Source organism: Salvelinus sp. IW2-2015, linkage group LG6.2, assembly GCF_002910315.2.
Source record: "Salvelinus sp. IW2-2015 linkage group LG6.2, ASM291031v2, whole genome shotgun sequence".
Classification (NCBI taxonomy): domain Eukaryota; kingdom Metazoa; phylum Chordata; class Actinopteri; order Salmoniformes; family Salmonidae; genus Salvelinus; species Salvelinus sp. IW2-2015.
In genome coordinates this window covers 8,547,521-8,619,001 of record NC_036846.1, presented here as the reverse complement: position 1 = coordinate 8,619,001, position 71,481 = coordinate 8,547,521, and the positions used below count along the sequence as shown (strand labels likewise).

The 71,481-nt window shown below is 43.0% G+C and overlaps 4 protein-coding genes across 7 annotated transcripts; 2 read left to right on the top strand and 2 right to left on the bottom strand.

Annotated features, from left to right (window-relative positions):
- Positions 1-38,412: 38,412 nt before the first annotated feature.
- Positions 38,413-47,342, bottom strand: LOC111965791 (hyaluronan-mediated motility receptor). 2 transcript variants are annotated; one of them, XM_023990089.2, is made up of 7 exons: positions 47,150-47,342; positions 46,585-46,739; positions 41,070-41,263; positions 40,099-40,299; positions 39,855-40,007; positions 39,516-39,618; positions 38,413-38,755 (listed from the first exon to the last, which is right to left on the bottom strand). In XM_023990089.2, exons 1-7 carry the CDS (start codon positions 47,244-47,246, stop codon positions 38,717-38,719), a joined length of 942 nt encoding a protein of 313 aa, XP_023845857.1. In that variant the 5' UTR covers positions 47,247-47,342; the 3' UTR covers positions 38,413-38,716. The 2 variants fall into 2 exon arrangements, with proteins under 2 accessions (XP_023845857.1, XP_023845856.1); XM_023990088.2 differs by having other exon boundaries at positions 46,585-46,742; positions 47,150-47,340.
- A 964-nt stretch (positions 47,343-48,306) lies between these two features.
- Positions 48,307-52,589, bottom strand: LOC111965792 (leptin receptor overlapping transcript-like 1). Of its 3 annotated transcripts, XM_023990091.2 has the most exons (5): positions 52,267-52,577; positions 51,300-51,375; positions 50,964-51,150; positions 50,499-50,611; positions 48,413-49,079 (listed from the first exon to the last, which is right to left on the bottom strand). In XM_023990091.2, coding segments are annotated over exons 1-5 (393 nt in total). In that variant the 5' UTR covers positions 52,283-52,577; the 3' UTR covers positions 48,413-49,078. The 3 variants fall into 3 exon arrangements, with proteins under 3 accessions (XP_023845860.1, XP_023845859.1, XP_023845858.1); XM_023990092.2 differs by lacking the exon at positions 50,499-50,611 and having other exon boundaries at positions 48,307-49,079; positions 52,267-52,563; XM_023990090.2 differs by lacking the exon at positions 48,413-49,079 and having other exon boundaries at positions 50,025-50,611; positions 52,267-52,589.
- Positions 52,559-59,357, top strand: LOC111965790 (signal recognition particle subunit SRP72). The gene is made up of 19 exons (XM_023990087.2): positions 52,559-52,728; positions 53,659-53,779; positions 53,929-54,052; positions 54,194-54,337; positions 54,485-54,596; positions 54,719-54,750; positions 54,874-54,998; positions 55,112-55,169; positions 55,309-55,440; positions 55,986-56,114; positions 56,233-56,305; positions 56,745-56,809; positions 56,917-57,012; positions 57,142-57,245; positions 57,372-57,449; positions 57,734-57,871; positions 57,972-58,009; positions 58,747-58,906; positions 59,087-59,357. Exons 1-19 carry the CDS (start codon positions 52,629-52,631, stop codon positions 59,277-59,279), a joined length of 2,022 nt encoding a protein of 673 aa, XP_023845855.1. The 5' UTR covers positions 52,559-52,628; the 3' UTR covers positions 59,280-59,357.
- A 1,560-nt stretch (positions 59,358-60,917) lies between these two features.
- On the top strand, positions 60,918-67,050 carry LOC111965789 (ADP-ribosylation factor-like protein 9). Its single transcript, XM_023990085.2, has 4 exons — positions 60,918-61,326; positions 63,845-64,013; positions 66,350-66,525; positions 66,850-67,050. The coding sequence occupies exons 1-4, from the start codon at positions 61,093-61,095 to the stop codon at positions 67,027-67,029; spliced, it is 759 nt and encodes a 252-aa protein (XP_023845853.1). The 5' UTR covers positions 60,918-61,092; the 3' UTR covers positions 67,030-67,050.
- Positions 67,051-71,481: the final 4,431 nt, after the last annotated feature.

The window sequence follows — 71,481 nt, the reverse complement described above, 5'->3', positions numbered from 1 at the left end:
TTATCGGTCAAAGTTACACCAAGGGAATAACATTGACTGCCTTCAGCAGCAGCCAAACAAATAGTGTTTCCTATTTATAATCTGGAATGGGAAACACTGTCAAGACTTTTCTTTTTAGATGGCAATTGCACCTCAAACTGTTATCCATTCAGGGCTGAATCCTAACTCAAGATGTTTGTGAGGAACCTGAGCTTTGCATGCATTGATGCCAATGGGAAATTTGCTTTGAAAGTTAAATTAAACATGCATGTGCAGTACGTCAAGTAAGATTTCAACTCTCAATGATTACCAAATGGTGACATTTATATTTTTGTTAAGGAAGTGTAAGAGCAGACCTATGTTTACATAATTAACATATGGAATAGTGTTGGACGGAATCTATGTGCACAGGTTAGTGTCTCCACATCGCAATCCTTGAGAATCCTGTCCAAGTGCTTTGATGCGAGACTCCTGAAAAGATTACATGAATCCACCATTAGAGTGGAAGTGAGAGAATGAGTGGGCAATGTGATGAAAGCCAGAACAGAACGTAAGGCAGTTCCAAAAGGGTTTTGTGAGTTGAAACAGGCACATTGACTAAAACCTATTACGTGATTATTGTAAATAATCTGCTGCTATGATAAAGGAAAACAAAAAGGGAAGAAAGCTTGAATGTACATTTCACCAACTTTGTTAAAAGTGCAAATGCCAGTGATGCAGAACCCCCCCCCCCCCCCCCCAAAAAAAATGAACAAAGCATAAAACTAAGACGACAGTTATCAGGAATTTAAAAAGTAGGGTGCATCCCAAATGGCACCCTTTTCCCTATATGGTACATTACTTTGACCAGAGACATATTGGTACTATGTAGGGATATATGTATATATTTTTAAATATAATGTTCTAAGAGCCTGTGATAGGGTACTAAGAGCCTGTGATATAGTATTCTAAGAGCCTGTGATATAGTGTTTTAAGAGCCTGTGATGCATCACAGCTAAGGGATGTAATTACAAGGTGATGGCTTGACTGTTTGCTAGCAAGCCAACTACAACTAGCAAGCTTGCTAGTAACACGAGTGTAACTTCTATTGAAACAATGAACTAACTAGCTAACTGGTGAAGTTATGGAAAGCAACATCTAGGCTATGTCAGCACTCAAATATGGCTAGGCCTATATGACTCAATGGAAAGCATTCGGTTTCACAGAGATTGGAACCAGAGAATCCTATTCCAAAAGGCACCCTTGTGTTCTAATGATGTCATTCTTCATCTATGCCAATTAGGTCCGTAGAGAGAGTGAGTGCCAGCAGGTTTCGGAAGTCCAAAGACGATATTTTGCAGTTTTGGGACATTAAGAGGTGAGTAATGTTTTCACACCTAAACACATCTCGCAGTGGATATCAAACAGTCATATTTACAATATGATTTTTTTTTATCAGCATATGTGTTGAGTTAGCTTAACTGGGCCAATTGAGGTAATTTGTCACTGCGTGACCCCTTCCAGTTGGCCCTCATCCAAACAATGTCTATATCCTGAGGAGGCCAAACGATGCCGTCGCTTTTTTCCAGCACATAATCACACACTTAACTGTTTTGCCAGAAGATGTTGTTTAACTGCATTCAGCTCAAAAGGAGATTTCTGGATGCATTTTCTGGATGCATGATAATTTACGTATGGACAAATGATTATTACACTTTCTCAGTACCAAAGCAACACCTCCCATGGTTCCATAATGAAGAGTTCCAAAGCAACACCGCTAATGCTTATTAATGTTAAGTATGAGTCAATACATTTAGCAGTTAATAATGTTCATATATTGCAGCGCTGTCATGCCAACTGGAACATACAGTCTTGAGCTAGTACTGGCTGTATAAGCAGGCTAAGTTTCCAGTTTGTTTGGATTTGTCAACAAATTACATCGAATGATGTATCTGTGGATGAGGAATAGCACAGACAGCAGAAGTCCATATGTACCAGCATGCATTATTGCATCAATGGCACCTTTATATTACAATCTAAAGGAAGGCACCTGGACAAGACGAGTTGCAAAAAATTGTTTCCCCATGAATTGGAACAATGTATCCAAACATTGAAGAAATCTCAAAATTCATATGTTATTGAATGTAGAACAAAACATGGAACGAAACACCTTTAAACGTACATTAATCTACAGTAAGGCCATTAAATGACAACATGTAGAAGTGTTTATGATTAAATGGATTCTACTAAGTCACATCAGTGGCGGGGGAGGACAGGTAGAAAATGGGTCTAGTTAAACAGATGTGTTCACAGTGATACAAACTAAGTGGACCCTTCGGCTCAGAGCAGAAACAGAAAAAGAGAACTCTCTGGTCAGGAGCTGGCTGAGGGCAATAAATTGAATGAAGACGGAACTAACTCAAAGGGGAAACTATTCGTCCCAGCCCTATAACTCTTCCTGCTCCTTTMCCTATTATATTTTACATTCAGCTTCGCGCTGATTGCATTAGCAGGCCCGATGCGGCCTTGAAAGAACAAAGACGTGCTGTGGAGGGGAGCAGGCAGCTCTAGGCCAAGATGCCATGGCCCCCGGTCCCCGGGATGGGAAACGGGGCTCCAAGTCCTGACACGGCACAGACATGACCGGCTTAGTTATGACGTTTTTAAAGGGAAGACGACAACCCCCGAAGCCACAGACCCGAGTTAGCATAGGGGCCCCACTTCGGGGAAGCAAAGGCAGGTTACTATGTGGTGTGGTGAGACACTAGTCCTTTACAGACAGACGCACTACCTCAGACTTATGATGGCACAGTAACCATCTTGTTATCCCAAACCGCACTCGGTCGCATCTTTGACCGAATGATACTCTTGAGATTACAAGATGAATGTGCCACAGTGATGTGATATTGAGGTCATGCCTTTGTAAGCACCACATAAGTAAGGGGGAAGTGTCCTTTCATCATTGGAAGCTTGGTTACCTCCAGCTCCCACAGCGTATACTTTGACACAGTTAGCCTTACTATAGTCTATGTGATTAATTAAAGAGGCTTAACATTCCTTCACATCAATCAGTATCATTATTTTGTTGTTGAGTTCATGAATACGWTCTGCATACTTCACAATGGATGAATCATCGTAATGATTGTAATTATCTTCTAACGGGCTCCTCTTCATGTTTACAACATTTAAGTCCATGTTTTTCCCCAGCACGCTTCTCCAGAGGAAACAGGGAGGAATATCAACATGGTTTACATAAAGTCAGAGAGTAAATTATTCTTAATTACTTACAGAAAGCACATAAGCTTGGGGGTATTGAAAAAGCCAGCAGAGGTTATCAACAGATGATTAAGATTACGGTATAGCAGATGGTCATATCATATTACACACACTAAGAATTAACAGATGTGTGTCTGCAAATTAATTTGTAATTAATCATCAAATGTTTTAACAGATTTCACAAAATAAAAGGCTGCTTTCAGGCGTTTCAATGGCTACATTGGGGCTTATGCCATGGAATTATATTTTAGTGGTCAAATGTGCTGAATTTAGCATCAAAGACTAGTTAACATTACAATTCTGGCAAGCATGGGTGAGACTTCAGTCAGAGAATGAATATATTTTTCCATTTTACTCTTTGAGGTATTGTCATATTATGGTGAAGAGGAACATTCCCAAAAGCAGAAGTTTTGTCCCCGCGTTCAATTTCTGTGAAATGAGATCCTTCCAACAATAACTCCTCATCTCCTTCTTCAGCTGCTAAAATATGTATGTATTGTTTTAATGTCTATTTATAACACTCTTCCTAGAGTGTATGTGTACTGTTATACAATATGGATACAGACTGAGAAGTCAAGTGGAAGCAAAGTCGTGCCCAATCTGGTAAACCACAACAGGAAATCCAAAATGGGGCTACGTCTTGATAAGACCTGTCCAGACATTATCCTAGTGGGAGCAATTGTTTGAAACAACTTTATGGAGAGAAAAAACATTCCCTCTACAGCAAAAGTAGACTGGTTTGTTTTGCTTTGCAGGCTGTGTGATGAAGTCGAGGTGCGAGGTAGTAATTTAATTTCCATTGCCCACATGCCTTGTTACAGCAACACTTCCTTTATGGCATCAAACCTCACCAATCCTGCAAAACATGGCAGAATGAGGGTGTAGTTGCTATTGTTCCAAGTCTCATGTTTATAAAGATCAAGGCTGCTGAACGAGCAAGCTAAACTCATCCCCCTAAACTAGCCTCTCATCAACAATGTTCATCTCCAGATCTGTTTTTGTGGAGACAGCTTATAATGGGGTTAGAGTGAAGGGCTGCACATTCAGTGCATGCTAATTATAGTAGTAAAGTTTATCCTCAAATTGGCCGCCTAATGGTATAGATTTTAGAAGAGCCATGAAATGAATATCATATATGCCATCATCATATTTAAGACTAAACTTAAATTTGGGAGTTTTGGGCCTCACCATGTTTGAACATTTCTTTATTACCGAAAGTATCAGATTCACAAATTTGACTTGGGCAATAGGGGATAAAACGCTTAACTCCCCTGGTGTCAATGGTATTAGCGCCTGTATTTGGCATTCACAAGGTCATTTCATGGTGGTGGAGCTCTAAGCCAGTCAATGCAATCACCAGATACGTGACTAGATCCACAGTTGTGATGAGCTCACATGTTTAAGTTGTGTCCAAAGTAGCAGGATGATTGTAGCCATGCAATAGCATTGAGGGACAAGACCATGCTTTTTGAATTTTTGAATGAAGGATGATATGTTCTGGCTGTGGATGCAGCCATAAATAAATGCCAGATCACACCAGAGCTTTGGTTCTTTGATTAGGCTTGGCAGCTGTATAAAGAACACATTGGCTCGTGCTGTGCTGAGAAGCCCTGCTCCAAGGAGACCATATCCATACGCCTTACATGTGTATCCGATGCAAAATCCTACTACTGTAATTTTACCACAAATAGCATTTTTTATTCAAAATTCCTGTTTCTGCMTTCCAAAGTRTGTGTCCCCACTGTAAACCAGTTGTAGCAGGAGCTTTGTGAGGAAAGGTACCTACCTGGTATAGCAGAAGGTTGTTTGCGTGCTGTAGATCACTTATCTTGGCTTAGCCCAATATTTTAATAAAGCAGCCTAACTACTTAGTACAAGGATCGTACATGTTCTGTTTAAAGGGGGAATTGGCACTGGAAGCATAAACAGCTAAATACTCCATCTAAACACGAATTGATTCTCAATTACGGTGCGGTTCTGGAAACATAAATCCCTTGACGTTCATATCACATCATAACACTGTTTTAACAGACTTTATCACAGTTGCAGCCGACAGTATTTTTCAGTGAAAACGCGTTTCGGCGTCTGTCTTCCGTTTACACACAGGTGTTTGGAGACGCAGAGAGCAAATTAGCAGAGGTATTCCACTCTGTCTTCTGTCTGTTTTCCACAAACCAGCACTGTAATATGGAAATATGGCTGTGTGGGAACACTAACCCTATGAAGGTGTGCATCAATACAACCTTTTTCTATTATTATTATTTATCGCCTATATGAAAGATGAGGTCCTGATGCTTCCAAAATCGTACCACAAGGGATGCGTGTTAATGTTCAGACTGAGCGTCGCGGCTTTTAACAAAACCCCCCCCCCCTACAGAAGATACCTTCGTCCATTGACTCTTATGTGTAATGCAATGGAACTGAGAGTCATGATCAAGGGCTAGTCCTGACTGGGTGTAGCTGTACTCAGGTAGACAGATAGCCATGCTCTTCAATAACGTGACACCTTAATTCTCTAGAGTCTAAGATTTTGATGGATTTTGATGGGGATTTTTTTATTATATTACTTAGATTGACGCCCTGGTGTGTCAATAGCAAATGCCTTTATTTATTGAACAGTATTCCTATCTAACGTAATACTAATAAATAGGTACAAAATAAATTCAACATAGTTGAATGTTTGCTTTGACGTTGTTGTTCTYATTCCACTCAAATTGTCATATTAATCAAATCAAATCAAACAAAAGTTTATTTGTCACGTGCGCCGAATACAACAGGTGTAGGTAGACCTTACAGTGAAATGCTTACTTACCGGCTCCAACCAATAGTGCAAAAAAGGTATTAGGTGAACAATAGGTAAGTAAAGAAATAAAAACAACAGTAGAAAGACAGTGAAAAACAGTAGCGAGGCTATATACAGAAGCGAGGCTATAAAGGTAGGGAGGCTACATACAGACACCGGTTAGTCAGGCTGATTGGGGTAGTATGTATATGTAGATATGGTTAAAGTGACTATGCATATATGATGAACAGAGAGTAGCAGTAGCGTAAAGAGGGGTTGGCGGGTGGCGGGACACAATGCAGACAGCCCGGTTAGCCAATGTGCGGGAGCACTGGTTGGTCGGCCCAATGGAAGTAGTATGTACACATGTACATGAATGTATAGTTAAAGTGACTATGCATATATGATCAACAGAGAGTAGCAGCAGCGTAAAAGAGGGGTTGGGGGAGGAGCACACAAATGCATTTAGTTCAGGTAGCCATTTGATTACCTGTTCAGGGTCTTATGGCTTGGGGGTAAAAATATGACTTGGGGCCTTTTTGTCCTAGACTTGGCGCTCCGGTACCGCTTGCCATGCGGTAGTAGAGAAAACATTCTATGACTGGGGTGGCTGGGGTCTTTGACAATTTTTAGGGCCTTCCTCTGACACCGCCTGGTGTAGAGGTCCTGGATGGCAGGCAGCTTAGCCCCAGTGATGTGCTGGGCCGTACGCACTACCCTCTGTAGTGCCTTGTGGTCGGAGGCCGAGCAATTTCTGTACCAGGCAGTGATGCAACCAGTCAGGATGATCTCGATGTTGCAGCTGTAGAACCTTTTGAGGATCTCAGGACCCATGCCAAATCTTTTTAGTTTCCTGAGGGGGAATAGGCTTTGTCGTGCCCTCTTCACGACTGTCTTGGTGTGTTTGGACCATTCTAGTTTGTTGGTGATGTGSACACAAAGGACCTTGAAGCTCTCAACCTGCTCCACTAGAGCCCCGTCGATGAGAATGGGGGCGTGCTCGGTCCTTCTTTTCCTGTAGTGCACAATCATCTCCTTAGTCTTGATTACGTTGAGGGATAGGTTGTTATGCTGGCACCACCCGGCCAGGTCTCTGACCTCCTCCCTATAGGCTGTCTCGTCGTTGTCGGTGATCAGGCCTACCACTGTTGTGTCATCTGCAAACTTAATGATGGTATTGGAGTCGTGCCTGGCCATGCAGTCGTGGGTGAACAGGGAGTACAGGAGGGGACTGAGCACACACCACTGGGGAGCTCCAGTGTTGAGGATCAGCGTGACAGATGTGTTGCTACCTACCCTCACCAGCTGGGGGCGGCCAGACAGGAAGTCCAGGATCCAGTTGCAGAGGGAGGTGTTTAGTCCCAGGATCCTTAGCTTAGTAATGCTTAAAAAAACAAACAACAGTAACCATCTAATATTTGGATGAAAATGAACTATTTTCATAAAGTGAAAAAAAGTAAAGCTGTAAACATTTGCATTAAATAACATTTTTGTTAAAAACAAGGAATTATTTTTCCAAACTCTGTAACAGGTGTGTGTGTGTGTGTGTGTGTGTGTGTGTGTGTGTGTGTGTGTGTGTGTGTGTGTGTGTGTGTGTGTGTGTGTGTGTGTGTGTGTGTTGTGTGTGTGTGTGTGTTGGTGTGTGTGTGTGTGTGTGTGTGTGTGTGTGTGTGTGTGTGTGTGTGTGTGTGTGTGTGTGTGTGTGTGTGTGTGTGGTGTGGTGGTGTGTGTGTGTGTGTGTGTGTGTGTGTGTGTGTGTGTGCGCTTGTGCGTGTGTGTCTGCAGAATCTCAGTCGGATTCGCGTGACACAGTTTTGACAAGCAGGTCCGGACCAAATCTGAACCAACATAGACATCTTTGTTTCACAGGTTTGGACAACACAGTCTACAGTGAAGAACAGTACAGTACAGTAAATAAAAGTAGAGTGTATTCAGTACAGCACAGCACAGTAGGGTAGGGTAGAGTACAGTATAATGTACTGCATTTTATCCTACTGTACTAAACTGAATTAAACTCAACTGTACTCTACTATAATAAAGAGATGCTCTGCTTTTTTGACACCACACTCCAAAAAGCAAGTTCTGCGGGCTCTAGTTTTGTTTAATCTTGATCCAGTCGTGTGGTCCAGTGCTGCAAGGAAAGACCTAGTTAAGCTGCAGCTGGCCCAGAACAGAGTGCCACGTTTTGCTCTTAATTGTAATCAGAGGGCTGATATAAATACTATGTATGCAAGTCTCTCTTGGCTAAGAGTTGAGGAGAGACTGACTGCATCAATTCTTCTTTTTATAAGAAACATTAATGTGTTGAAAATCCCAAATGGTTTGCATAGTCAACTTACACACAGCTCTGACACACACACTTATCCCACCAGACATGCCACCAGGGGTCTTTTCGCAGTCCCCAAATCCAGAACAAATTCAAGAAAGCGTACAGTATTATATAGAGCCCTTATTGCATGGAACTTCCTTCCATCTCATATTGTGCAAATAAACAGCAAACCTGGTTTCAAAAAACAGATAAAGCAACACCTCGTGGCACAACGCCTCTCCACTATTTGACCTAGATAGTTTGTGTGTATGCATTGATGTAGGCTACGGTTGCCTTTATGTATGTATGTAGTTCTGTAGGTCTGTCCTTGAGCTGTTCTTGTCTATTGATGTTCTGTATTATGTCATGTTTCATGTTTTATGTGGATCCCAGGAAGAGTAGCTGCTGCTTTTGCAACAGCTAATGGGGATCCTAATAAAATAGCAATACCAAAAAATACTCTGCTGAATTAAACTCAACTCAACTGTACTCTACGGCACTGTGCTGTACTCTGCTCAATTACACTATACTGGACTGTACTGTGCTGTACTGTATTGTCCAAACTTGTGAAACATAGAAGTCTTTTCAATGTCCGGAAAAKAAGTATTCAATGCGTCTTTTCAACATCATTTAGCTAACTGGGTACATGGGGATGGTTGTCAGATTGTGACAAGCAACAACAGAATTTACGTGACAACCATCCCCAATGCTAATTAAGACGCTTGTTACCACATGGCTTGATCTATGGAACTCACAGATAGGCTTGAAATGAAGCTCTCCATTTTCTTTTTGTAATACAAGTAATTGTTTATGGCTACTGCCATCATACAACTATTTATTAAAGAAATAACAAGCATATTCATATTTACTTTCACCCATGAACAATTCAAATATTCCTCTCACCTCAATGTTCTGCGATCCTGACCTGAACTGACCACATGGAGGCCCCACTCAATGTTGAGCAATAAGCAATGTGACAACCAACCCGTGAGACAACCAACCCCTATCAACATCACAAATGGCATTTAAATATCCAATATCAAAGTTCAGCTTTCTTGATTGCTTCTAATACTCATTGGTGCTCGATAGCTCTCACGTTCCCCTTTTACCACAATAGCAATGTTCGCACAATGGAAGTAATGTTTTCATTCAACTGGCCTTTACTATGTATAAACGCAACAATATTGTTGAATGTTATTCCCCAAAAAATGTATGAAGTTCAAATATTAAACCTTCCTTGTGAGGTTTTCATTTACCTTGTGATTTAATTGTCAAGCCTTGTCATATCCAAAACCACAAATCTAAAAAATACTCCAGTTTCGTGTTACCTTGATGCAAAGAATTCTCCCTGCTATATTTGTTAAATTTAGCACTTTCAACCACAGTCCTTCCTTCTTTCCGATAGATTTGTGGCCATAGATGAAAACGATCAAAGAGAGAGCGAAAGCTAACGTGCTAGGAGGTAGAATCTGTGTGCACAGACTTAGAGAGGCAATCCAATTCAAACAGACACCATGCCAACACTCTGGTCTCGACCTCCATCCATCATTATGCCAGGTCGTTATTATGAACATGTTCTGGACGTCTGATGATTCCAGAGAGGGCCAGAGAGGGCCAATTGCAGTCGGAGGGCCAGACCAGACAATGGGAGAGGATATTACAAAGGGGTGTCCATTAAGGGTGAAGAGCTGGTCTGGTTGGACTCGGTCCTGTTTGCAGACAAGGGATTTCACCCTCGCTCCAAGTGATCCACAGCCAGTGCTTAGGAAAGGGTTTTTCTGTCCCAACCCAGGCATTATCTGGTACGACAATAATGTGACACTGCCTTATTCGTAAACTAAGGGAAACGGGATGTTCGCACAATGGAAGTAATGGTGAATACTGTATCTCACAGTCCAATGTTTTCATTCAACTGGCCTTCACTATGTATAAACGCAACAATATTTTTGAATGTTATTCCAAAGGAGCAATATGGAGAGCAATACCTGAAGCCCTAGAGATGAACTCGGGACTTAATGGACAATCATCATATGGATACATTTTCTCTCTGTAGTCCCTGGGCTCCGTCCCACACCAACTTGAATTGTTGCGGTGCCAAAAGCCTCTCCGCTTGTGGATATCAGGCCTAGAGGCAGTCATTAACAGCTGTACACGTCACAAACTTACAGTACAGTCACTGGTCAATCTCAACAGAGCTGTGAAGGCCATGTGTGAATTAAGTAATTATGCCAATACTTGCCCTATGGCTCATTTACCTCTTCTTACAAACAATTTCCAGTCAAAATGTATAGTCCGAGAGAATCATTTTTCCCAAAGCACGAGAGACATTTGTGCTCCTCCGTGCAGTGAGAGCAAAAGCATGGGATAAGCCCAGCTGCAACGGATCAGAGTTCCCCTCCTCACTGCTATAAGCAGACCCTTATTCTTCTTGTTTTATTGCCTCAGAGGAGTTTGCTGATACGAGCACCTTGTGGGTTTTCTTGCCTGCCTCCATTCAAACAGGACATGAACCAGGGAAACAGGAAGAAGATCCCTGGCAATTTTCCCCAAGCGTGTATGCCATCACTCTCCAAAGAATAACCTCACTCTTAAGTCTTGTAGAGAAGACTAAACTGTTGTTTTAAATGCACAATACCAATTGCTCTGGCGGTCAAAAGCCCTCACAGGATGACTTGTGATAACCTTTTGGTAGCATCAGGCAAAGTCCACTACACTTCATTGTAACCAGACAGAATGGCTAGAAAGTCTTGGCCCCCAATTATTACAATCGTCCTCCAGCCCTCACGTCTTTGCCATATGGGATGGATTTTGCTGGTACCGCAGCTTCCCTCTTATCCTGAACCAGACAGAGAGAAATCAGACCCTTCACTGTTTCCTAGTCCACACAACAGGAGCAGAAAACAGGATCATTTTGAGGCGACTGAGGTCAGATGTAAACTTCCACCGGGGTTCAAAGGTCAAAATGTGCCTTTCATAATCATAGTGTACATCATCGTTGTAGTTATTATTATTACCGTTATTACTGTATCAATTATTTATCAATCAGTTATTATCAATCATTTATCAATAATTTATTAATCAGTTATTATCAATCATTTATCAATCAGTTATTATCAATCATTTATTAATCAGTTATTATCAATCATTTATCAATCAGTTATTATCAAACATTTTCTATCTCTAGTCAGACAGGATGCACATGCACTGTAGCGAGAAAATGACCTTCTGCAGCTTCAGGTCCCTCTGGACCTCTTGAGTTGGTTCAAGTCCCACAGATAGGTTCTTTATTGTACTGATGGAAGAGCACCTGCGTTGCATCCTCATAACAAATGATGGCAAGATTGAGTGGCCAATAACAGGCCCCACGATAATAACCCCAGCTTCCTGACCGCAGCTGTACTGGTTCACCTAAAAGCTCATGTTCAAAGTTATTGAGCTATTTGTTATACCTAAGAGCAGTTTCCCACCAAAAACTCCCCATGCTATACTATGCTATCTCGTGCTTTGAGAAAGCCAAGATGTCTCCCTAATAACTTTCCAATCCAAGAGTAGTACATCAGTGTTGATAGCAAGCAGCGGTGTAATGACTTCACCAACCACTATTAGGAAGCCTCCTCGGAGCATATATTTCCTCACGTACTCGAACACGTCGCTGTGGTTCAACTTCTCCCCTAAACATTTCACATAAATTCATGACTCACCCTTTTTCCATGGACTTCTACTGCTCTCCCATACACAACACTAGAGCCTGCAGTATTTTTACAAATCTGTACACTATAGCATTAATGATAGTCAGAAAGCAGTCACAAAATGTTGTAAATGAGGATTGTATTTGCTGGGGTTATGACATGGAAAAGGGACACACTTTACATAATATAGGCCTTATACCAGTGTAATAACCAGTATAATAACCAGTGCAATAACCAGTGTAATTATCTTGTAACAGACCAGTAATAAGTACACATACAGTCATTCAAGCCCACCGTAATTGAGGACTTGAAATAACTTAATTGGTCTACATTTGTATTGTATTGAAGTATACTATGAAGTACCACATAGGTAGTGCTTTTGTCTCAAATAGAAGACCATCCATAATAGGCAAGAGTCCATGGATCATTACAATTTCAAATGAACACATTAGTGTGATTAGACTGTAATTAATAACAGAGTGACATGACCCCTCGTGACCTCGAGAGTAAAAGGCTGCATAAAAACGACAAATGTTAAACTATATACCAAAGTAAGAGTGGGGTTACCCTTGGAGGTCTGCTGAGCAGTCCGGTTCAAAGAACATGGGTCTTGAGTTATTTGTTTTGGAAAGCTGTGCTGAATTGGACCTACTGAAGTTCCAAAGCTATAACTCAGCCATGGCCCTTTTCCTGCCCGGGTACAAAGGTCACTGTTGCCTGTTGACATAGAGACGACACAACAATATAGTGAAAATAACTTGCTTTCAGCTAATGTGAAAATGTACACACACAACAGTTTTTTAAAAGGAGTACTTATGCTTAATAATAGGTGCCAGGGGTAATGATGGTTGTTGGTGTTCAAAACCTGTTTTGGAAACGGAACAAGACAATGTGTTTCTTATGTAACCACCAAAGCAGCTTCTAACAAGAAAACAGAGGACTTTTGCCTTTTTATTGAGCTACTGTTTATTTTATGTTAGGTGGCCTCCATCATACAGACTCCCAAACCACCCATGAAACAAATCCACATCATACTACTGTGGGAGGCATATCCGAATCGGTTTTCCAAGCCCAAATCCTCTGGCAACTTTTTGTTCTCTGAATGGCCTACCTACAAAAGTACATGTTGTATGAGAGAACGCCTATTCTTCCTTAATCTTCCAGTTCTCACRTGTCATCCAAAATGAGAGGTTTTGATTGGACTTTTTTTCCTTTTTGGAAGTACTGATTAGCAGCTGATAATTGAATTTGATGAAATCTGGTAAGCCTTGAATATAGACCCMTTTGTGATAGTCCTGTTTATAAAAGATAAGCATCTGACACCTTCTCCAGGTCAACGCTATGAGGGTGTCCATTTCAAAACAATTATTATAAACATATTGATCTGATTTTCCAAATGTGGTTTAATAATGAGAGCTTTGGAGAGACAGTTTCACCAGTTACGTTTTTTACCCATTAGGAGCTGTTTTTCTTACCCAATACATTTCCTCGCAGATTAACTAGGTCAATCCAACCCCTTATGTCAGCTGACGAGTGTCTGCCATGTGTTGCTTATTTTGTCTTCCTCCTGTGTATTTAGGTCTGTTTGTTGTTTTTAGCACTAATTCTCTATTAGAGGGTTAAACTCGTTTTGTCTTTTGTCTGGCACACCCRAAATACCGTCCAGGTGTCTCTGCAGTGGCTTAGAATACACAAACGTGTAACCGGGCAATGAGAAGGATGAGGCAACATACTAAGACCACACAATCGTTCAACCTGTCTCGGTGAAATTTGAGAAATGTCTGTGTCTGAAATCAGGTCAACGGTGAGGTGACATGGGTCCTCTCTGTTTAAGTTAGTCTCAGTCTGGTGAGGGGAAACACAGGAAGACCCTYCATGCTGTGTATTTTGGAAGGAAGCTCCCTTAGAAATGGAAAGATGACAGGACCTTGGTTTACAACCACAGGGTTCAGTCAAACTAAATAAATGTAGAAGAGCAATCCTGAAAAACATGGCTGGCAAGAAACATTGCTCAATTATGTTTTTCAATTGCTCAATTATGTTTTTTCTGGGGGTCCTCACTCCTCAAGAGAGGGTAAAAATAGTCCAGTTGGTTTTGGACAATTCAGAATAAAGGGGTCCACATAGGCTCTCATTAATAAACCTCGGAAAACCAGAATTGTACCAATTCAACTAATTGGCAGCATTACCATTTTTATGAATGATCTGCCTCATTTAGACCAAGTTCTTGGACAGTGAATTAAATGGTTTCGTAGTCCAGAGCAGGGCCACATGTATGAAACAAGAGACCATTCACTTTTTCCATCTCTTAATGTGTCCGAAGACCGTTCCTCAATGACCAAGTGTCTGAGTCTGAACTCGAAGAGACCTGATTCTAATATGCTGTACACTGTTTGACAAAGGCTTCAAGGTGTGACATCAATCTATCTTGGAGATTCTGTAGCACAGATGTGTCTAACAGAGAGACAGTTCTGATCGAACCCCTAATCTTACCTTATTAGGAGAAAAAAGGCCTTGCTTGTTTGAAGAGCACGGACTGGGCCGAGCCTACTGGCTTTGTGCATTGTGTTAAATTGGATTAGATACTTGTATTGTTCAAACTGAAAGCCCAATATGGCATCGAGAGTATAGACATACATTATATTACCAGTACGTTCCTCCTTTTTCTGCAATAACTGTTTCCATATTCTTGACACTTCTGGTTAATATTTAGCTGTTGTTTATTGCTTTAGAAGCTCGAGAAATTTATTCCTGGTAAGAAAACAGCAGCTGTTGGTCCGAATTCAGATTCCGCTGCCATAATGGTTTAGGACTATAAGGGTGAGTGCAGGTTGATGTCAGAGAAATACAGGTTGTGTGGGGAAAGTGTATGCACATTATTACGGCCATGTTGTTCTTTCCCCTTCAACCACCTTGGTTAAGCCAGCAGTAGCACAGCCAATGGTGTTTGCTCTCACATTAAGACTGCTACTCTGCTGTGGACTTCCACCATTTAGACATCTTCCCAAAGTGCCTGTGTGCCAAGAACCCTACGAAACAAACTTTGGTTTCCAGCATCAATCAGCTCCAGTGTACAAATAAAGCCATTTGCCTCCAAGGTGGTCCATGTCAAAGGTTTGTTTCTATTTTTCCTCAAACCTACTGATGGATTATTGTTTGTCTTTCTTTGTTCGGAACTTACTGCACAATATATTCGTTGGGTCGTTCCAGCTCTTCCAACTTCTATTTTATACAATACGAATATATCGTGCCATAAGTTCCGAACAAAGAAAGACAAACAATACTCCATCAGTAGGTTTGGGGAAAAATAGAAACCTTTGACATGGAACGTCACATGCATTTTCCACCCGCTAGTCAACTCAAAGCAACTTTCTAAACATGTTCTGGTTCTTGTTAGCTAACTGACGTTAAGTTAGCTGGCTAGCCAGTTCAAATAATGACCATATCATATAGCTGACAACGTCTTCACTTTACCTCATTTGTCTTCAAATTACAGGAAAATAAACTCACAACAAGATCATTATTTACAAATTACCGAAAATAGCTTACGGTTGTGAGTGTGACTGTGAGGATCGACGCTGGAGATGAGAGGCAGGTACAGGGAGTGAACATTTAATGATACACGGACATGAAACAGAACAGGGACAGGGACGCCACCCGGCGAGCCTGACAGGCCGGCCGAGGCATGGGCGCTGTACAAGCTGGCTGAGGCGTAGAAGCCCGACGAGCCGGCAGAGGCGTGGGAGCCTGGYGATCCGGCTGAGGCGTGAAAGCCTGACGATCCCACGGAGGCATAGAAGCCTGACGACCAGGCTGAGGCGTGGGAGCCTGATGGGCCGGCTGAAGCATGACGTGGGGTGGGCGCCTGCCGAACCAACCGAGGCAAAAAGACCTCTCGAGCCAGCTAAGGCGTGGAAGCCCGACAAGCTAGCTGAGGCACCCCCGGTTCCATCGGCGATGGCACCGGACCCGACGTCACCAATCAAAACAAAAAACAAAACTCACTGATGCTTCCTTTAGTGGTGTCAGCATTCTGTGAGGATCGATGCTGGAGACGAGAAGGAGCGCGTAATGATGGTGACAGGTGTGCGTAATAAAGGGCAGCCTGGTGCCCTCCTGCGCCAGAGAGGGAGAGTGGGACCAGGCCTAATGTTATATCATAATTTGACTTTGGTGCAGGTAATGCTCTTCATATTACCGTCTCTGGTAAACACGTACTATATCAAATAAAATCAAAGTATATTTGTCACATGCACAGGATACAGAAGGTGTAGTGAAATGGTTACTTGCATAGTGGAGTCTTTTCTTTCGACAAATAGCTAGTTGGCTAAATAATGTACCATATTCCCAACTCATCATGTTACTACCCTGCAGGAATCTTCAGGTAGCTATCCAACCAAGTTTAATGTTAGCTAGCTAGCTAACATTAGGCTATATCTAGCAATGCAAATGGCTTTGAAATACAAATAATATTACTACACAGATCACACACGTAACGTTAGCTAGCGAGCCAGCTTGAAATGAAATGTACTTTCTGACAAAATTAGAAACGTGTAATATCTAAAAATGTAGCTAGCCAGACTATCTTACCTGTATGCATGGATGGACGTTTCTCTCTCTCTGTCACGGATGCCATGGTTGCCCTTAGTTTGAAGATGTAATCTGGAGACAGGTGTTTTATACAACAGCCTTCTGTGTGTTTTCTTTTCGACTCCCTCTTCAGATTTGCAGTCGTTCTGCCCTTGAACAAGGAAGTTAACCCACTGTTCCTAGGCTGTCACTGTAAATAAAAACATTTCTTAACTGACTTGCCTAGTTAAATCAAGGTTAAATAAATAAAATGCCAGAATTTTCTCCATCTCCTTAGCTATCGTACTGTAATTCCACCGGGCATTCCACTGATTTCAAAACTCAGAAAGTGGAGAGCAACACTTTTGCATTTCTACTAATCAAATCAAATCAAATTATATTTGTCACATACACGTGATTAGCAGATGTTATTGTGGGTGTAGCGAAATGCTTGTGCTTCTAGCTCCGACAGTGCAGTAATATCTAACGAGTAATATCTAACAAATTACACAACATATACCCAATTCACACAAATCTAAGTAGGAATGAATTAAGACTCTTTCCATATGGACAAGCGATGTCAGAGCGGTACGGACTAAGATACAGTAAAAAAATATAGAAAACAGTATATACTCATGAGATGAGTAATGCCAGATATGTAAACATTAAGTGACTAAGATATCGTAGAATAGTATAGAATACAGTATACTCATACGAGATGAGTAATGCCAGATATGTAAACATTATTAAAGTGACTAGTGTTCCATTATTAAAGTAGCCAGTGATTCCTAGTCTATGCCTATAGGCAGCAGCCTCTAATGTGCTAGTGATGRCTGTTTAACAGTCTGATGGCCTTGAGATCGAAGCTGTTTTTCAGTCTCTCGGTCCCAACTTTGATGCGCCTGTACTGACCTTGCCTTCTGGATGATAGCGGGGTGAACAGGCAGTGGCTCTGGTAGTTGATGTCCTTGATGATAATTTTGGCCTTCCTGTGACATTGGGTGCTGTTGGTGTCCTGGAGGGCGGGTAGTTTGCCCCCGGTGATGCGTTGGGCAGACCGCACCACCCTCTGGAGAGCCTTGCGGTTGCAGGCGGTGCAGTTGCCGTACCAGGCGGTAATACAGCCCAACAGGATGCTTTCAATTGTGCGTCTGTAAAGATTTGTGAGGGTTTTAGGTGACAAGCCAAATTTCTTTAGTCTCCTGAGTTTGACGAGGCTCTGTATGGCCTTCTTCACCACACTGTCTGTCTGGGTGGTCCATTTCAGTTTGTCAGTGATGTGTACGCCAAGGAACTTGAAGCTTTCCACCTTCTCCACTGCGGCCCCGTCGATGTAGATAAGGGGGTGCACCCTCTGCTGAAGTCCACGATCATCTCCTTTGTTTTGTTGACGTTGAGTGAGAGATTGTTTTCCAGGCAACACAGTCCCTGTAGGCTGTCTAGCCTACTACTGTTGTGTCATCTGCAAACTTGATGATTGAGTTGGAGGCATGCTTGGCCACGTAGTCATGGGTGAACAGGGAGAACAGGATATCTTTAAAAAATAAACTGCGTTAGAAAGGATTACCTACACATACTGACCAGCTCATGTTATAGACAGAAGCGGGCTGCAGACCAGTCCGGACTCATCTCTCGGGATGTCAAATCAAATCAAATCAACAGTAAAATGCTTACTTACAAGCCCTTAACCAACAATGCAATTCAAGAAATAGAGTTAAGAAAATATTTACTAAATAAACTAAAGTAAAACATCTAATCAAATGTAACACATTAAAATAACAATAACGAGGCTATAGACAGGGTGTAACGGCTTTCGTTGCTGRAAGGAGAGGAGGACCAAAATGCAGCGTGGTACGTATCCATAATATCGTTTAATCGAGAATGAATACAAAATACAAAAAAAAGAACAAGAGAATAAATGAAAACCGACACAGTCTCGTATGGTGCAAACACTGAAACGGAAAATAACTACCCACAACCCATAGTGGGAAAACAGGCTACCTAAGTATGATTCTCAATCAGAGACAACGATCGACACCTGCCTCTGATTGAGAACCATACCAGGCCAAACACATAGAAATATAACGTACAGAACAAAACATAGAAAAACAACATAGAATGCCCACCCCAACTCACGCCCTGACCAAACTAAAATAAAGACATAAAAAAGGAACTATGGTCAGAACGTGACACAAGGGGTACCTGTACCGAGTCAATGTGCGGGGGTAAGGGTTAGTCGAGGTAATTTGTACATGTAGGTAGTGGTAAAGTGCCTATGCATTGATAATAAACAGTAGCAGCAGCGTAAAAACAAAGGGTGGGGGGGTTGTCAATGTAAATAGTCTGGTTGGCCATTTGATTAATTGTTCAACAGTCTTATGGYTTGGGGGTAGAAGCTGTTAAGGAGCCTTTGGACCTAGACTTGGTCCAAAGGCGGTACCGCTTGCCGTGCGGTAGCAGAGAGAACAGTCTATGACTTGGGTGACTGGAGTCTTCGACAAWTTTTTGGGCTTTCCTCTGACACCACCTAGTATAGAGGTCCTGGATGGCAGGAAGCTTGCCTGGGCCGTACGCACTACCCTCTGTAGGGTACCCTCTGTAGCGCCTTATAGTCAGATGCCAAGCTGTTGCCATAYCAGGAAGTGATGCAACCGGGTCAGGATGCTCTTGATGTAGAACTTTTTGAAGATCTGGGGACCTATACCAAATCTTTTCAGTCTCCTGAGAGGGAAAAGGTGTTGTCGTGCCCTCTTAACGACAGTCTTGGTGTGTTTGTACCATGATAGTTAGTTGGTGATGTGGACACCAAGGAACTTGAAACTCTCGAACCGCTCCACTACAGCCCCGTCGATGTTAATGGGGGCCTGTTCGGCCCGCCTTTTCCTGTAGTCCACGATCAGCTCCTTTGTCTTGCTCACATTGAGGGAGAGGTTGTTGTCCTGACACCACACTGCCAGGTCTCTGACCTCCTCCCTATAGGCTGTCTTATCATTATCGGTGATCAGGCCTACCACTGTTGTATCATCAGCAAACTTAATGATGGTGTTGGAGTCGTGTTTGGCCAACGAGGTTGTGGGTGAACAGGGAGTACAGGAGGGGACTAAGTACACACCCCTGAGGGGCCCCAGTGTTGAGGATCAGCGTGGCAGACATGTTGTTGCCTACCCTTACCACCTGGCGGAGGCACGTCAGGAAGTCCAGGATACAGTTGCAGAGGGAGGTGTTTAATCCCAGGGTCCTTAGCTTAGTCATGAGCTTTGTGGGCACTATGGTGTTGAATGCTGAGCTGTAGTCAATGAACAGCATTCTCACATAGGTGTTCCTTCTGTCCAGGTGGGAAAGGGCACTGTGGAGTGCGATTGAGATTGCGTCATCTGTGGATATGTTGGGGCGGTATGCGAATTGGAGTGGGTCTAGGGTATCCGGGAGGATGCTGTTGATATGAACCATGACCAGCCTTTCAAAGGACTTCATGGCTACAGACGTGAGTGCTACGGGGCGGTAATCATTTAGGCTTCCTTGGGCACAGGGACTGTGGTGGTCTGCTTGAAACATGTAGGTTTTGCAGACTCGGGTTGGGAGAGGTTGAAAATGTCAGTGAAAACACTTTCATGCATGCTTCAGTGTTGCCTGCCTCGAAGCGAGCATAAAAGGCATTTAACCCCTCTGGTATGCTCGTGTCATTTTGCAGCTCACGGCTGGGTTTCCCTTTGTAGCCCGTAATAGTTTGCAAGCCGTGCCACATCCGACAAGCATCAGAGTCGGTGTAGTAGGATTCAATCTTAGTCCTGTATTGACGCTTTGCCAGCCCATCCATTATCTCAGCCAATTATTGCTAGAGGGAAGGTTCCTGGCTTTTGCCGTGGCTAAACCAACTAGGTTCRTAATTTAACAATTTTATTCCTATTTAAAGATGGCTTACACGTTTGTTATTAAGGCACATGAAAGTTCACATGTTCCAGAAGGCAATTCTGACAAAAAACGGCTTTTGATTTAAAAAAAAAATTACGTTCAAATGCTTCTCCTGTGAAGTAGTGAGGTGCGACACACGCCTAGTTTCCTGAAATGAGTCGCATAGAAACACTGAAATGAATCTGTACCCAAAGTGTTCCAAGTGATATAAAAATGGGAGAGTTTCCCCTTGCTTTCACATGTTGTCTCTGATGGAAAAGTTGAAGAGGTGAAAGGTCCACCCGGGGTTCGTATACACACCTCTCACCTTATCTGGTGTCCGGGTTGATGCTTCCGCCCAATATCACAGGATGCCGATTGCTCACTACAGGTTTACAGCAGAACTCAATTGGTGACGGTTTGGAAACAAAATTATTTTCCAATCATTTAATTTTGAAGTGAACCATAATTTTTTCCGCTCTGTTCCATTCCACTGTTCCGACCTGCAAAATAAAGTTCTTAACCGGTTCAAACCAAAAAAGAAATATATATATTTTCTACATTAGCTCAACATTAAATTACTTCATCAATCCGTGCTGATAGAGCAGCTTGCTATGGAGTGGGCAAGCTATAGTTGTTTTAGCCTAGGCGGCAGATAGTGTATGTGCTATAGTTGTATACATGCACAATGGACACACAAGTGTTTGCGCGAGATGCGACAAAAAATGTGGGGGTGGGGAGAGAACGAGAGAGGGTGCAGTTCGGCTTTGCTTGAAGCGCTGGGCATCTTGTTATTACATGCAATATCTGAATTAGGCCTACATATTTATACTTACGTAGGAGCGGCTTCTATGGAGGAATTTGGAACTTCTGAGAATTGTCTTACGTTGGACAAGAGCTCGCTAACTAGCTAACAAGCTTGTGTGTGCAAAGCGGCACCAGAATTAAAAACACGTCTTACCTATTTGTAGTTGAATAAATCCAATGTGAAACGTGATAACTATTGTATCCATAACTAGCATCGAAAAAGTAAATCCATTCTTCTTTAATAAAAAATCTCTCCCTAATTTCTGAATTGTAATGTCAGTAGGCTATAGTAGCCCTAGCTTCGGGGGGGGGAGGGGCAGGTTGCCTAGGCATGCACACACACAGGCAAAGATTTTCTGCTCACAGGCAGACACTGGAATAGGTTTCTGAGTGACAGACAGCTTTGCATAGACGTTTTGTTGCGTTTTTTGTGCGACTGAAAAAAATACCCGGAAAGTAAAAGAACGTTATTAACCGGTTCCCATGTTTTTATAATAACCCGGAACAGTATTGATCCCTTTATTTTCCAGTTCTGGTTCTGTTCCTCAAAAAATTCCATTATTTTCCAGTTTTCATCTCTGTTCCCTGAACCAGTTTCAACCCCTGCTTGGTGTTATTATAACTCTGTTTTTCTCATTACAGCCTTCTGTGTGATCATTTCATTGTTTCCACACTCCTTGTTCAGGGAGACTTTTATTACCAGGCTTTTTGATTAGGTCACTGAAAAAGGATTTCGAAATGCACACTCCAGATTGTCCAGAGATGTTTCACCGGCCAAGTTGTAGGTAAGTATTGATTGGAGCATTGGTGAGTTGTCAAGCGGTGTGTGTTGTGTGTGTGTGTGGTGGGTGCGTGTGCGCGTGCGTGTGTGTGTGTGTTGTGTGGTGTGTGGGTTGTGGTGTGTGTGTGTGTGTGCGTGTGTGCGCGTGTGCGCGTGTATGTATTTGATAGAGAATTGAGTTTCCTGTCATGTCAAACCACATTCTCAGCAGGATACTTGACAGAGATTGGGTAAGATTGGGTTCTTGTGAGGAGGGTCCACTACCCCCCACAGAAGACAGACAGACAGACAGACAGACAGACAGACAGACAGACAGACAGACAGACAGACAGACAGACAGACAGACAGACAGACAGACAGACAGACAGACAGACAGGCGCTGGGACGACAGACACACAGAGAGTGGAGCACTGTGAGATCTCTGGATCCGCCTGAAAAAGGGACCTTCACAGAGGTCACGGCTTACAGTGGGAACGCAGCCACCTCAGTCCATTCCAATACATGTAACTTCAAAGCATGTCCTCCATCCTTAACCAGCTCTCAATATGTTACATTCTGTCCCTCATTCAAACCATCAGTGATTGTTTCCATAGTCAAGAATTCGGTTTTTGGGAGTGTGACTGTTATTTTGGAAAACACTTGTTTCTTTGGAAACTGCAAAATACTTTTCGATATGCATCGTGGCAATAAACAATAAGGAGTTACTGTTTTCTTCAAATGGATACTGTGCTCAGATTTGGATTGGAACGGTGTGACGTCATACGATCTAACCTTTCTATGCAACCTACTGTTTTGCATCCTATTAGAAATTAATCATTTTTATCCATGTCAACCACAATGTATTTACAAAAAATTATACAATTTAGCTAACACTATACAAACGGCCATAAAGGGTTAGGTCAACAACCACAGATTGACATACAATAGCTATGCACCCTAGACATACCCTCTTGTGGTAGTTAACTTTAATCACCTTCAATTTGTTACACCAGCCCTCTTGTGGAAAGACATGGAGCGTATTGTTCTGATAGATTTGCTAGTGTTGACCCTCAACAGCAGCAAACCCAATTTCTCAGTGTGTTTAGAAGCTGAAGGTTTGAAGCCACCATGGTGGGACCTTTGCATAATATGGAGTCCAATTCCCACCACATCTCTCTGTTCAGCATCCAGTGGACTCTTCCTCTTTTACTGCCTGAAAGTCTCCTCCATGTCTGCTACTCGGGGGGTGGCTAACATCAAACGCTACCCTTGACTCCAATCCATAAAGGTTAATTGACAATAAAAAATACCTGGAAAGAAACACCCTTTTATAAATCTAAATGTAAGCCTAACATGGAGAATAATTTTAAAACCATGGTATGCCACAAAGAAAATACACTGGCCTTCAGTTGAATAGATATTCTTTATGCACAGATGTATGGGAAGCTTGTGGGCTTTGCCGAGTTGGGCCTTGGCTCTGTGACAGAACCATATAGGATTTACTGTAGCAAGGGAATCCGCTTTTAGTGTCCACCCACTGTGCTAAAACTGGTTGAATCAACGTTGTTTAAATGTAATTTGTCAGCATATTGTGACACGGAATCGACGTGAAAAACACATTGGATTTTTAAAAAGTCATAAATGTAAACTGTTGTTTTGAAGGTAAAATTTCTATCACATGATTATGTCATCACGGTAACAACATTTCAACATAGACAAACCTTCTATAAAATACAATGAATTTGTACCTTTAAAACAATGTCAGATTTTCATTGTTATAGCCACTATCAGAAAAAAACTATAGGCTAGGCAGCACCTCCTACTGGAGAGTTGATATATCTAAATAGATTCACTGTTGCTATCAAAGGATTTCCAAAGGGTAGGTTCAACAGAGAAAATTAAATGTAACCATACTTTATCACTCATATCATCAATGCTACTATTTAGGCCTATATAGAATTTAGGAAGTCATCAACAGCTATTGCTAAAATTCAACCCAGGGTTCAACTAAAAATAGACAATACATATAGGCCTAGGTTTTCAAACTCTGGTTGATTTCAAATGAAATGGTTCCAGATCTCCTCAGCGTGCCGAAAACACTCGTCCACCACAGGAGCCTCGCTCTGGCTCGGATGTCAAGGTGCCAGGGCCAGATGATACCCCAACACACACTGGAAAGGAGTGAGGTTAGTGTTGAGGTTAGTGGAGGAGTGGCGGAGGGAATTCTGCGCATACTCCGCCCAAGGTAGAAAATCTGCACCCTCCCCTGGCCGATCCTGACAGTAACACCACAGGAACCTTCCCACCTCCTGGTTGACCCTCTCCACCTGCCCATTTGCTTGAGGCTGATACCCGGAGGTGAGATGGACCATGACCTCCAGGCGTTCCATGAACGTCTTCCATACCCGTGAGGTGAACTGAGAGCCACGATCTGACACAATATCCTCCGGGATCCCGTAGTGCGGGAAGACGTGTAAAAAGAGCCTCCGCGGTTTGCCCAGGCAGAGGAAGGAGGTGACAAGCTTTGAAAAATCGGTTCACAACGACGAGAATGGTGGTGTTCCCCTGGGAGGGGGGAAGGTCAGTGACAAAGTCCATCGAGAGGTGAGACCAGGGTTGTTGTGGAACCGGCATGGGGAGGAGCTTTCCATAAGGGAGGTATCTGGGTGTCTTTGACTGAGCACAGATGGAGCAGGAAGAGACGTAAACCCGGACGTCCCTGGCCAAGGTGGGCCACCAGTACTTCTCCGTTAGGCAGGCGATGGTACGGCCTATCCCAGGATGACCCGACACAGGCGCCATGTGCGCCCAGGAAAGGAGGCGGTCCCACACCCCTGTGGGCACATAGGCACGGTTCTCCGGGCACTGTGCAGGTGCGGGTTCCATATGCAGGGCCTGCCGTATGTCGGCATCCACATCCCATACCACTGGCGCGATGATGCGGAACAGAGAAATGATGGGGGTCTCCTCTCCCTGCCTCTCCTCTGCGTCATAGAGGCGAGACAGGGAGTCCGCCTTCACATTCTTTGAGCCTGGCCTATAGGAAATYGTGAATTGGAATCTTGTGATAAATAGAGCCCACCTTGCCTGTCTAGGGTTTAACCTCTTCGCTGCCCTGATGTACTCCAGGTTGCAGTGGTCCGTCCACACCAGGAAAGGGTATTTTGACCTCTCCAGCCAGTGTCTCCACGCCTTTAGAGCCTTCTTGAATGCCAAGAGTTCCCGGTCCCCTACGTCGTGGTTCCTCTGGGCGAGGCTCAGCTGCTTAGAGTAGAAAGCGCAGGGCCACAGCTTTGGAGGGGTTCCGATACGCTGGGACAGCACTGCCCTGACTTCTACTTCGTAGGCATCCACCTCGATGATGAAGGGGAATGAGGACCCGGGATGTGTCAACACGGGAGCAGTGGTGAAACGTGCCTTCAGGGTCTCAAACGCCCTCTCCGCCTCCATAGTCCAATGAAACCGCTGGGCACCTCCTCTCAGCAGGGAGGTAAGAGGCGTGACCACCGTGCTGAAGCYCCGGATGAAACTCCGGAAATAGTTGGCAAACCCCAGGAATCGTCGCACTGCTTTCACAGAGTTGGGGATGGTGAGCTGATGCGTTGCTCCTCCAGAACCAGATASCCCAAAGAGGACACGGACCGCTGGAAAAACAAAAATGTATCCTGTTTAACATATAGATCATGCTCCAACAGTCTTCTCAGCACAGACCTGACTAACGAGACATGCTGGACGCGGTCAGCAGAATAGACCAAAATGTTGTCTATATAGACCACTATGCCCCATCCCAGCATGTCCCGAAACACTTCGTTGATGAAGGCCTGGAAAACTGAAGGAGCATTAGACAGGCCAAAGGGCATTGCGAGATACTCGTAATGACCCGTGGTCGTGGAAAAAGCAGTCTTCCATTCATCACCTGCACGAATGTGCACCAGATTGTAGGCACTCCTCAAGTTCAGCTTCATGAAGTACTGCGCCCCATGCATTTGTTCGATGATGGTTGGGATGAGGGGTAAAGGATAGCTGAACTTGACGGTGACCTTGTTCAGTGTTCGATAATCAATGCAGGGGCGCAGTCCCCCATCTTTCTTCTTGACAAAAAAKAAGCTTGGGGAGGCTGGTGACGTAGAGGGGCGGATAAAACTCTGCTGGAGACTCTCCTGTACATAGGTCTCCATTGCCTCGGTCTCCGCATAGGAGAGGGGATAGACATGTCCTCTCTGGAGGGCTGCGTCAGATAACAGGTCAATGGCACAGTCCCAGGGGCGATGGGCCAGGTGCGTAGCCTGGGTCTTTGAGAAAACCCGGTGCAGATCCTGGTACTCCTCCGGTAAATCCACTTGAGGAGCACAGTCTGGACTTTCCACCGTAGTGGTGTTGACAGACACCGCGAGACACCTCCCCTGACACTCCTGCGACCAACCCAGCAGTCTTTTCTCAGACCAGGAAATAACCGGGTTATGCAAACTCCACCAGGGGAGACCTAAAATAATGGGGTGCGTGGGGGTGTCTATAATCAAGAAAGGGATCTGTTCTGAATGAGTGTCATGAGTCAGCAAAGAAACAGGAACAGTAATGTGATATACGAGCCCTGTCCCTATTGGACGATTGTCCAGGACTCGAACTGGAATGGGTGACTGTAGGGAAACCAAAGGAATGCAGTGGCCAGTGCCCTATCCAAGAGATTCCCGGCAGCTCCGGAATCAATCAGAGCTAATGGGAGTGAAGGGCTAGGGTACTCAGGGAAAACGGGAAAACACACTGTTTGATTTGACAGACAAGGAGAGGAGACCTTGCCTCCTACCTGGGTTCGCGCAGGAGAATTCCCTGGCTTGTCACCTCCTCGCCTCCTAGTGGATAGAGAGCAGGCCAAGGAGAAATGACCCCTTTCTCCACAATAGAAGCAGGTGCCCAGATTCCTCCTTCTCCTATGTTCTGCCTCGGGAAAACGTGCCACGCCCACCTCCATCGGCTCTGGCCACAGAGCAGGGGTAGCCATAGGCTCCAAATTCCTCGCAGGTGTTCTTCGGGACCGCAGGAGGTTGTCCAACCGGATCGCCATGCTGATAAGCTGGTAGAATGACAGGTTGTCATCACGGCATGCAAACTCCAGCTGTACCTCCTCTCGCAGTCCGTTGCGGAAAATGGTGACCAGAGCCAACTCGTTCCATCCGGTGGATGGTGCGGAACTCCAGGGCGAACTCCAAGACGGTCCTAGATCCCTGGCGTAGTCGGAGTAGATGCTCACCCTCCTCTCGGCCCCCCACAGGATGATCAAACACCAAGCGGAAGAGGAGGGTGAAGCGCTCGTAGCACTCAACCTCGGGTCCGCCCGTCTCCCAGACCGTGGTGCCCCAGTCCAGAGCCCGTCTGGTCAATGCCGAGATAACGGTGGCAACCCTGTTTCTTCCGGAAACAGCCCCGGTGTAGCGAGCGAGGGACAAGTCGCAATGTAGAAGGAACCCCTTGCATCTTGCTGGTGTGCCGTCGAAGCGCTCCGGGAGGGACAGGAGTATTCCACGGACCGGCTCCGATGGAACGGAGGTAGGTCATGGTGTGGAAGCTGCTACCGGGATCGGTGCTGGAGACTGGAGGGACTTGACACTCACCTCCAAGCGCAGGATGGTTGCCAGCACACTGTCCATGGTGATACCGAGACTGGAGAGACAGTCCTCGTGGTGCTGTACTGTCCCTACAATGGTCGCCAGCTCGGCCTTGTCTCCATTTTGCGGGTCAATTATTCTGTCACGCTGGTATAAAGGATTTGGAGACAGGTGCAGGAATACACAATAGGGGTTTTTAATACACCCAAAACAAGAACGTATACAAAAACACTGGGCTGTACTCAAACAAAAGAGCGAGGGTAAACCTCACTAAACGACACGAGACAATACCCGTAATACACAGTATATAAAGCATGAAGAATAACAGCTGCACCAATGCATAGGTACTCACACGATCAACATATCTTCATTGTAAAAGGTTTATACACTGTTTCCCATGTTTGCTCAATGAACCATAAGCAATTAATGAACATGCACCTGTGGAACGGTCATTAAGACACTAACAGCTTACAGACGGTAAGTAATTAAGGTCACAGTTATGAAAACTTAAGACACTAAAGAGGCCTTTCTACTGACTCTGAAAAACACCAAAAGAAAGATGCCCAGGGTCCCTGCTCATCTGCATGAACGTGCCTTAGGCATGCTGAAAGGAGGCATGAGGACTGCAGATGTGGCCAGGGCAATAAATTGCAGTCAAATCAAATTGATTTATAAAGCCCTTCTTAAATCAGCTGATATCTCAAAGTGCTGTACAGAAACCAAGTCTAAAACCCCAAACAGCAAGCAATGCAGGTGTAGAAGCACGGTGGCTAGGAAAAACTCCCTAGAAAGGCCAGAACCTAGGAAGGAACCTAGAGAGGAACCAGGCTATGAGGGGTGGCCAGTCCTCTTCTGGCTGTGCCAGGTGGAGATTATAACAGAACATGGCCAAGGTGATGTYCGTACTGTGAGACGCATAAGACAGTGCTACAGGGAGACAGGACGGACAGCTGATCGTCCTCGCAGTGGCGGACCACGTGTAACAACACCTACACAGGATCGGTACATCCGAACATCACACCTCCGGGACAGGTACAGGATGGCAAGAACAACTGCCCGAGTTACACCAGGAACACACAATCCCTCCATCAGTGCTCAGACTGTCCGCAATAAGCTGAGAGAGGCTGGAYCAARGGCTTGTAGGCCTGTTGTATGGCAGGTCCTCACCAGAAAGAACCAGCAACAACGTCGCCTATGGGCACAAACCCACCATCGCTGGACCAGACAGGACTGGCAAAAAGTGCTCTTCACTGACGAGTCGCGGTTTTGTCTCACCAGGGGTGATGGTCGGATTCGCGTTTATCGTCAAAGGAATGAGCGTTACACCGAGGCCTGTACTCTGGAGCGGGATTGATTTGGAGGTGGAGGGTCCGTCATGGTCTGGGGCGGTGTGACACAGCATCATCGGACTGAGCTTGTTGTCATTGCAGGCAATCTCAGTGCTATGAGTTACAGGGAAGACATCCTCCTCCCTCATGTGGTACCCCTCCTGCAGGCTCATCCTGACATGACAGTCCAGCATGACAATGCCACCAGCCATACTGCTCGTTCTGTGCGGGATTTCCTGCAAGACAGGAATGTCAGTGTTCCGCCATGGCCAGCGAAGAGCCCGGATCTCAATCCCATTGAGCACGTCTGGGACCTGTTGGAGGGTGAGGGCTAGGGTCATTCCCCCCAGAAATGTCCGKGAACTTGCAGGTGCCTTGGTGGAAGAGTGGGGTACAGCAGGAACTGGCAAAGCTGGTGCAGTCCATGCGGAGGAGATGCACTGCAGTACTTATTGCAGCTGGTGGCCACACCAGATACTGACTGTTACTTTTGATTTTGACCCCCCCTTTGGTCAGGGACACATTATTCCATTTCTGTTAGTCACATGTCTGTGGAACTTGTTCAGTTTATGTCTCAGTTGTTGAATCTTGTTATGTTCATACAATTATTTACGCATGTTAAGTTTGCTGAAAATAAACGCAGTTGACAGTGAGAGGACTTTTCTTTTTTTATAACATACTAATCAGGGGAAATGAGAAGCAGGTGTGTGTAATCAGACAAGACAGTCCGGGGTTCATGATAATGAATCCCATTCAGTTAAGCCTAGAAAGCCGGTGACGTAGTCCTCTGGAACTGGTGAACAGAATGAGCATTAGTACCGGGGGGATCCGTGACACCTCCCCCGCCCTCCTTTCGACAAATCTGACCACAACTCCATTTTGCTCCTCCCTTCCTATAGGCAGAAACTCAAACAGGAAGTACCCATGTTAAGGACTATTCAACTCTGGTCTGACCAATTGGAATCCGCGCTTCAAGATTGTTTTGATCTTGCGGACTCGGATATGTTCCTGGTAGCCTCCGATAATAACATTGACGAATACACTGATACGGTGACTGAGTTTATCAGGAAGTGTATAGGAGATGTTGTACCCACTGTAGCTATTAAACCTACCCTAACCAGAAATGATGGATAGATGGCAGCATTCACGCAAGACTGAAAGCGCGAACCAATGCATTTAACTGTGGCAAGGTGACTGGGAATACGGCAGAATAGGAACAGTGGTTATTATATCCCCCCGGTTATTCCCTCCGCAAGGAAATCAAACAGGCAAATCGTTAGTATAGAGACAAGGTGGTTGCAATTCAACGGCTCAGACACGAGGCGTGTGTGGCAGGGTCTACAGACAATCACAGACTACAAAAGGACAACCAGTCACATTGTGGACACCAACACCTTTTCTTCGCCCGCTTTGAGGATAACACAGTGCCACCGACGTGGCCCGCTACTAAGGACTGTGGGCTGTCCTTCTCCGTGGCCGATGTGAGTAAGACATTTAAGCTTGTTAACCCTCGCAAGGCTGCCGGCCCAGACAACATCCGTCAGAGCATGCGCAGACCAGCAGGCTGGTGTGTTTACAGACATATTCAATCTCTCCCTAGCCCAGTCTGCTGTCCCCACATGCTTCAAGATGGCCACCATTGTTTCTGTACCCAAGAAAGCAAAGGAAACTGAACTAAATGACTATCGCCCCGTAGCACTCACTTCTGTCATCATGAAGTGCTTTGAGAGACTAGTCAAGGATCATATCACCTCTACCTTACCTGTCACCCTAGACCCATTTCAATTTGCTTACCGCCCCAATAGATCCACAGACGATGCAATCGCCATCGCACTGCACACTGCCCTATCCCAACTGGGGTACGTGAGACGTTAGCGTCCCACCTCTTCAACAGCCAGTGAAGCTGCAGGGCCCCAAATTCAAAACAACATAAATCCCATAATTAAAATTCCTCAAACATATAAGTATTTTAAACCATTTTAAAGATAAACTGGTTGTAAATCCAGCCACGGTGTTCCGATTTCAAAAAGGCTTTACAATGAAAGCAAAGCAAACGATTATGTTAGGTGAGTGCCTATTCACAGAATAACACAGCCATTTATCCCCTACCCCAAAGAAGTTAAGGCTATCTTACAAACTAACGTAACATTCAACCTTAAAATTAGTAACACATCCAAKGCCACATTTTGAGGTTACTTTTAACTTTAAATGTCTTCTTATGTAATCATATAAAGGGTGCGTGTTCAAGATACAGTAGCATGCATAGGTCATCGCAGGTCTGCGGAGATATTCACAATTGCTGCAATGATTTGCTCAGAATCTCGAATGGTATTGATCACTTGCACCATGTACTTTTAATGTAATCTCAACTGCAATCCAGGTCATGTGGTTGTGCTATTAGATGAAGCACAGTGATATCACAATCTGTTGTAATGTATAAATAAACAAAATATCTGACATTGTATTCCCATTTTGAATTTTGCTGTGGTTTTAAATGGTTGAAAGTGCAGTGATTATTTTTTTTCTCTCTGCACTGTGTGTCACGCACCGTGTGTTGACATGCAGGAAGTAAGCCGGTGCCCCAGGGTCTCAAATGCAATAGTCCGGCCCTGATAAAGACGTATTTGTTAACCAGAAGAGCAACTTGGCTGACAAACACTTTTTTCTGTCACTCGGGTCTAGACCAGACCCGTTATTCGGGTTCAGGGCTGATTATTCTCGGGTCCGGGTCTGATTGTCCTCGGGTCCGGGTCTCACTTTTTGGACCCGAGAAGACCTCTACTACTGGCTAGCCAAGTCCCTGATACAAAACACTGTTCAGAAGTAAATGGGGTGAGGGTTTTATGTTTTTTAATGTTCTCAGCTATTGATGACCTGGTTAGTGTCAACATGTCTAAGAMAGAAAGGGAAAGGGGGATACCTAGTCAGTTGTACAACTGAATGCATTCAACTGAAATGTTTATTCCACATTTAATCCAACCCCACTGGGGAACAGTGGGGTTGGATTAACACTGGTGCAAACCTGGACACTCTCCTGTCTTGTCCGAGCAAGGATCAGGATTTTGACATCTGCTACAGAGGTTTGTTTGGGTCAACGCAGCGCGTACCAGACGTGAATGATGGAAGAGATCCAGCCAGAGTTAACATGGCTTAAAGAAAGTAACATCTGCATCTGCCTTGTCTCATGTTTTTTTTTCTTACTCTTTCTTTCTTCTTCTGTACCTCTCTTGCCAATCGGTTTGGAGCATCTTTTCCATTCTTGACAGCTGGGCTGAGTTACAGACTGCTTAACGACAGGCCGACAGACAGAAAGACACAGATGGTTCAATTCTCATGTCACCCGACTGCGTGGCAGAGAGGGGCAACAGGAGGAGAATTCACACCCACCGTCCCCACTTCTCCACCCCTGTAATGACATGCATATTTTCACATTGTTAACATGGTCATTGTGTCACGCACCATATTTTGTGCCACTAATTTGATTTATTTAAAACATACTTCTTGGAAACCGTGTGAAGGCATGGAAGTGAGGTTTGTTGAATCCTGTTTTCTGGAGACCAATAAAGGAAATGGGCTCCCTTGCCTTCCCTTGAATGCCTTTCGGGGAGAGGGTGGGCTGCGTCGTGCTAGTATGCAGGGACTCAGGGAGGCTCAAGTTTTCATATTGTTTAGCAAATGTTTTAAGGTTTGTTGTCATACCTCATTTTGGGGCGAAAGGGGAGGCCTCATTCTTGTGGTGGAAGATACGGTCATCAGGCCAGTCAAGGCCCCCTCTACTGCTGGGGAGTAGACTACTGTGTGTGTTGAACAAAGGAGCATAGCAGACTGAGAAGGTGTCAGTCCATAGAGAGACAGACAACCCCGCTGACAGGGGTAGACAGGTGGGAGATGTTGTAATAACATTGCAGATGGGGTTTGAGAGGTGTGTGTTGTGTGTGTGTGTGTGTGTGTGTGTGTGTGTGTGTGTGGTGTGGTGTGTGTTGTGTGTGTGGTGTGTGTGGTGTGTGGTGTTGTGTGTGTGTGTGTGTGTGTGTGTTGTGTGTGTGTGTGTGTGTGTTGTGGTGTGTGTGTGTGTGTGTGTGTGTGTGTGTGTGTGTGTCCTGATACCCTCCTTTCATCTGAGCACCCTGTTGCTGAAGAATCTCACTCAGAGCACAAAGTTCATTTTCTCTTCAACTTCACTAAGAGGTTATCAGGCAGCTGGTGTGCACAGGGAAAATAAGTATATTATGTTCTGTCATACTAGATTTATGTCCATAAAGGAAATAACTCCTTTGTTTTCACATACATCATCAGTAAGCTAAAGGGGAAAGTGTTTTTAATAGTGCCTTCATAAGTTTGAATATGCTTAACAAAATGTATCAAGATGTCCAAATAGAATTTGCACCTTTTGGATATTTATGAGGGAGATCAAATAAAAGCGTATCTTGGGTTATCTTGAATTCAACTGGCATTCCGATTCAGTGGATGGTGTGGAGCAGAGCTCTATAATTGAAGACACATTTGAGAGATGTCTCAACGGCTGCCAAAGAGCTCCACAGACAGCAACACTGGTGCAAGAGAGACCTCTACTGGCATGACCATTTTTGGAACAGTATTGTTGTTGTACAGATGTCTTTCCTGTTAGCCAGATGGAGTTTATGCCACATACATGCCATTCAAATGAACCCCTTTTGAGGCTTACGACCTGGCTGACCATATTCTCATTATCACAGCTATTCTCTCGGCTCTCTTCTACAAGTAGTAACACATAAATGAATGTTCATGCCCTATGGCAGACAGAGGCGTAAGTATACCAACAACGGCAGCCTTGTTTACTACTGTACACCTTATGTCAACGTTACATTTGGCGTGTGTAACAGCGCAGTGTTCAAAAAAGGTTATTCAATGCTTATGAATGTTCTGTGTCATCCCAGTGAAGCGTTGATACCCAGTATCCTCCTGCTTTCATCAATGCTCCACAGGTTGGTGGACTACCATCTTGATTTAACTGGCCCTGAGAAGAGGCCTTACTACCACCATGATAGATTTTCCTAAAGACAGGACAGGTGGTAGGAGCGGTAGCTCAACTTGTTTTAATGGACAAGTGGAGGGAGAGGGAGGAAGAAAAGGGGAAGGAGAGGAACGATAAGACAGAAACTTCAGCTTTTTTCCCAGGATACTTAGCAGCCTTTCCCTTCATTCCTCCTTTTATGGTTGAGAAAAAATCCCAGTTGGGTATCAGGAGTGGGAGGCTAGGGAAGATAAAAAGAAAAGAAACACAGCTGAGCAGAAATGATGCCTCAGAACCTGCCTGGCACTAAGGTATTTAGGCCCTGTGAGAAAATAGATTACAGATGGCTCCTAAAGTTGCAGGGGGAAATGTCTCAAGCCTGGTGCACCTTGTATCCTCTATGGGTGCCAGACAGATGGAATGATACCTTGCTGTTTTCACATTCAAATGCACATTGAAATCATAGCACATAACAGTAGTAGACATGGTTCCAAACGTGTCTCATAGGGGTATATGTTACTCAACGCCTGGAATGGAATATGGAGGAATGGGTACAACTCCATAGTGAATCCAAAATGATTATAACAAGCTAAAATTAGAGGACTAGAAATCCAGAAGTAAGGGAATGTATCATACATTCCTGAGGGTCATATACATTCCTGCTAAATTCCAGACTATGGTAACCTACTATTATACTATGGTTGTAACCTCTGAGACTTTTTGTTAGGCATCTTAAAGTTCGAAAATAACACCACATTCTCTTGTGATTTACTGACCATATGCGAGATTGGCAATTTATAACAATGAAACATGTTAGCTGTAATATCACGCACTACTTCTTGCCAGGGTAAATACCCAATTGTGCTAAAACTAGGCCTACGGTAATCTGCGTGAAACGTAGAAAGCACATCTGTCTTCCAGACACACTAGAAGAGTTGGAGGTGTGCTAACATACATCTTGTACAGCAGTAAAGGGAGACTTTCCTCCCCACCAGCTGATGGTTGTAATAACCAGCTCTGTGACTTCACCTTTGCACCCTGTAGCCTGGCTGCCTGACCCATAGCGGGCGTCTGGACCCCCTGGTCACCCCATCGGCTGTAAAATAAGCTGCTGTCGCTCGCCAACGAGGGGTCAACGGTGTGTCAACAATCCTCCATCGAGCCACGAGTCCCCCCCAACCCCAACCCATTCTCCCTTTGCACCCCGAAGCTCTGAAGGAGCCCCTGTCCTCTTCATTTGGAGAGCGCTCATTGAAGCTGGACAAAGGAAGCTGCTGAGGGGTTGTGGAGGATTACTTCTTCTAGCACACTCGACATCAACACTAGAACTATCCTCACATGACTGAGCCACACACTTGTTTTTCCAGAGAAACTGTTGTCACTTCGTGCGATGTCCCTGGGAGTTTTAGATTTAGAATAACATCTTGTTTTGGTAGTGTTGTGTCGCGGAGATGTTCCTGTTCATAGAAGTGTAGCGAGCGTGGGCGTCAGTCTGGCCTTGCAGCCCCTCTCCAAACCCTGACACCTAACCCCTTGTGTGTGTTTACTCACGTCAGCGTTAAACATTTACATATCCTTCTAAACACGGTGTCAAACAACCACATAATTCCACTCTGTTTTGCATTAACAAGCAAACGACAAGTTCCTCTTTACCTCTGAGAGCAACAGAAAATTCTCCCAAACATCCATAGTAATCAATCTGGTCTAACCAAACATGAGAACATGGATGGACTTTAAGTAAACAACCTTCACCTCGGGTAGGGTGAAACCTCATCTGTAAGATTGTGCAGAATCAAACAGGACTCAACATTTTGGCAATGTTTTCTCTTTAGTAAGCAAGAAACCTCTGTGAGAAGCCGTATGTCTGTGGCTTGTTAGACCCAGAGTTCAGGAACGAGTGTTTTCTGAGGAGGCACGTAGAGGCATTCCTTACATGGACCCTGTGTACCTATAAAGTGGCCTTTTTACAAGAACCGAACAACTCCCAGTCTCAGCCATTTCTATTTATAACCCCTAGGTGAGGACTTTATATTTAGACAAGCAGGTCAGTAGACAAACATTCATTTCACACAGAACAAAATTATCATTTTTAATGGATATATCCTGGTGTTGAATGTATATAATGTGTTTCCCTGGTTGTGACCAAGGTTAAACGTAAATATGCTATTCTGGTAATACCTGTAATGGTACCATTAATAAACCCAGGTTGGATTCTGCATGGTTGGGTTCTTAACTATTTATTATGTCCAAATTCAACTAGTTTCCAGCTGCAACACATAGTTCATCCTTGGCTACACCTTCGCCTTCCAGAACACCTTCAGGTAATCTGACTTCACACACGGCAGCCGTTGAATCCTGTTGTGGTTGATATAGAAATGAATCAGACAATGTCTTTCAACAAAAATATCTTTAGGGGGTAGATCAGCTTTAATATTGCAGATAGATTGTAGATTCCTTCAGTGTAATTGTCTGATTCATTTCCAATCCCACATATATATTTTGGGGTAAATATATAGTGTACCAGTCAAAACACACCTATACATTCAAGGGTTTTTCTTTATTTTGACAAATTTCTACATTGTAGAATAATAGTGAAGACATCACAACTATGAAATAACACATATGGAATCATGTAGTAACATGTAGCCATCCTTTGCCTTGATGACAGCTTTGCACACTCTTGGCATTCTCTCAACTAGCTTCATGTGGTAGTCACCTAGAATGCATTTAAAATGAAATGTGTGCCTTGTTTAAAGTTAATTTGTGGAATTTAATTCCTTCTTAATGCATTTAAGACAATCAGTTGTGTTGTGACAAGGTAGGGGTGGTATACAGAAGATAGCCCTGTTTGGTAAAAGACCAAGTCCATATTATGGCAAGAACAGCTCAAATAAGAAAAGAGGTCAGTCAATGCAGAAAATGTCAAGAACTTTGAACGTTTCTTCAAGTGCAGTCGCAAAAACCATCAAGCGCTATGATGAAACTGGCTCTCATGAGGACCGCCACAGGAAAGGAGTTACCTCTGCTGCAGAGGATAAGTTTATTAGAGTTACAAGCCTCAGAAATTGCAGCCCAAATAAATGCTTCACAGAGCTCAAGTAAAAGACACATCTCAACATCAACTGTTCAGAGGAGACTGTGTGAATCAAGCCTTCATAGTCAAATTGGTGCAAAGAAACTACTACTAATGGACACTAATAAAAAGATGAGACTTGCTTGGGCCAAGAAACATGAGCAATGGACATTAGACCTGTGGAAATCTGTCCTTTGGTCTGATGAGACCAAATTTGAGATTTTTGGTTTCAACCACCGTGTCTTTGTGAGACGCAGAGTAGGTTAACGGATGATCTCTGCATGTGTGGTTCCCACGTGATGCGTGGAAGAGGTGTGATGGTATGGGGGTGCTTTGCTGGTGACACTGTCAGTGATTTATTTAGAATTCAAGGCACACTTAACCAGCATGGCTACCACAGCATTCTGCAGTGATACGCCATCCCATCTGGTTTGCACTTAGTGGGACAATCTCTTGTTTTCAACAGGACAATGACCCAACACACCTCTAGGCTGTGTAAAAGCTATTTAACCAAGGAGAGTGATGGAGTGCTGCATCAGTTTACATGGCCTCCACAATCCCCCGACCTCAACCCAATTGTGACGGTTTGGGATGAGTTGGACCGCAGAGTGAAGGAAAAGCAGCCAACAAGTGCTCAGCATATGTGGGAACTCCTTCAAGACTGTTGGAAAAGCATTCCAGGTGAAGCTGGTTGAGAGAATGCCAAGAGTGTGCAAAGCTTTTATCAAGGTAAAGGGTGGCTACTTTGAAGAATCTAAAATATATTTTGATATGTTTAACACTTTTTGGTTACTACATGATTCCATATGCGGTATTTCATAGTTTGTCTTCACTATTATTCTACAATGTAGAAAATAGTAGAAAATAAAAACCCTTGAATGAGTAGGTGTCCAAACTTTTGACTGCTACTATATATATATATATATATCTCTTTTAAAAATATATTTTCCTTTATCATTTTCCCCCTAAACCTAACATGCCTTCTCCTAATTGGAGTAAACTAATGGACAACACCACTTAGGCTTCTACACACACTTTACAGACAACGTATTTTACAAGTTCCCTTTTGTTTGTTTTTAATCCCATCCTTCAACTACCATCTATCGCTAAAGTGCATCCAGTTTGAGTTCTATTTTGCCATATATTTTTAACTGTGCCGTTTCACAAAAGTTCTGAACCTATGTACATTTTACAGACACAGTATATTTTACATGAGTTGTGTTTTTAATCCCACATCTGGTTAATTGTAAATGATGGGAGTTAATGTCAGGAATGTTCACCAGGACAAAACATTAGCATGTGTTGTGGTTCTCTGCTCATCAGCTAGAGTCATCATCAGGATTGGCAGAGTAACAACAAGACAGACATTCCCAGGTGTTTTTACTTGTTGATTTACTATGTTCCACCAGTGTGTCTGAAAATAGACAATGACAGGAAAGTGTGTCCAAAWAGGAGAACACTAAGACTCATACCAAAATATAGACAATAGACTGTAACGAAGTTGCATATCACACTCCAGTAGTCATGCAGTGGTTTCAAGACATTTAAACAATGACAACAATAGAACGGGGAGGTTGTATGGTTCTCAGAAACAGTTGAGTAGCGAGACAAACAGACAAAAGTTAGGAGTGCCTCCACTGGGTTGAAGAAAAATAGATGGATTTCATGGTCTTCTGACCTCAAGGAGGTTTTTGGTATCCGTCGACAACGTGCCCCCCCTGAGAATACAAAATAAACTATAGGTGATTCCGGCCAAAAGGCAATGAACATAAACCACACACACAGGGCCTACACAATTTACAGTGAGAATATTCTGGAAAATTCAACATCTGCTCCCTCCCCAAACCTTCATGTAAGGAACAGTATGATATTTTTATCTCCCTCAAATGTAAGAGTCATAACATGAGTCTGTCCTCTGGTGTGTGAATCAACCATATAATTCATAAAACGGTAATGCATTTTAGCATGGTCACACATGGTCACACATGGTCACATGGTCTCATGTCCTATACGTCCTATAACTTCCTCTTCTCTCAGGCTCACTAGAGACTGCAGCCTGCATCATCTGCACTCAATCAGAATAATTATCTCAAAATGTGCACTCCAGAGCTAGTCAAAAGGGAACAAAGCACAGAGACCTCTGGGAAACACCTCCTCCAGTCATTAGTCATCTCATTCCCTTGTTTGGAAGAGCACCCCGTTGCCTGGAACACAGCCATGCATAGCACAGACTGACTGAGAAAACCAGACAGAAATCCATGCCCCAAGAAATGACGGTTCATACGATTCTCCAGATCCTCGGCAGTCATATTACTATTGCCATGTCCATTTAGACCAGTGAAGCAAGTAGTCATTCTAAATCCAGCAGGCAAACAAACTCACTGATTGGCAACACACAGCAAGACGCAGCCCCTGAAGACTAGAGATGTGCAACTCATGGCGATTGGTTCGGTCAAAGTTAGTGTAGGCTATGCTTACTGGGTGGGGTGTGAACTGGCTGAAGAGGTCCTCATACAGCTTTCTCCATTTGTCCACCTGGGTTTGCAGGTCAGCCATCTCACCGGATTCCCAAGAGGGCATTCTGCAGAATCGGAAAGGGAAGGGAATAGGTTCTCATGGACATGTGGGATTGAGAAAAGCCTGTGTATGTAACCGTTGTTACCAATTACTTTAGCTATGTCTGAGAATTGTTATGGGGCCTGTTTTGCTGTGTCACACATAACTGACTGTTAATGGTATGACTGAGGAAGAAAAACTGATCTGAGACAAGTTGTTATAGGTAGAGGCCTCGGGTCACTGAGGACAAATTGCTGTTACCTGTCACAGTGCTGGCTGACTGTGTCCTCTAGGGGGCAGCACAGCATCTGGGTGGTGCTCTCTGAGCTCTTCCTCAGCTCTGCTACCTCCTTCTCCAACCGTTTCACCTGCTGCACCAGAGAGTCCTTCTCCTCTGACAGGCAGTCTTTGAATCTGGAGGTTTCATCCAGAGATTAAATCTGGTGTTATCCACTGTCTGTGCTAAATAACCAATGACAACAGAGTGATGGTAGAGCATAGCTACCTCTTGACACAGCATATCCAGTAGCGCTGCTGTTCACACAGCCACTCAAACTGCTCGGCCGTCTCCTGGAGCTTCTTCAGGCTGCCCTCATTCTCCCGCTGCAGTCCCTGCACCTTCCTCTGGCAGGCGCTGCGCAGCTCCTCCAGCTCCTGGGTGCTGGCAGCGTAGCCGCACTGAAGCGCTTCCAACTCCAATACATTACTGTCGGCCAAAGACACATAAGAGACCCTGAACTTAGGTGCTTAGAAATGTTTCTAATTTGTGGTCTTAAAAAAATCTATTATGCATCATCCCTCCTGAATGTTGCATGAACAGCCAATATATCTAACCAACACGTAACCTCCTGGTCATTTTCGTGTACAATCAATCATGAAAACGTACTTCTCTATGAATCCCCAGTTTATCTTTCACAGGCAAACGATGAATTTCAGCTTGAGGGTTTGAGCTGAGCTCATGTTAAACTCCCCTTTATCATACCCCTAGTGCAATGCTACCCCTGAAATCACGATGTGATAACGTATTCTGACTGTCAGCCAATTTTCCAAACTGGGGATTCAAAGTCAGCAAGTTATAGCACAGCATGCTTAAGGGCACGTGTGTTTTTGCAGACTTAAAATCACAAATCCAAACATTTTCTATTTGACGTGTGACAACCTGACTAGTTGGAGATCTGTTCAACGTGTTTTTAAAACAGTTGGGACGGCTTCACTTGGCTCATGTTTGTAGGAGATGGTAATCAAAAGTTAGGAGTTTCATTAATTTTTATGTTTATTTGCTTAGTGCACGCCCTTCTCTGGACTGGCTTTACTTTTACAGTTTGTCCATTTGTACAGCTGGATAAACCATAGCTAAATACTGCTGCCATTTAAAAAAAGTATGTCTTATGTTTTAAACATTAAGGGGGTCTTTGGGTACACACACAATAGTACCATTTACTTTCTGCTTCCCACAGTGCAGGACAGTAGACTTACCTGTGCAGCTGTACCTGAAGGTCCTCTGTCAATGCAGCTCTCTGCAGGTCCTCAGTGTGCAGCTCTTCCACCAGGCCTTCCAGCTGCACCTCAGAACTTTGCAGGTGCAGTAGCTCCGAGTTGACCTGTTCCAGCTGTAGGCCCAGCAGTGCAGCATCTCTGGAGCTCTCCTCCACCACAAGATGCACCCGTTGCTGCAAGAACACAACCAGATCCTTGGTGAGGGCCACAGTCCACACAAACACATGGGTAAACACAAGRACACAGATGCTGTATGTATTCAGCACATGCTATTGTAAGACTTCCCTCAGAAATGGGAGGAATTTTCATGACATTCCCTCTATTATACTGTTAGTATTCATGTCATCCAGTTGACAAACTCTGGAGATTTTACAAGTGTCATTTCCAAAAACACCTACAGTGGCTTGCGAAAGTATTCACCCCCTTTGGCATTTTTCCTATTTTGTTGCCTTACAACCCCCCCCCCCCAAAAAAAAAATCTAATTTAATTCCAGATTGTATCATTTGATTTACACAACATACCTACCACTTTGAAAATGCATATTTTTTTATTTATTGTGAAACAAACAAGAAATATGACCAAAAAAAACTGAAAGCTTGAGCGTGCATAACTAGTCACCCCCCCAAAGTCAATACTTTGTAGACCCACCTTTTGCAGCAATTACAGCTGAAAGTCTCTTGGGGTATGTCTCTATAAGCTTGGCACATCTCTGGAAGACTGAAACAGGTATCCCTCGAGAATTTCCCTGTATTTAGCTCCAGCCATCATTCCTTCAATCCCGACCAGTTTCCCAGTCTCTGCCGATGAAAAACATCCCCACAGCATGATGCTGCCACCACCATGCCACCACCATGCGTCACTGTGGGGATGGTGTTCTCGGGGTTCTTCCATGTGTTCTTCCGCCGGATACTTCCGGCGCCGAAAAAGAGATGGCCGCCTCGCTTCGCGTTCCTTGGAAAATATGCAGTATTTTGTTTTTTTATGTGTTATTTCTTACATCGGTACCCCAGGTAATCTTAGGTTTCATTACATACAGTCGGGAGGAACTACTGAATATACGATTAACGTCAACTCATCATCGTTCCTACCAGGAATATGACTTTCCCGAAACGGATCTAGTGTTTTGCCTTCCACCCAATACAATGGATCTGATCCCAGCCGGCGACGCTGTGGTGACGCCGTAAAAGGGGCAAACGAGGCGGTCTCCTGGTCAGGCTTCGGAGACGGGCACATCGCGCTCCACTCCCTAGCATACTACTCGCCAATGTCCAGTCTCTTGACAATAAGGTTGATGAAATCCGAGCACGGGTAGCATTCCAGAGAGACATCAGGGATTGCAACGTGCTCTGCTTCCACGGAAACATGGCTAACTCAAGAGACGCTACACGAGTCGGTGCAGCCAGCTGGTTTCTTCATGCATCGCGCCGACAGAAACAAACATCTTTCTGGTAAGAAGGGGGAGGGGGTATGCCTTATGATTAACGAGACGTGGTGTGATCATCATAACAACACACAGGAACTCAAGTCATTCTGTTCACCTGATCTAGAACTCCTCACAATCAAATGTCGACCGCATTATCTAACAAGGGAATCTCTTCGATCATAATCACAGCCGTATATATTCCCCCCAAGCAGACACATCGATGGCCCTGAACGAACTTTATCTGACTCTTTGTAAACTGGAAACCACACACCCTGAGGCTGCATTCATCGTAGCTGGGGATTTTAACAAGGCTAATCTAAAAACAAAACTCCCTAAATTCTATCAGCATATCGATTGTGCTACCAGGGCTGGAAAAACCCTAGATCATTGTTATACTATTTCGCGACGCATATATAGGCCCTCCCCGCCCCCCTTTCGGAAAAGCTGACCACGACTCCATTTTGTTGATTCCAGCCTACAAACAGAAACTAAAACAACAAGCTCCCGCGCTCAGGTCTGTTCAACGCTGGTCCGACCAATCTGAATCCACGCTTCAAGACTGCTTCGATCACGCGGATTGGAATATGTTCCGCATTGCGTCAACAACAATATTGACGAATATGCTGATTCGGTGAGCGAGTTCATTAGGAAGTGCATTGACGATGTCGTACCCACAGCAACGATTAAAACATTCCCAAACCAGACAACCGTGGATTGACGGCAGCATTCGCGTGAAACTGAAAGCGCGAACCACTGCTTTAACCAGGGCAAGGTGACCGGAAGCATGACCGAATACAAACAGTGTAGCTATTCTCTCCGCAAGGCAATCAACAGGTAAGTCCCAGTACAGAGACAAAATCGAGTCGCAATTCAACAGCTCAGACACAAGAGGTATGTGGCAGGGTCTACAGTCAATCACGGATTACAAAAAGAAACCAGCCCCGTCGCGGACCAGGATGTCTTGCTCCCAGACACAGTAAACAACTTTTTTGCCCGCTTTGAGGACATACAGTGCCACTGACACGGCCCCCTACCAAAACCTGCGGCTCTCCTTCACTGCAGCCGAGGTGAGTAAAACATTTAAACGTGTTAACCCTCGCAAGGCTACAGGCCCAGACGGCATTCCCAGCCGCGTCCTCAGAGCATGCGCAGACCAGCTGGTGTGTGTTTACGGACATATTCAATCAATCCTTATCCCAGTCTGCTGTTCCACATGCTTCAAGAGGGCAACCATTGTTCCTGTTCCCAAGAAAGCTAAGGTAACTGAGCTAAACGACTACCGCCCCGTAGCACTCACTTCCTCATCATGAAGTGCTTGTTGAGAGACTAGTCAGGACCATATACCTCCACCCTACCGGAACCCTAGACCCACTCCAATTTGCTTACCGACCCAATAGGTCCACAGACGACGCAATCGCAACCACACTGCACACTGCCCTAACCCATCTGGACAAGAGGAATACCCATGTGAGAATGCTGTTCATCGATTACAGCTCAGCATTTAACACCATAGTACCCTCCAAACTCGTCATCAAGCTCGAGACCCTGGGTCTCGACCCCGCCCTGTGCAACTGGGTCCTGGACTTCCTGACGGGCCCCGCCCCAGGTGGTGAGGTAGGTAACAACATCTCCACCCCGCTGATCCTCAACACTGGGGCCCACAAGGTGCGTTCTGAGCCCTCTCCTGTACTCCCTGTTCACCCACGACTGCGTGGCCATGCACGCCTCAACTCAATCATCAAGTTTGCGGATGACACTACAGTGGTAGGCTTGATTACCAACAACGACGAGACGGCCTACAGGGAGGAGGTGAGGCCCTCGGAGTGTGGTGTCAGGAAAATAACCTCACACTCAACGTCAACAAAACAAAGGAGATGATTGTGGACTTCAGGAAACAGCAGAGGGAGCACCCCCTATCCACATCGACGGGTCAGTAGTGGAGAAGGTGGAAAGTTTTAAGTTCCTCGGTGTACACATCACGGACAAACTGAATTGTCCACCCACACAGACAGCGTTGTGAAGAAGGCCGCAGCGCCTCTTCAACCTCAGGAGGCTGAAGAAATTCGGCTTGTCACCAAAAGCACTCACAAACTTCTACAGATGCACAATCGAGAGCATCCTGTCGGGCTGTATCACCGCCTGGTACGGCAACTGCTCCGCCCACAACCGTAAGGCTCTCCAGAGGTAGTGAGGTCTGCAGAACGCATCACCGGGGCAAACTACCTGCCCTCCAGGACACCTACACCCCCGATGTCACAGAAGGCCATAAAGATCATCAAGGACAACAACCACCCAAGCCACTGCCTGTTCACCCCGCTATCATCCAGAAGGCGAGGTCAGTACAGGTGCATCAAAGCAGGGACCGGAGACTGAAAAACAGCTTCTATCTCAAGCCATCAGACTGTTAAACAGCCACCACTAACATTTAGCGGCGCTGCCAACATACTGACTCAACTCCAGCCACTTTAAAAATGGGAATTGATGGAAATTATGTAAAAATGTACCACTAGCCACTTTAAACAATGCCAATTAATATAATGTTTACATACCCTACATTACCCATCTCATATGTATATACTGTACTCTATATCATCTACTGCATCTTGCCATCTTTATGTAATCATATGTACCACTAGCCACTTTAAACTATGCCACTTTATGTTTACATACCCTACAGTACTCATCTCATATGTATATACCGTACTCTATACCATCTACTGCATCTTGCCTATGCCGTTCTGTACCACCACTCATTCATATATCTTTATGTACATATTCTTTATCCCTTTACACTTGTTGGTGTATAAGGTAGTAGTTGTGGAATTGTTAGGTTAGATTACTTGTTGGTTATTATGCATTGTCGGAACTAGAAGCACAAGCATTTCGCTACACTCGCATTAACATCTGCTAACCATGTGTATGTGACAAATAAAATTTGATTTGATTTGATTTGATATGTTTGGGGAGTCTCCACTTGCCTTTTGGCGAACACCAAACGCAATGGCTTTTTTCTGGCCACTTTTCTGTAAAGCCCAGCTCTGTGGAGTGTAGGCTTAAAGTGGTCCTTTGGACAGATACTCCATCTCCATTGTGGAGCTTTGCAGCTCCTTCAAGTTATCTTTTGTCTCTTTGTTGCCCCTCTGATTAATGCCCTCCTTGCCTGGTCCGTGATTTATTGGTGGGCGGCCCTCTCTTGGCAGGTTTGTTGTGGTGCCATATTCTTTACATTTTTTAATAATGGATTTAATTGTCCTCCGTGGGATGTTCAAAGTTCCGGATATGTTTTTATAACACAACCCTGATCTTTCCTTCTCCACAACTTTGTCCCTGACCTGTTTGGAGAGATCCATGGTCTTCATGGTGCCCCTTGCTTAGTGGTGTTGCAGACTCTGGGGCCTTTCAGAACAGGTGTATATATACTGAGATCATGTGACAGATCATGTGACACTTAAATTGCACACACATGGACTTTATTTAACTAGTTATGTGACTTCTGAAGGTAATTGGTTGCACCAGATCTTATTTGGGGGCTTCATAGCAAAGGGGGTGAATACATATGTGCGCAACACTTTTCAGTTTACTGTTTTAAATACCTTTTTTAAACAAGTAATGTTTTTCATTTCACTTCACCAATTTGGACTATTTTGTGTATGTCCATTACATGAAATAAAAATACATTTAAATTACAGGTTGTAATGCAGCAAAATAGGAAAAATGCCAAGGGGGATGAATACTTTTGCAAGGCACTGTGTAGATAAATGTGGCTAGCAAGCCCACACGTGAGAGTAGTTGAACAGAATTAGGATTTGACAAGGAATGTCTCAAGGCAATTTTGCTTAGCTTCACTAGCATTGGAATGTATTGAGTTTTTTGCATTGAGATTCTACATTCTGCCAATTGAAAGTAGAACATTAGAAAGATGTAGAAAATTGCATGACTTCTAATCCATGCAATTACACAATATTACATTAGCACGTACACTGTAATTATACTGTCGGTACACAGCTTCACAGAGTGACAAGAGCCGTCTGTGGTTGACCAGTGAAAAGATGGAAACAAGACGTCAGTACCTGTTCATGATGGACCCTGCCGAGCAGTTCATCGTGTTTGTACATCAAATCTATGTTGACCTGCTCCTGTTGGCAGAGCTGTGTGGACAGAGCCTCCAGCTCATTCTGCAGGCTCCTCTCTCTCTCCCTGGCCCCCAGGCATTCCCTCTCCAGCACTGCTATACCAAAAGAAGACAACAGCCCTGTGACTGGAATGGTTATATTGTTCCCACATCAGAGGACAACTTGCCCTTACCTATTCAAATGATTCTCTGTCACTGTACAGTAGGTTTGGACTTTGAACCCTGTAAAATCCTTGGTGCCTGTTATATGGCTTAACTAGAAACAGTGAAATCATGACATCATTCACCCTGAGAATAGCTAACTGTTAGTGTATTGCTGTTTTTCTTGTAGAACTACACTTTATCTATTTTGCAATTGATTATGATGGTGACATGTGTACAGTACATTGATCAATGACAGGCAGATTCTTCTTTGAGTGAATAGCCAACAGACTTATAATCCAAAGTAGTTGGTCTATAAGTCCTCCCAGTCCCATAATGACCCAATAACTACCAATACCTACCTGTTTCATGTGTCAGGCGGTTACACTTAGCCGTCAGGTACTGGATCTGACTGTTGTCTTCATCGCTGTAGCTATGCGCTCTGAAAAATCTCCTCATTCCCGTCTCCCTCGTTCCCTTACTGTGGTTCACCTGTATCGTTCAGCTTCCATGACTGTCAGATGCACAGGGGCAAGCCACTGATTTACTAGCTTCTTCTAGTTACGTGGCGCCCTAAAGACAGAAACTCCTCCCGTTTTCATATGTCAGTGTTTGCAATAACACCGATATAGGCCTATTTCTATGTCACTTTAACATCGAGACGGAATTGGAAAAATACCAAAAATGCGTGTCGCTGGATATACTAAGGATCCAAAGTTATATGCAAATCTACCTAAATGGTGCCCCTCGGGCTGTGAATGTTATGAAATCTAACATGGCAATTGGACAAGTTGTAGCTAGCAGGCACCTTTGGATGCATATCTAAACTACACCCTGGAGCTATATACACTTACATAACTAACCTTCTGGTAAACAACCTTAAAACAGGTACCTTATTCTTTACTTGACATTTATATTTTGGATCTTATTTCAGGGGAGTAAAATCCATAAACGTTCCTAAAGAGGAAGTATTGTCTGCCTGGCAGACAATCTCCTCGGCTTTGCATTTGTACCATGACTGAAATTGCTATATAATTATCTAGTGACATGTTTTTATCCTCATCTGAATCAAGGGGGGCGGGGGGGCTGTGAGGTTTTACCCATCTGAACAACCATTGATCCATTTACAGTTCTGATGCTAATATGAGCACAACAATGGGGACATCACTGCACTGAGTCTGGGGCCTTTAATAAAGAAGTCTCCGCTTATGCATGGCCTTGTTTCACATGTCAGTTCCTTGCCAGGTGGGGGAGACAAAACACATATTCCTCCTGTTAGTGCTTGACTACCTGCTTCCAGGTGTGAAGGCTTCCAGGTGTGAACATGTCATTCTCTACCTTATACACACCGGTGCAGAATGTGCCAAAGCAACTGTATAGAATCAATGGTTTGATCCTGTTGCGAGATCTGAAGGTTTCGTAGTCAAGTTAGAGTCTCTTCAAAAGTCTCAGACCAAATGCAACTAGGAAGTGTTGATACTGTAGGAATTTTATGCATAATTCATTCAATGAGAGGATGTTCAAAAAAGGCTTTTATTTAGAAAAGAAAACCCCCATGCTGACCTCTGCCTTCGAACACAACAGTTGTAAATAGAAAGTGGCAATTGGACATCTACACAAAGCATCCTCTAATACCAATAAATAAAATATTCTTCCAGGTCTGTGAAACAACATATCTTTCACAAAAGAGATCAGTGACAAACCCATCCCATGACTAGAATGACCTGATTATGCAGTTTGTGTGTGTTCATTTGTTTGATAGAATTATATTGAAATTCTTTGTACATTTCTCAAAAATTTCACTAAGCAATACTCGGTCTATAATGCTTAAATTGTGGTTCAAATGCTATGAATAGCCTACCCTGGATGTCCAAAAACTGTAGATATGCCATCAGTGCATTGCTGTAGGCACAAATGTATATTTTATCATTTGTTTTGATGTATGGAAAGTTTAAACTTTACTTACATAAAAGKATAACAAAAACACCAAAAGCCATTTGTTGTAACATTACCTTTGATAATCAAGGTAACAATGATTATTTAAAAAGTTCAACTAAACTCAAAAAAGGTGCAAAAGGGTTTTCATTATGATCACTATCTTCATGGAGGTTGTGGTCTCTGGAAGACTGGAAATAAGAAGTTGACAAACTTACTCACAATCTGAGTGAGACAGAAAGAGATACCGGATGAATCAGTGCTTCCGATTACTTCTGGAATATTTTTAGATGGATTTCAGTCTTTTTTTGTTTGTTGCCTCTTCCAGAGACCACTTTTCACAGATAACTGCTCCATCTGCAAAATAAAAACAAAGAGATCTTAAACACGCAACCTTTCCACCCAGCTAAACAGGCCAGTGCACACGGGGTGACAGATGCTTAATACCTTGCTTAGCTACAACTAGTTCAGTTAAATGTAACAGCAAACTTCACAGCTCAGGACACAGTCCTCTGAGACCTTTAACTAATGGCAAACTACACTGAGTGAAAGTATGGTATCAGCACACCCAATGCAAGTATACAAGGACCACAATAAAAGTAGTTTAGACCTATACGGCGAATTGATTTCCTTCAGGGAGAGGACGGGAAAACATCTTAGTGCAGATGTACTAAATATAGAACAAAACATGATATGCCTTGGTAAAAACTAGGGTTCATCCACATTTATCTGTGAAATATAACTACAGTGCAGCCTTGGTTTCCAATTACTGGTATAGAAACCAATTGGTCTCTTGGAAACCTGGTAAATCTAGGGCTAGCGGTATTAGTGACCCGGGTTATAAGTAGCCTAGATCTTAAGTTGGCCACATTTCACGCCGGCTAGCCTTAATCCTGGGCTGTCTGACCAAGGTTTTTGATGACTCTATTCTAAAGAGAAAAGATGACACAGGGTTACAATGACTTCTAGACTATTTTCAAAAGGGGCAGAATATGCTACGCTACGCTAAACTACCAAACACAAGAGGCCTGTATCAAATTAATGTCGGTGAATAGCCGAGTCATTAGAATTTGATCACTGCAATGGGGGACAGTGCATTGGATAATGCATTTTATCAATATATGCTGTATCTACCTTCATATTGAATGGTTTCAAGCTGAGAGAAACTCACAGGCGTTCAGCTTTCAATGTGCTCTTCAAAAACAACCTTTACTCCATGCAAAATATCCAGTGCTTCAGCTTCATGTCAGCACTTGGAAGGGGAGACTATCCCCTCGAAACTGACCAGCATGCTACTGTATACCCTCACTCCCAAAGTTACATATCTTTTATCAGTAAGATATCTTTGTCACAGGAAAAAAAGCTTCCAACCTTCAGACAATGGAAAAAAATCCCAAACCAATAGCCAAAGACCCCTTCCATAGGTCAMTCTGAGTCCAGGTGGACATTTTTGCATTTGCACAGATTAGATGGGCATTTATGATCTCAACAATATTTTATCGCAACTCTCAAAAAATAAGCCTGTACAGTACATGAAGGGAGAAGACTCACAAACATGGAGCCAAAAATAAAAGTCAAAATGAAAGGCAGCACATCCACCTGAAGTCAGTCTGACATTCCGCATGACAGTTAAAACAGATTATTGCACTGGTTTCGTGTGTCTATGGACGGGCAGTCATATAAATAACAACAAACAATAATTACAATCATAACAATAATAATAACAATGCTAGTAATAAACAATTCTGACTTAGCCCCACCACACCCCAATTTTACCACTGCTGCCAACTAAAGTCGTCGTTTGTGCCGAACACCAAAAAGAATCCCAGAATGGTTGCGAAGATGACTACATTGCCTGTTAACACAAGCGCACATGCTCCCCAGGCAATCTGTAAACAACAAACATAAATAATTCAGTCAACATATGTTACAAAATTCTGCATTGCATACTTTCAATCTGTTTGGACTGAGCAAATCACAGCCCTTTTCTAAGTGTTGTTTAGTAACGGATTTGAGCATTTCTTGTTATTACACAAATGGTAGCTTATAAGATGTAGCCCAACAGTCCTATAAGGAATGGTCCTTATTGCATTTGTGTAACACCAAAAATGTATGCAATTAGAAAGCAATTACTTGTAACAACAAAGCTAATGCAATGTTGTTACTGCACAGGTATGAGAGCAAAGTGTTGTCAAACACCCCTTAGCCTACACAAGTAAAATCACCAAGATGTATACTTACAACATCAGCTCTTGCGAAAATGATGGGCAGGCCGAAGGCTGAAACCACTATGCCCGTTGTGAGAAATAAAGCCAGCTCTTTGCAGGCATTGCTGGCCGAGTCTGTGTCGTCAACAATTCTCCGGGAGATGCAGTAAGGGATTGGGGCGAGGATGTAGAAGAAGAGGAGGAACAAGGGCCAGTATTTACTGTGAAGAGAGAAGTTCCCGTCAGTTCTGACTTGGAAAATACTTGATGTGGGCAGCATTATATTATAAAAGCTTGCAAGAAAGGCATTTTACAGTACTTGTGCACGTGACATTAACACATGAAACATGAATATGATGAAGATACTTACTCATACACTGGAAGAGCACATCCTAGCATCAGGAACATGAGGCCAATAGCCCCACCAAAGGACAGGCTGATCAGAGCTAGAAAGGAGAGGGAAATAAACTAAGCCACTGTGTTTGTTTGTGTTTGTGTGTGTGTGTGCAATACTAATTCCTTAGGTCATAATTGATCATCTGACCATGACCCTAATGCTGTAGCTCCAAGGAGGAAATAATCATGTGACAAATCAGATGATTTCACATTCAGGGCCTGGCTGGGATGGATTGGGTGAGGGGATGCAGAGTATTTCCAGCTATCATAGATGTTTATTAGAAAGTTGCTAGCATTAAAGTGTATTAATTTAACTAGTTAGAACATTGATTTGTAAACTTCTGCATGTCATGATGACTTAGATAGCTAGATGGTTAACTAGTTATAAAGGAGGATTGAGACAACGCACTTGTTAGCGAGGTCTAACGTTAGCTAATTTAGCTTGTCATAATTGCCTAGCCATAACAATACAACATTAGGTTTGGCAGGACAAGGCTAGTTTCTAACGTGTATTTCATCGATTCGTAATGGCATCATGAGCTAGTTAAATGGCCCATCATCAATACCATAACTAGCCAGGTGCTAATCTAGCAACCTAACGTTAACTGTAGCTAGCTAACGCGTTACTAACTAGAACACAAATAATGTTATTAGSTAGCTAGCTAGCTAGCTACAGTGCCTAGTTAACGTCCTTGCTAGTTGACGTTATATAATTAGCTAGTTATTTAGCTAACGTTACATAGCTAGCAGATAATAAGCCGACATCAAATTAGTTAGCTAGCAAAGGAGGATAGTTCGCTTAACTGGCTAGCACTCAGGCAGTGGTTAGGTAGCAGCACACCATGTCAAAGCATAGCTAGTTGGCTCGCTATGTGTGATTGACTATATTTCTTGTAATCCAATTAATGTATTATTTAAAAGTAAGACAGCAACTTCCTCACCTTTAATCCCGGCCATTTCTGTAGGACATAAACTCGTCACACAGTCCACGAAAACAATACACCCTTACTAGTACTGCATCAAACAGTCCGTGAATTCGATTTCACCCATAGAGCTGTGTCTGTATCTAGCAATACGCACGCGCGGAATCCCATCAATCAGAAGAACATATAAAATAGATAATCTGACTAATGAATGTGTATGCTGAAACCCACCCTGTATATAAATACGTTTGCTAATTATGATGTTTATCTTTTTAAATGCATGCGGGTTCTTCACTCTTTTTCTTTAGCCATTTTTGTGATTCTATCAATCCGGAAGAAACATAATTGTGCTTCCGCTGGCAGTCTGCATGGAGTGAAAGATGGCGAGTGGAGGAGGCACAGTTGCTTCGCTGTGGACAGAAGTGAATCGTTGTGGACAGAATGGAGATTTTACTCGGGCCATCAAAGCTGTCAACAAAAGTAGGGTTTTACTCTTGTTCACATGTTTGTAGCTGTCAAATCTGAATAAATGCTCTGTGTTGTTTCAGGGCTGAATGATTACTATCCAGCTGGTTAGCTAGCGAGCTAACGTTAAGTTACAACTCTTAGTTAAAAATAAATATGCAGCTATAATCAAGCTAATCACTAGTTAGGAAGTTTTTGTTAAATAAAAATTTCCCCCCAATGATCGGAACATAGTGTAGATTTTTATTGAGAACAGTAATAGCATATTTTTACTCAAGGGATAATATTTCAAAATTGTCAGTCAGATCTGAGTTGTAAACACAGTGACGTGTCCCAATTCGCTGGCTGGCTGGCTCGCTGGCTGGCTGGCTGGCTGGCTGGCTCGCTAGCAACTACCCTGTTTGACTCTATCTATCCTGTAGCTATCAGCCTTGTATCTGCTGGGAGGTGTGATCCAGAGATTTGCACTTTCATTGGAACATTATTGAGTTCTCTATTGCACACCATAATTTGAGATTTGATTAAATTATCGTTGGTGGTGACTGACCTGAAGGAAAATTATACTTTTGCATGTAACTACACTAAGGGCCAATCTGCGACAGTGATTCTTGACTAGAACATATAAATGCCTCATGAGCTTAGTTCATAGTTTAACTGTCATACATCATCAGAACCCACAATATAAGCTTGTTTTACTCCAATGTTTGTCAACAATGTAATTGTAAACCAACGTTGTACAGTATATAACCTCAACATGGTTGAAAGTATCATTTTTATCTCATGGATGGTGAGTCCTTGCATTTGTAGCTCTGTCTATGAATTTGACAGGTTACATTTCTCCAGCCCCATCATTAAACTCTACTAAAACAGTGGTGGGGTGTATGCTTTGTTACTGTTAGAACTGCAGTTTGCCCCTTTAATCTCAATTATTCATTTCTTCCACAGTTTTGCATGAAGTCAAGGAAGATGTGACAGCCCTTCGCTGTAAAATAGTATGCCTGCTGCAAAATGGTAGCTTCAAAGAGGCACTGAATGTCATGAACACATATTCAAAAATACTTGGCAGGTATGTTGAAAATGACTTGTGACTTTAACATAATGTTCTATAGTGATAATCTTGTAGCAATGCAAAATCTATAAATACTTGGTCTGGTTTGAGAAACTCCTGGCTGTACCCTTAGGCCAATGTTTAACACTTTCTTTGTGCTTCCTCAGTGAACTAATTTTGTTTGAAAAGGCCTACTGTGAGTACCGGTTGAACAGAGTTGAAAGTGCTCTGAAGACTATTGAAGGTGTTTCAGGTCAAACAGACAAGCTCAAAGAACTCTATGGTCAAGTGGTAAGACTTTATGAAAATAAGAAATGACATTAGATGTTGTTTGCACTGCTTGCCTGTCTACCCTTCAGTGGATGGTCCTGCCAGCCACAGTAAACTGGCCCAATGTACTGATCCCTGACCTCCCCTTTGTTCTCACCATAGCTGTACCGTATGGAGCGCTATGACGAGTGCAAGGCTGTCTACACGGACCTGATCAGGAACTCCCAGGATGAATACGAAGAGGAGAGGAAGACAAACCTCTCAGCCGTGGTGGCTGCTATGAGCACATGGGAGAAAGCTTCTCCGGTGGGTCATCTGCACCCATTTAAAACAGACTTCTATTCGTACTGGTCTTCTGAGACACTTGATTATTGAAGCCTTTAGTATCCTTCATCTTCCCTGAGTCTCAATTTAACACTGAATAATACATTTAATTCCACCCTGTTTTTGCAGGATGATCTTGGCCTGTCAGAGACTACATATGAGCTGAGCTACAACGCTGCCTGTACTCTAATTGGTCAAGGCCAACTCACGGAGGCTATGAACAAACTACAGGAAGCAGAAGGTTAGGACCACAGACAAATGCAATTCTACAGACATGGCCTTAATTCGTAATGCTGTGCGGTAGGTTTTGTCCAGCCCTTTCATGGTTAATGTTGACAATTTTTGTTTGCGTCATTTTTTCAGAGCTTTGTCGTGTTTCCTTGTCCGAGGATTCGGTGAGTGCTCTATGCCTGTGAAATAAATACGTTCACAATGTCATGGCTAAGTGTACAGATTTAAAAATGTCTTCTTCTTTTTTTCAAATTGTGAATCGTAATATGCTTGTCTGGTTTGTGCAGGATATAACCGAGGAGGACATTGAGTCAGAGCTGGCCGTTATCCACTCCCAGATGGCCTACGTTATGCAGTTACAGGGTCGGACAGAAGTGGCGCTGCAGCTCTATAACCAAGTCATCAAGCTCAAGTGAGTGTTACTCTAAAGTGGGATCAATTGAGCCATTACATTCAATTGTAAAGTATGTGCTATTGTAGGCACAGGACGAGAGAGTAGTGGAATTCTTTTTTGTTGAATCCTAGGCCATCGGATGTGGGACTTCTAGCTGTGACTGCGAACAACATCATTACAATAAACAAGGTAGATACAAGCATGAACCTTCCCTGTACTGCTAGGAACTACTAAACATTGAAACAGGCTAAGCTGTTATTGACTGTGTTCTCTTATTGTTGTAGCCATGGGGGCTGACGCTGTTGCTCATATGCTTTTTCTCCTGCAGGACCAAAACGTGTTTGACTCTAAGAAGAAGGTGAAATTGACAAATGCTGACGGTGTCGAGTACAAGCTGGCCAAGAAACAGCTGCAAGCCATCGAATTCAACAAAGCCCTGTTGGCTATGTACACTAACCAGGTATCGGATTTGAATACATTAACTCATTGTTAAAATTATCCTCCACTCTTTATTCACAGCTTTATTTTGACAATTTCACTACATACTCATGTCAAATCAAAATCAAATCAAATGTTATTTGTCACATGCGCTAAATACAACAAGTGTAGACGTTTACCATGAAATGCTTACTTACGAGCCCTTTCCCAACAATGTAGTTAAAAAGTACGAAAATTGACAAATATTTCAAAAGAAAATAGTAACTAAATAACACGGCTATATACAGGGAGTACTGAGTCAGTGTACTGGGGTGCGAGGTAGTTCCGGTGATTGAGGTAATATATGTGTGTATATATAGATTTGGTTAGGTGATTGATTGAAGTACATGTAGCTAGGGGGTGAACAGCAGAACGTCCGGGTAGCCGTTTAATGAACTGTTCAGCAGTCTTATGGCTTTGGGGTTGAAGCCGTTCAGGAGCCTTTTGGTCCCAGACCAGGGAGAATGGTGAACAGGTTAGACTGGGAATCTCAACGGTCATTGCTGATTTGTTACGTGCACCCCACAGGCGGACCAGTGCAGAAAGCTGTCGTCAGGCCTCCAGTCCCAGAACCCAGGCCACCCGCTGCCCGTTCTGATCCAGGTGGCTCAGCTGTGCAGAGAGAAGCAACACTCCAAGGCCATGGAGCTGCTTCAGGTACTCCCTGTTGACCAGATCCTAACTTGAGATACGTGTAGTTGATGTATAAATACATAAATAGCCATTGAAAGCTCTTGTATGTATAATGCTGGCTGTGTTTGTTTCTGTTGTAAAGTGTTTCGCAGACCAGCACCCAGAGAGTGCATCTGGTATCAAATTAACAATGGCACAACTCTATTTGACTCAAGGTAAGGTTGTCTTTCCATATCCCCATTTTTTTTAATTTTTTTTTTTGCTGAAAATAGGCCTATTTTTTTTATTTAACCGTTCTTTAACTAGGCAAGTCAGTTAAGAACAAATTCTTATTTACAATGACGGCCAACAGGGAACAACTGCCTTGTTCATGGGGCAGATTTTTACCTTGTCAGCTCGGGGATTTGATCCAGCAACCTTTTGGTTACTGGCCCAACGCTYTAACCACTAGGCTACCTGCCGCCTATTGAAGATGATAAATTAGATTAGTGCTTAACAGTATACTTACTGATTGATACCATACCTAGTGCTGTGCTATCATGTCATTTGATGAGCAAGTGACTCCTGTTCTGTCTGAATTCAGGTGTTTGAGCACCTGACCGAGTAGAAGGTAACCTCRTAATAAATAAACCTTCATTGGTGTCTTCTCCAAAGGTCACGTTACCAAAGCATGTGACATCTTGAAGTCAATTGAAGATTTCAAGCACAAACAAGGAATGGTTAGTTGTTACACTTCTATTATTCTACATCTAATCATAGATTAAAAATGTTCTGAACGAACATTACATCATAACACTCCTGCTAACAAATTGAAATTGTTTCACAGATCTCAGCTCTGGTAACGATGTACAACCACGAAGAGGACATCGACAGCGCAATTGATGTCTTCAGCCAAGCTATTCAGCACTACCAATCTGAACAGGTATTAGTCAACAAGCACATTATAAAGAAGTCAATATAACTTTTTAAATCCTGGAGTGTGTGTGTTACTATTTGTTTCCATAGTAACACTGCATTGTCCACTATTCCACTTTGTCTTCCTCCATCCCAGCCTGGTTCCTCTATTCACCTGGCACTCGTACGGGAGGCCGCCGATTTCAAGCTGAAGTATGGACGGAAAAAGGAAGCCATCAGTGACCTGGAACAACTGTGGAAGTGAGTGATGCTCTTAACGATTGTTCTGTTTCTACTGTTGTTCTGCAGTGGTGATGCTGGTGTATGTCCTGCTTGCTCTACGTGTGGTATTCAGTGTAACAACGCATCTGTTCCCTTGCTCCACAGACAAAACACCAATGACATCCACACTTTGGCACAACTCATCTCTGCCTATTCTTTGGTCGATCAAGATAAAGCCAAGTCGTATCCTTTTTTTCGCTCTCTCTGTATTTGAAACTACACATAAATAATAACTTTATTTGGAACGAATGCTTGCAATTGATCCAGCAATCCATGCCGTTGCCACTATCATAGCACAACTGTCAGAACTGCAATGTCAAATCTTTGAGTATTTGAATGACTATCTCTGATTTGGTCCAGTTCTCATTCACAGTCAAGGTGATTTTACCAGGGATATCATAAAGTGCCTAGAACTGTTTAGTGAATGGAAAAGCATATTTTATTATGTCCTTAGTCCTTTGTCCCAGCCTCAGCAAGCACCTCCCTTCCCCTGAAAGCATGTTGTTTAACGTGGACGTAGATGAGCTGGAGAACTCTCATGGCGCCAACTACGTCAGAAAGAAGGCCGCTAAAGTCCCGGGAGACAACCTACCAAAAGAACAAGGGTAAGGAGACCAAATGCTTTTAATTAAAGGCTGCGTTAATTAAGCTGTGTAATACCTGTTTTATACATAGGCTTTCACTATCAATATTATCTCTCCACAGCCAGGGGGATGTTAAAAAGAAGAGGAAGAAAAAGAAGGGTATGTCCTCATGTTGTATGTGAATATCTTATTAACCTCTATGGGATCGGTGTACCCCCTCCCCCTGAGGGTCGGTTGAGCTAATGTGATTAGCATGAGGTTGAAAGTAACAAAAAAATGTCCCAGGACATAGGCATATCTGATATGGGTACAAAGCTTAAATTCTTGTTAATTGAACTGCACTGTCCAATTTACAGTAGCTATTACAGTGAAAGAATACCATGCTATTGTTTGAGGAGAGTGCACCATTATGAACTTGAATTAATAAACCAATTCGGTACATTTGGGCAGTCTTGATAAAACATTTTGAATATATATGCAATGGCACATTGGATCAGTCTAAAACGTTGCATGTGCACTGCTGCCATCTGGTGGCCAAAATCTAAATTGTGCCTGGGCTGGAATAATACATTATGGCCTTTCTCTTGCATTTAAAAGATGGTACAACAACAACAAAAAATATGCATGTTTTTTTCTTTGCATTATCTTTTACCAGATCTAATGTGTTATTCTCCTACATTAATTTCACATTTCCACAAACTTCAAAGTGTTTCCTTTCAAATGGTATCAAGAACATGCATATCCTTGTTTCAGGTCCTGAGCTACAGGCAGTTAGATTTGGGTATGTCATTTTAGGTGGAAATTGGGGGGCAAAGGGGCGGATTCTTAAGAGGTTTATAAAGTCAACATCTCTGATTTGGATGGGGAATTGCTATTTTTCTCTCGCCTCTGTTTAGGAAAATTGCCCAAGAACTACGACCCCACGGCGAACCCTGACCAGGAGAGATGGCTGCCCATGAGAGAGCGCACCTACTACCGGGGCAGGAAGAAGGGCAAGAAGAAGGAACAAGTGGGTAAAGGCACGCAGGGGGCCACGTCAGGAGCCGCGTCCGACCTGTGAGTAACGCATCCTTGTCTCTTACCGTTTGTCACTTTCCTTAGCTCTAAAAAGGTATATGAATCTAATAGTTGAACATTTAATACATCTGTCTGACTCCAGATTCATTCAGTTGGCACCCTTTGTCATGTAGTGTGTTGCATTTGGTTGGTAATCACTTCATTTTGCTGTGTTTCCAGGGATGCCAGTAAGACAGCCAACAGTCCCCCCACCTCCCCCCGGCCAGGGTCAGCCCAAGCCTCTGCCTCCACCTCGGCCCCCGCTACCAGCAACGTTGTCCCTCCGCGACAGCAGAAGCCTGCCACTGCAGGGCCAGGGGCCCGCAAGAAGGCCCCTCAGAAGAAGAAAAAGGGAGGCAAGGGTGGCTGGTAGCCTGGAGAACGTTGCAGATATGGAGCAACACATTGGTGACCACCACCACATGGCCCGGAACTCACAGAATCATGAGCTTTGTCATTTTTTAAGTTGGTTATAACTTTTTTTTTACCAAACAAATAATGGTGTCCAATTTCTGGTTGTTGAATAAGTTGCAATACATTTAGTAATAGGCCCCAATGCTTTCTTCACGGTTAGGTTTTCTTTTAAGATGCAGAAACAAATGTCGGTGAACTAAGAGACCTTGTGTTGTAGGCAAGGGGGGTCTTGCTAGTTTGTAATGCATATCTTCTGTGCAGAAAAAATGTACTGTTTGTGTTTTCTCTTCTCCCTGAGCCTGAGTATTTGAACACGGTTCCTTGACCGTGAACTAATTTCCTTGACTTGCCCACTCAATTTCAATCACTTGACCTTGTTTTCAACCTAAGAGGCAAGCTGTGTATGTTAAAGTATATTTATTTTTAAATCCCTGCATCGTTTTCGGCTAATGCAAAAAGTCTGTTTTTAAACGTAGACTCAGCGATATGATGTAGATGCAGAAAGTACACAGCAAAGTGGATCAATTTCTGCAACAACTAAGAGAGTTGAAGCACGTTGCTCAACTTCTCTGCTGTTTTGGTCCCTTACCTACCACGCTGTAACAGCGTGAAGTGAACCCATGCACAGATACTGTGTGAGAGCGAAGTGTTGCATCTTGCTCATCTCTATCTGTGTTGCTGCTCGTGGCAATGTCATTTCGCTGAGTCTACCTTTTTAATTATTGGCTAGCAGTACATAATTAGGACATTGTTTTAGGAACTGTTTACAATGATGGAAGCAAACTATTTTTGCCAAAATTTGTGTCCCATTGTTGTCTTAATAAATAGGCTTCCTTAACAACTGACAAACTGATGTTCCTTTCTTGTGTTTTTTTAACTTAACACTTTCCAAAGCGAAATTTATCTGGATTTATGGTCATGGAACATCTCATCAGCATTGTATGCTGTGTGCCCTCTTTAATATCAAGCGCCGCCTGGTGGATTTACTATGGAAGTGCAAAGCAGAAAAGATCATTCAGATGCAATTTTGCATCATTGGTGTTGCACATTTTCTGTTCCATTCTGTCATTGTAGTCGTTTTTCAGTCTTACATTTGAAATTGTGACGCTACATTCCCCCACTCCCCAGCCAAGGCATGTTAAATGGTTTTGACTAGATAGTATACAGTTTGTCAGAATTGACTTTTCGTAGCAGGTTAGGAGAATTAGGTTACATTTAGGAAAAGGGTTAGGGTTGGCTGAAATCCACACACAAAATCAATTTTTTAATGGCAATTTGAGATTAGCTGTATCCCATCTAGCCATGACAATTTTATACGCAAAGTAAGTGTGCATAGGGTGGTTTCTCTACATGTCAATCAAATTGATGAGCCGAAATGAGACGATTAATTAAACATTGACTGTATATGAAGGGATTAAATCACCGCGGACAGGATAGCAAGTTAGTGTGTAATGTAGCAAAAACTGTCTAAATTGTTGAATATTAGATTTTTTTTTTTAAAGGTGTTATACTATATATATATTTCTCAATATATTCTAGATCCTGCTTTCATAATATTTTCTTGTCTGGTACTTCCTTCCTGTGTGCTCCTAAACGCCCGGATATCCCCTATCGCGTTGAGGTAGTTTGACTAATCCACTTGTTGTAACGATAACCAAAGACATTAGAACCAGGCTGTAACCGGGGATGCAAACTTCTAGATAATAACCATTATCACGATGTATAAAGACATGTGAAGCAGGTATTCAAGATTTCGCAAAATTGTTTCTAACATGCCTGGTGTCAGAGAAGCTGCGGTCGTAGGTTTTACTCTCGCAGTAACCGGAGGAGTTGGGTATGTCATCTGGACTTTTGTGTCTTCGGGGGTAAAGGCAAAGAAGGCGAAGGCGAAGCCAAAGCCAAAGCCAGAGCAAGAACCAGAGAAAATAGAAAAGGACACTAGAAATGAAACTGCACGAAAAGTACCAGAACGCGCAAACCAAACACCAACAGTCGTAGTAACAGAGGTAGGCTACTTTTTGTTCATCTTGTGCTTGTAAAATGTTTATTTTTGATACCTCAGGGATTATGAGGCATGCCTACTTGACGGATGTTTGTGGTTGCTAGTGGAAATAACCTCACCGCAAATTGTCTCGATTTTGGTGAAGTCTAAATGGGATTCTTGGGACGTTCCAATTCTGACGTTAGCCCATTTGAAGTTATGGTTATGGTAAGTATAGGAGTTAAGGTTCAGATGGCTTTTTACTTAGTTATAAATGAATTCTTATCACTTCACAAGATCCCTGTAACACCTAAAGATTTTGTAATTGTTTTAGATGCCATTCCCTCAGGTGTTGCTTTATTATTCAGGAACGTGTCGAGACCTGACCCTCAGAAACGACCTTSCATTAACCCTGTTGACTCATCAGTAGGAAAGATTTGTATCTCTTGTGGTCCATTCAACAACAGAGCGATACGAACCTTGTTCCAGCAGGATGTTGTATCCTATACCTTATGTTATGCCTTATTGGAACGGTTTTATTGATAATATCTGTTGGGGGGAAAAGTTTGGATGTTGCCACACACTTACCTAAATGTTAATAAAATTAAGGAAGTTTCCTTTAAAATTATTCATAAATATTATCCTGCCAACCACTATATGAAGAAGTTTAAGAAAAACAAACTCAGATTGCTCCTTTTGTAATGACCACCCAGAAACAGTGTTTTTTGGCATTGTATACATGTAAGAAAACTGTGGCGAGACATCAGTAGATTTATAATTGAACACATTTATGAAGWTTTTACAAGATTTCCACATCTCTATTGTGGAGAGATGTACTGCTTGGATTCTTTACCCACGATAGAAATAAGTTGAAACTATTTTATGTAATTCATTTAATTATTCTTTTGGGCAAATTTCATAATCACAAATGTAAATTCCCAAACAAAACACAACAGTTTCTTACCTTACAAAAAGAAATTGAACTATATTTTAAGACAATTACTCTACTAACAAAAAAGCTGTTATAATTCTAAGTGTATGTATGTCCCTTAAGGTCCGTGTGTAATGTGATATTGTACCCTCTAGCCCCGGCCCTAGCCCAATTGTCCTTTGTATATTATTTATATATACTTGTGTTCCCCCCATGTACTTTCTGTATTGATTTGTTGTTAATAAATAAAAAATAGGACTTAAGGTTAGAGTTTAGGGTAGCGACGTCCCAATGATCCCAAAATTGCACTAACCCTAGATTTGAAAGAACTTTACAATTTCTATTGTGAAACTAGTCATATGTCTGTCGTAATGTTTATAAATATGTAATAAGTAAGGTCCTCACTCCGATATAGCTTCTTTCCTGTGACAGATTAGTCACGAGTGGCTGAAACGACTATTGTCGCTTGGTCAGCTTGACATTATAATAATGTTGCCAGACTGTATCATCATACAGTGGTAACCTGGCCCTATAGTCTATTCTCAGGCAGTGGGTCAGCTTGTACTGACCACATGATGTGACAGTTCAGTTCAGCCCCCTTCAGTCTCATTGACTTCTGTAGGCCTATGCTATAAAAGGCTGAAGTAAAGATAAAGCAAGAAACGTGATTGTTTTAGGCCTAAATTATTCCACTATTCACAATCATATCAAATTTGATTGGTCACATGCGCCAAATACAACAGGTGTAGACTTTACAGTGAAATGCTTATTTATGACATTCCCAACAGTGCAGAGTTAAAAAGTAAGACAAATATTTGCTAAAGGAAAAAGTAACACAATATAAACAATAACGAGGCTATATATAAAGTGTACCAGTACCGAGTCAATGTGCAGGGGTACGAGGCAGTTGAGGTAATACAGTATATGGATGTAGGTAGGGGTAAAAGTGACTAGGCAATCAGGATATATAATAAACAGAGTAGCAGCTGTGTGTGTTAGMGTGTCAGTGTAGTATGTGTGAGTGTGTGGGTAGACATTTGCAAGCACCTGTTAAGATTCTAGAATGTCCCAGTATCATGGTTTTAATTAACATTAACTCATTACTCTGGATCAACACTTGCAGATAATACTTCCACATGAGTGACATTTTTGCCTTTATATACTCCATCTTTGCTTATGGGTTAGCAGCCACAGAGATGTATAGATGATTCTAGTGCCCAAAAGCCTGTTTTAGAATGGACATTGCCATTGAGGAATTTCACMATTTTGAAGTAGTCAACTTGGTGGGACTTCCAATGGCTTAAGGAAGGAATAACTCAATTATACTTGTGAGCAAACATTCCATAACTGGAGGTGGCAGTAAATCGCCAACCTTGGCTTTATACCTGTTCAAACAACACATTCCAGGTGGCAGTRTGCACCCTTTCAGTTTGTTTACCAACTTATAGAAGTAGTAGAATAAGAAGAAAATYGACTRCTTCAAAATGGAGATGGCCTCAATGGCACTTCCCGTGCTCTCACTAAAGCCATAATGGCACAGATACAACGTTGTGATCTCTATACATCTGGATGGTTGCATCTGATGTCTCTTTGTTATYATGTGTCCTTCTAGGTGAAGCCCACAGGAAAGCAAGTCCTGGTGCTCGGCCTTGAAGGGGCAGGGAAGACCAGCCTGCTGCACTGCTTTGCCACGGGGAGTCTGGAGCAGGATGTGACYCCAACACAGGGCTTTAACGCCGTGTCCATCAATAGGGAGGACCTGCAGATCGAGTTCCTAGAAAGTGAATGCAACCTGCACATAACAATTGTTTTATTTATTTCACCTTTATTTAACCAGGTAGGATAGTTGAGAACAAGTTCTCATTTGCAACTGCGACCTGGCCAAGATAAACGCATAGCAATTCGACACATACAACAACACAGAGCTACACATGGAATAAACAAAATATAGTCAATAATACAGTAGAACAAAAGAAAACAAAAAGTCTATATACAGTGAGTGCAAATGAGGTAAGATAAAGGAGTTAAGCCAATAAATAGGCCATGGTGGCGAAGTAATTACAATATAGCAATTACACACTGGAATGGTAGATGTGCAGAAGATAAATGTGCAAGTAGAGATACTAGGGTGCAAAGGAGCAAGATAAATAAATACAGTATGGGGATGAGGTAGGTAGATAGATGGGCTGTTTACAGATGGGCTATGTACAGGTGCAGTGATCTGTGAGCTGCTCTGACAGCTGGCGCTTAAAGCTAGTGAGGGAGATATGAGTCTCCAGCTTCAGAGATTTTGGCAGTTCGTTCCAGTCATTGGCAGCAGAGAACTGGAATGAAAGACGACCAAAGGAGGAATTGGCTTTGGGGGTGACCAGTGAGATATACCTGCTGGAGCGCGTGCTACGAGTGGGTGCTGCTATGGTGACCAGTGAGCTGAGATAAGGCGGGGCTTTACCTAGCAGAGACTTGTAGATACCCTGTAGCCAGTGGGTTTGGCGACGAGTATGAAGCGAGGGCCAACCAACGAGAGCGTACAGATCGCAATGGTGGGTAGTGTATGGGGCTTTGGTGACAAAACGGATGGCACTGTGATAGACTGCATCCAGTTTGTTGAGTAGAGTGTTGGAGGCTATTTTATAGATGACATCACCGAAGTCGAGGATCGGTAGGATGGTCAGTTTTACGAGGGTATGTTTGGCAGCATGAGTGAAGGATGCTTTGTTGTGATATAGGAAGCCGATTCTAGATTTAATTTTGGATTGGAGATGCTTAATGTGAGTCTGGAAGGAGAGTTTACAGTCTAACCAGACACCTAGGTATTTGTAGTTGTCCACGTATTCTAAGTCAGAGCCGTCCAGAGTAGTGATGCTGGACAGGCGAGCAGGTGCGGGCAGTGATCGGTTGAATAGCATGCATTTAGTTTTACTTGCATTTGAGAGCAGTTAGAGGCCACGGAAGGAGAGTTGTATGGCATTGAAGCTCGTCTGGAGGTTAGTTAACACAGTGTCCAAAGAGGGGCCAGAAATATACAGAATGGTGTCGTCTGCGTAGAGGTGTATCAGAGAATCACCAGCAGCAAGAGCAACATCATTGATGTATACAGAGAAGAGAGTCGGCCCGAGGATTGAACCCTGTGGCACCCCCATAGAGACTGCCAGAGGTCTGGACAACAGGCCCTCCGATTTGACACACTGAACTCTGTCTGAGAAGTAGTTGGTAAACCAGGCGAGGCAATCATTTGAGAAACCAAGGCTGTCGAGTCTGCCAATAAGAATGTGGTGATTGACAGAGTCAAAAGCCTTGGCCAGGTCGATGAATACGGCTGCACAGTAATGTCTCTTATCGATGGCGGTTATGATGTCGTTTAGRACCTTGAGCGTGGCTGAGGTGCACCCATGACCAGCTCTGAAACCAGATTGCATAGCGGAGAAGGTACGGTGGGATTCGAAATGGTCGGTAATCTGTTTGTTAACTTGGCTTTCAAAGACCTTAGAAAGACAGGGTAGGATAGATATAGGTCTGTAGCAGTTTGGGTCTAGAGTGTCACCCCCTTTGAAGAGGGGAATGACCGCGGCAGCTTTCCAATCTTTGGGAATCTCAGATGATACGAAAGAGAGGTTGAACAGGCTAGTAATAGGGGTTGCAACAATTTCTGCAGATAATTTTAGAAAGAGAGAGTCCAGATTGTCTAGCCTGGCTAATTTGTAGGGGTCTAGATTTTGCAGCTCTTCCAGAACATCAGCTATCTGGATTTGGGTGAAGGAGAAATGGTGGGGGTTTTGGCAGATTGCTGTGGAGGGTGCCGGGCAGTTGACCGGGTAGGGGTAGCCAGGTGGAAAGCATGGCCAGCCGTAGAGAAATGCTTATTGAAATTCTCAATTATAGTGGATCAATGATCAGAGTACAGTAACTGCTAATTATCTGGATGACCATGATAAGAAGAAATGGGTCTCATTAGTGGAGACCTTAATTCAAGCTGTTAAATATGAAAAATGTCAAATGAGTTCATCACTCAATATGCATTCATAGTATTTTCTTGTGTTTCACAAATGTACAAAAATGACTTCTATGATACCTTGTGGTGATGAAATTAAATAAAAAAACATGGCATATTTTGCAGTTGGCGGCACAGAGAACCTGCAGCCCTATTGGAAGAGGTACATGTGCAAGGCTATGGTGCTGGTGTTTGTGGTGGACTCCTCAGATGCCGCCCAGTTCCCTTTGGCTAAGAAGCATCTCCACGAGCTGCTAGAAACCGACCTTTACCTTCCCTTAGTGGTACTAGCCAACAAGCAGGTGAGACTGACATACATAAGACTCCCATCTCAAGTGTCTTTCCTTGATTCATCACGTCCTCTCTCCTGGCCTCCTTCTCAAAACGCATTGAAAACGCAAAGGGGCGTAACCCTAGATCTTCTCCAATGCATTTTAAGAACGAGATAAGCAGAAAGGACATGAGGAATCGAGGAAAGACAATTGAGAAAGGGCAAAGGGTTGCATCGCAATAGTCTTGTGGGCGTTTCCTTTCCTCGTCGACTCTTTTTTTTTCATCCCTATGAGATACTGCACCTGCTCCAGTGTCTTACCTCGGGTTTGTTCCGGTTATTCCTCCATCTCCAGGATAATCAAGGGGCCTGCAGTATCACAACGCTCCATGAAGCCCTGTCCCTGGAGGAAGTGGGGGACCAGCGCAAGCTCTTCCTCATTGGCACCCATGTCAGGAAGTGGGACACGGAGGTGAACTCTGCTGTGCAGGACGCACGGGACCTGATCATTCAAATGGTGCAGGATGGTAGATAAACTCACCATCTAGTCATCAGATACAGATGTGGGATCTTAATTTGATCACTATTTTGTTGCTGAGAAACTTGTTGTGCATTTGCATTTTAAAAAGGCTTATAAAGTTGGTAATTTCCAATTGAAATGTTTGACTTGATTTGCCCGAATGAAAAAGATATCAACTTCTATAAAAATGTATAATTATAATCCACATAATAATTCATATTTCCTGTTGCTGCAGGATTATTTTCCTGCTGTAGCAAACTGGCTCAAATTAAGATTCTACATCTGTATGAATGACTGGCTGAGAGGGGATATCTTACTTTAATTTCACCCCTGTTCTGGCTTGCCGTCATTTGTTTGGATAGCACTAGTTACAAGCTATATTGACAGACACCATGATAGTGAAAGGCCTCATTCACATCTGTAGAATGATGATGATTCCAGAGAAGCCAAAAGCTGACAACGTGCTTATGGTCAAACTCATTCCYTGGCAATTACATTAATTCATTAATTGCATTAGAACAAATGAACAAAAGCACAGAGTTGATAGTTTACTTGTTTTTCACATTCAGACACAATATTTCAAGGATGGTCTCAACATCCTTACCTATAGGGATTTAATTGATAATGCTTTGTGGTCATCAAAGATCTTCTTAGTGCTATCTACAACTGTAGAGCACAATGTAGGTTACATGTTTAGAGTCAGTGCTGCTAGGTAGTATGTTGAAGACTCTTTCGAGGTACATAGAATTATTTTTGTTATTTTGCATAATAAAAGTTAAGTATTGACTATATCGTCTTAAAGGGGAACTTGCTACATAGTTATATTTTCATAAAACCAATTTGATTGTTGTGTAACCAAAGCAATCCATCCACATATTTATTTTGAAACATTTTAAAAATGCCAAAGTACAATTTTTCATGTGTCTAGGCATATTTATTTGGCTAACAATGTTTTACCTTGGACTTAATTGAAGCTTTTACAGGAATAACTCTACATATAAGCACAAAAAGTGCTTCTCGTTTTCATGTTTAACACTGGTAAAACTACTGGTATAATCTTGAGTAATAAGCAGGTTTGAAGTGCACTACTGAACAATTCATTTGTATGCCATGACTATAAGACCTCCAAACCATTTCTGTCATTTAAGCATAAAAAAACTATTTTTTTGCAACTATTTTTCTGTTTTGTCACACCCGGTGATGTAAATAAAAACCCTTGTTGTAAATGTCTGTGTGGCTCAAAGTTTTGTATATAGGCTTATGGTGACATAACTTATTTTTGGAGTTAAAATACAGCTAACCATGAATACTTCAGTCATTCTTTGACCTCAGATATCACTTTTAATTTGACTTCCTTTATCGGAAGTCTTGAGAAGAAGATAGACTCACTCCGGTTTCAACCCGCCACACTCAAGTACAGTTGAAGTCGGAAGTTTACATACACTTAGGTTGGGGTCATTAAAACTAGTTTTTCAACCACTCCACAAATTTCGTTTTAACAAACTATAGTTTTGGCAAGTCGGTTAGGACAACTACTTTGTGCATGACACAAGTAATTTTTCCAACATTGTTTACAGACAGATTATTTCACTTAGAATTCACTGTATCACAATTCCAGTGGGTCAGAAGTTTACATACACTAAGTTGACTGCCTTTAAAAAGCTTGGAAAATTCCAGAAAATGATGTCATGGCTTTAGAAGCTTCTGATAGGCTAATTCACATCATTTTAGTCAATTGGAGGTGTACCTGTGGATGTATTTCAAGGCCTACATTCAAACTCAGTGCCTCTTTGCTTGACATGGGAAAATCAAAAGAAATCAGCCCAAAAAAATGTAGTCCTCCACAAGTCTGGTTCATCCTTGGGAGCAATTTCCAAACGCCTGAAGATASCATGTTCATCTATACAAACAATGGTACGCAAGTATAAACACCATGGGACCATGCAGCCGTCATACCGCTCAGGATGGAGACGCGTTCTGTCTCCTAGAGATTAACGTACTTTGGTGGAAAAGTGCAAATCAATCCCAGAACAACAGCAAAGGACCTCGTGAAGACACTGGAGGAAATGGGTACAAAAGTATCTATATCCACAGTAAAACGACTCCTATATCGACATAACCTGAAAGGCCGCTCAGCAAGGAAGAAGCCACTGCCCCAAAACCGCCAGGAAAAGCCAGACTACGGTTTGCAACTGCACATGGGGACAAAGATTGTTCTTTTTGGTGAAATGTCCTCTGGTCTGATGAAACAAAAATAGAACTGTTTGGCCATAACCCCATCGTTATGTTTGGAGGAAAAAGGGGGAGGCTTGCAAGTTGAAGAACACCATCCCAACAGTGAAGCACGGGGTGGCAGCATCATGTTGTGGCGATGCTTTGCTACAGGATGGACTGGTGCACTTCACAAAATAGATGGCATCATGAGGGAGGAAGATTATGTGGATATATTGAAACAACATCTCCAGACATCAGTCAGGAAGTTAAAGCTAGGTCGCAAATGGTTCTTCCAAATGGACAATGACCCCAAGCATACTTCCAAAGTTGTGGCAAATTGGCTTAAGGACAACAAAGTCAAGGTATTGGAGTGGCCATCACAAAGCCCTGACCTCAATCCTATAGAAACTTTGTGGGCAGAACCGAAAAAGCATGTTCGAGCAAGGAGGCCTACAAACCTGACTCAGTTACACCAGCTCTGTCAGGAGGAATAGGACCAAAATTCACCCAACTTATTGTGGGAAGCATGTGGAAGGCTACCCGAAACGTTTGACCCAAGTTAAACAATTTAAAGGCAATGCTACCAAATACTAATTGAGTGTATGTAAACTTCTCACCCACTGGGAATGTGATGAAAGAAAGAAATTCTGAAATAAATCATTCTCTACTATTATTCTGACATTTAACATTCTTAAAATAAAGTGGTGATCCTAACTGACCTACTAACACAGGGAATTTTTACTGGGATTAAATGTCAGGAATTGTGAAAAACTGAGTTTAAATGTATTTGGCTAAGGTGTGTGTAAACTTCCGACTTCAACTGTACTTCAGTCCTGCCATGTGACTCCTAATGTCATACCAACAACACAGACCATTGTGACCCAGCAGGTGAACTCAACCTGGTGCATTTATAAAGCCTTTCCACCAGGCAAACATGGTATCTGGAAAAACAGGTACGTTTGACGGGGCATGTTGTCTAAATGTGCATGCTGATCATTATGTTATCCAAAATGTTATGGAGAATTTCCCTTTCTTTTTATCATAAGGGCATAAACCCAATTGCATAGTATTCTCTGAGCAATTTTCTCTTTTGTAGGATTTGGAATACAGATCTCGTCCATCGAAGGTGCACATCTTTATGAATTCCCTGATGAAACTGAAAGCAAGGAACAATAACTACTACGTTGTTATTGATTTTCTTTGTATTGTGAGGATAAATTGGAACAGGTGATAATGAACTGAAACATTCTTGTAGGATCCTGGAACTGGCACAACATAAAGAGTCCAAAACACTGGGGGTCACAACACCCTGGTAAGTAGGCTACTTTTTGAGTATCAGTATTTGCAAATATTTTTATTCTCATGACATTAGATATAGACTTGTAAATTGTATTTTTATAAAACTATCAGTGGAAAAAAGTTCAACCAATTACTATTTTGTTACATCAACATTCATAGTGAACATGTTTGAGATATTTTCCCTATTGAATTTCACACATTGGAAGTCTATTTTCTCATTGATCTAATCCAATACTTACCCGGGGCAACCAGGAGTCGAGCCCCTGTCTTACTCAGCGCTGGAAGTAGTTCCAACAGAAATAATCCAATACCTAGCTAAGCACAAGAGACTTCTCAGCGTGGGAGAAACACCTAAGGGAATTGTATACTAATTACACCCAGGCTGAACATTATTGATGACCCCATCAAAAGTATGAGCCAACTGTTGTAAGAAGAAAAGCATGTAGGTGCTCAATACATTACCATTTGATTGTGCAGTGTCACTACACAACTGTGAAAATGTTTGCTAAGTCTAAATATTGGTCTGTTCTAAAAGCTTGCATCAGATACAGTAGATTTGGCTCTGAGCTCCTATCAAGTGCAGGAAATACTCCTCCCAAATGAAGTGACATACACACATCCACACACACACACATTCATGCTACCACACATTACAACTGCTGTTACCAGACTCCTGTTAGGATTGCTAAATACTGCACAATTTAAACACTTGCCCCCCAATCCCCCCTTCCACAAAACAAGTGTACATTCTGGACTATAAATATTTATTCTATTCTACTGAGCAATTTACTTTATATTCCTATTCTTTTCTTTGATTATTTCTTATTGTTGCTGCATTGTCCAGAAGGAACCTGCAAGTAATCATTTCGTTGGATGTTGTATACCATGTGTATCCAGTAGATTAGTAGATTACCTACTTACTTTTTTGTTTCTCAGCTGTCAAGCTAAATGTGT

Bases quoted from the DNA above. Each gene is read 5' to 3' on its own strand.
- LOC111965791 (XM_023990088.2), bottom strand. From the start codon at position 47,246: ATGAGGAGATTTTTCAGAGCGCATAGCTACAGCGATGAAGACAACAGT. The intron at 40,008-40,098 runs GTAGCTATGCTC...TGAAACCTCCAG, and splicing joins TGGATATGCTGTGTCAAGAG to ATTCAAAGACTGCCTGTCAG. The intron at 38,756-39,515 runs GTAAGCATAGCC...TTGTATTCTCAG, and splicing joins GCCAGTTCACACCCCACCCA to GGGGGGCACGTTGTCGACGG.
- LOC111965792 (XM_023990090.2), bottom strand. The intron at 51,151-51,299 runs GTAAGTATCTTC...CTCTCTTCACAG, and splicing joins TGTGCTCTTCCAGTGTATGA to TAAATACTGGCCCTTGTTCC. The intron at 50,612-50,963 runs GTAAGTATACAT...TGTTGTTTACAG, and splicing joins TTTTCGCAAGAGCTGATGTT to ATTGCCTGGGGAGCATGTGC.
- LOC111965790 (XM_023990087.2), top strand. From the start codon at position 52,629: ATGGCGAGTGGAGGAGGCACAGTTGCTTCGCTGTGGACAGAAGTGAAT. The intron at 52,729-53,658 runs GTAGGGTTTTAC...TTTCTTCCACAG, and splicing joins CATCAAAGCTGTCAACAAAA to TTTTGCATGAAGTCAAGGAA. The intron at 53,780-53,928 runs GTATGTTGAAAA...GTGCTTCCTCAG, and splicing joins TATTCAAAAATACTTGGCAG to TGAACTAATTTTGTTTGAAA.